General features: G+C 38.2%; 3 protein-coding genes across 3 annotated transcripts; 1 reads left to right on the top strand and 2 right to left on the bottom strand.

The window, feature by feature from the left end:
* The first annotated feature begins 1311 nt into the window (after nucleotides 1-1311).
* On the top strand, nucleotides 1312-5744 carry LOC129456216 (lipocalin-like). Its single transcript, XM_055221546.1, has 6 exons — nucleotides 1312-1404; nucleotides 2394-2536; nucleotides 2759-2832; nucleotides 4082-4201; nucleotides 4274-4384; nucleotides 5710-5744. The coding sequence occupies exons 1-6, from the start codon at nucleotides 1312-1314 to the stop codon at nucleotides 5742-5744; spliced, it is 576 nt and encodes a 191-aa protein (XP_055077521.1).
* A 29070-nt stretch (nucleotides 5745-34814) lies between these two features.
* Nucleotides 34815-58947, bottom strand: b4galt6 (UDP-Gal:betaGlcNAc beta 1,4- galactosyltransferase, polypeptide 6). The gene is made up of 9 exons (XM_033965085.2): nucleotides 58179-58947; nucleotides 46152-46268; nucleotides 45960-46073; nucleotides 44783-44907; nucleotides 44475-44591; nucleotides 43519-43706; nucleotides 41192-41314; nucleotides 40094-40195; nucleotides 34815-39521 (listed from the first exon to the last, which is right to left on the bottom strand). Exons 1-9 carry the CDS (start codon nucleotides 58291-58293, stop codon nucleotides 39374-39376), a joined length of 1149 nt encoding a protein of 382 aa, XP_033820976.1. The 5' UTR covers nucleotides 58294-58947; the 3' UTR covers nucleotides 34815-39373.
* Nucleotides 58948-60074: 1127 nt separating this feature from the next.
* rfc4 (replication factor C (activator 1) 4) lies at nucleotides 60075-67088 on the bottom strand. Its single transcript, XM_033964914.2, has 11 exons — nucleotides 66895-67088; nucleotides 66273-66415; nucleotides 66087-66165; nucleotides 65468-65547; nucleotides 65239-65358; nucleotides 64528-64671; nucleotides 62278-62398; nucleotides 61773-61898; nucleotides 61620-61700; nucleotides 60906-61019; nucleotides 60075-60286 (listed from the first exon to the last, which is right to left on the bottom strand). Exons 2-11 carry the CDS (start codon nucleotides 66386-66388, stop codon nucleotides 60191-60193), a joined length of 1077 nt encoding a protein of 358 aa, XP_033820805.1. The 5' UTR covers nucleotides 66389-66415; nucleotides 66895-67088; the 3' UTR covers nucleotides 60075-60190.
* Nucleotides 67089-72089: the final 5001 nt, after the last annotated feature.

Below are 72089 nucleotides of genomic sequence, written 5' to 3'. Positions count from 1 at the left end.
GGCTCCTGTGGCTCAGAGAATAGACTTTAAAACAGCTCTGATTGTGAACAAGTCTCTCCATGGACCAGCACCAAAGTACATCTCTGACATATTAGTGTCATATGAACCATCTCACACTCTGAGGACTTCAGGGACCGGCCTCCTGCTGGTCCCAGAGTCAGGACTAAACATGTGGAATCAGTGTTTCAGTTTTATGCAGCTAAAACCTGGAACAATTTTCTTGAAGATGTGAGACAGACCTCTACTTTGACTTTTTAAAGGTTTTTATTTTGCGCTCTTCTGTTTTAATGTTAATTTTATGATGATTATTAGTGATTATTTATGTTTTGAGTTGTGTGATTTTAATGTCTTTCTTATTCTGTAAAGCTCTTTGAATTACTCTGTGTTCGAATTGTGCTATACAAATAAACTTGGCTTGCCTAAAGAATAATTAGAGCTTTGTTATCTGAAGTCAGCCGTGTAAAGCTGCAATGACATTTGTCCTTCTGAATCTGTGTCCCATCTGCACACAGGAGCTCAGCCTCTGTCAGCACTGGACTCCTGCTCAGCTCACTAAGACCATTCTTCTCTGGATCACTTTGTTTGGAGAACCAGCCCTTTTAGTAGATTATTATGTAACTGAGAAAGTGTAAATTAACACAGGTGGAACAAAGCAAATATGTACTAACTGAAAATTCAAGTGCAAACTGACATGAGGTCTGTTAGCATACTGTTGCACAATGGACAAAACATAGGCCAGGGGAAAGAACATTGGGTTTTTTGGGGTTCCCCTGTATAAATAAAGATCAATAAATAAATCTCCAGTCAGTGCACGTCTTCAGGACCTTCCTCCGGTATTTTCTCAGCTCTGGTCTGTGGATCTGTGGACATCAGATCTGTGCACTGTGTCATTCCTCTGGTGGAGGGTCTGCAACCTGCTCGTTTCAGTGGAGATGTTATTGATTTGCCTTTAATGTGACACAGTATGGCTTTAAACATACAGGAATCGTGACAAGCAGGTGTTGCCAGGCCGATCAGTGAAGAGATGACCCCACTCGCCGTCAGAATACATGTTTTTCAGACGATTTTGAGCAATAAAAACACCTGTAATTATATCAATGTGAGATAGATGCTGCACGGAACAGTTGTTTTTTAGACGACATGAACTTTGTGTAGCACATATTGGTGTAGGTAAAGTCAAACAAAAGAGGCATGTGTTCTTTGCATGTTCTGTTTGTGCTGGAGGGAGGGCATCTGACTCTCCCAGCTGTATAAGAGCGAGGTCCCAGAAGCTCCAGCTCTATCTGAGTTAGTCTCTGTGAAGAAGACACGATGACCCTCCTCATCACTGCACTGGGGCTGACCCTCTGCCTCTGCTGGACATCTGCTCTGACCCCAGTCACATCTGACTTTACCCTCGACGGGGTGAGAAACTCAACCATTTACACATTGTTAAAAGTCTCTCTATCTCTCTCTCTGTATCTATCTATCTATCTATCTCTATCTCGCTATCTCATCTCAATCTGTCCTACTTCTCTCTCTCACCTCTCTCTCTGTTTCTCTATCTCCTCTCTCCATCTCTATCGCTCTATCTATCTAACTCTTCTTTCTCTTTCTTTCTTATTTCTATATTCTATCTCTTTCTCTCTTTCTATCTCATCTCCATCTCTGTTTCCATCTATCTCCTCTATCTCTTTAGCTGTCTCGATCTCTCTTTTTCTCTCCATCTCATTTCCCTCTCTCTGTCTATCATCCTAACTCTCCCTTCTCACTCTCTCTTTCTCATCCCTAGCTAGCTTATCTCTATCTATCTCTCTAACTTACCCTCTCTATCTATCATATATATATATATCTGTGTCTCTAGCTATCTCTTCTCCGTTTCTCTCCCTCTCTCACCCTCTCCCTCTGTCTCCTCTCACTCATCCCTCTCTGTCTCTCTCTCTCCCCCCCTCTCTCTCTGCCTCTGTTTCTCCCTCTCTTTCTGTCTCCTCTCTCTCATCTCTCTGTCTCTCTCTCTCCCTGTCTCACCCCCTCTCACCCTCGCTCTCTCTGTCTGTCTCTCTTTCTCTCTGTCTCTCTCTCTCCCTGTCTCACCCCCTCTCACCCTCGCTCTCTCTGTCTGTCTCTCTTTCTCTCTGTCTCTCTCTCTCCCTCTCTCCCCGTCCCCCCCCCCCGTCTCTCCCTCGTGTCTCCTCTCTCTCATCTCTCCATCTCATATAAAGTGTCCATATTTAAGTCACTCTCACTGTTTCCAGATGGAGGGGACCTGGTACGTGGTGGCTATTGTCCTCTGTCCACCCCCCTCTCTATCTCCCCTCTCTCTCTGTCTCTCCCTGTCTCCCCCTCTCTCTCTCTCTCTCTGTCTCCTCTCTCTCATCTCTCCGTCTCATATAAAGTGTCCACACTGTTTCCAGATGGAGGGGATCTGGTACGTGGTGGCTATGGCCTCTAACTCTGAAAGTTACCTGAAAGAGAGGGACCAGTGGTTCGCAGGCCTTGGTACTTTTACAGACCTGAAGGATAAGAACCTGTTACGGATTACCCACAACAGCATGACGTAAGTGGAAAATGTCAAATTTAAGGTACATTTTTCTAAACACTGATTTAACAAAACAAAAGAGTAGCAAGTTTTGACTCTTGTTAACATTATGAGTGACTGTAAAAAGATAAACTTCACCAAAATGAGTAAAATTTTAACTATGCTTTAGAGAAATGAGTAGTCTAAATGAGTAGTTGCATGCACTTACATAAAAATAACTGAATGTTTCTTTTTGTGTAGGCCGACAGGGGAATGCTTCCAAACCGTGTCCCTGGCTCAACCCACAGGTGAACCTGGAACGTATGTCTTTACAAGTGAGTGCAGTTTTCAAAATATATTATCTCACACGCTACAATTAAGGAATATTTAGTAAACTTAAAATTACTTGGATATTCATGTTAAAATTAGATTACACAAAACTGACTCTTGTGAGCTTCATAATGCTGTTACCTCCTCAAAAACATATCTGAAGTTGTGTTTTTGTTTCATTCACACATGTCTAATCCAAGATGGGTTCTAAAATGGGCCGGGCCAGGCTATCTCTCTCTCTCTCTCTATATTATATATATATATATATATATATATATATATATATATATATATATATATAATGTGTGTGTGTGTAAGTATTACATTAGAGATTTGGCCTGTAACATGTAGCAAAGCATGACTATACAAGGCTCATTGTACAAATTGTTTCATTATTTTAAAAACTTACCTTCAGAGAAAGGCTTGCTAGCTTTTTCTAATTTAAATGCCAGCAAAAAAACGTTGGTACTTTGATTGGACTTCGGCGAAAAAATATTTAGTTGTCCACTCCACATTAAATACTCAGCTCCCACTATCCACTTTTCTTTTCTTTGATAAGTTCATTTTTGCAGAAGGGCTGATAAGAGAATAAGACAGTAATACTAGGCTGATGTAGCTGAAGTGCACCATAATTTGGTCACGTTCGGCGGGCTGGATTAATAAACCCAACAGGCTGTATGTGGCCCCTGGGCCGTAGTTTGCCCACCCCTGGTCTAATCCTTCAGTCTAAAAACATTGAGTAATGCTGCATTATTAGCCTGTCTACATCTCCAGATCAAAATGCTCTGTTCCACCTTGTGATGTCATGTAGTGGTAGTTTTAATGTTAACAGCTCCCTTTTATCTTCAGTTCAGTAGAGATAAGTGGCAATTGCACGGCTGAAATTATCCAAATGATTGTAGTAAAGGTGTATAGAGTTTAAAAACACAGTGGAGCACTTTCAGTGTTACCACATGATGACATCACAAGGTGGAACAGACTGTTTTCTGTTTGAGGGAATAACATAAATATGCAGGGTTTGTGCGGTAAACCTTCAACAGCCTGGCTCCCGATTGGCTCTTTGGTTGCTATGATACTCGCAGTTCAAGAACAAGATCCGGTTCCAGTCGTTCACGTTAAAGAACCGTTGAAAAGAGCCGATTCATTCACAAACATGTCAGATTTATGTCATTTTAACCAAAGCTGGGTGATTTATGTTTGTAGTCCACAGCCTACAATGCAAAAATATTGACTTTTTCTTGTTTTCATCAACAGAAAACGGCGTTGACCACGTCTATAAAATCATGGGCACCGTGAAAGATCAGTATGCTGTGATTTATGATACAAATACCAATAAGGCGACCGGCGAGAAGCGCAGCATTTTACTTTTATATGGTAAAAATCAGCAAACACAAGTCTGGTATTTACACTTCATCTGAGCAACTGTTTAATGCATTTATTTTACAGCTCGTGACAAAAACCCAAGCATGGATCTGCTGCACGAGTTCAGATTATATAGTTTAGAGCAGGGGATCCGGGAGGAGAACATGGCTATTGTTTTACCTGCGGATGTGAAAGGTAAGTGAGGCCGGAAACCCTGAAGTCTAATCATAATCGTTATCTGGACGATACTAGGCCTGTCACGATATCACATTTTGAAGTACGATATATTACTGGAGAAAATAAGGATGATAAATGACAATAATGAAACTACTACTACTTGTTTCCTCAACACAAACTGACCCGGAGTTGTGTTTTGTTTCATTTACACATGTTTAACACGAGTTCTTCTTTCAAACTAAAAACACTCTGTTCCACTTTGTGATGTCACTTGGTAATACAGGAAGTGCTCCACTGTATTTTGGATCATTTGGATCATTTCAGCCCTTGAATCGTCAATTCTGCGTAATATAGGAGCTTTAAAAAAATATAAGCTGAGTTCAAAGGTCAAAGTTACCCACGATAAATATTGACCCCTGAAAATAATTGTCCCGCCTTTTACATCTTATTATAACAAAAACATCAACATTATTCATTCAAAATCTAAAAACAAATGAATAAATAAAAATAATTCATGTTTCCTATGGTTTTCTTACAGTTTATACAAATATTTAAATAAAATCATAATTGTTTTTTAATGCATGAATTAGGGTTAGCAAAGGTAAGTAAAATGATATTCTAAAGTTATACTCATTTGAGCAGGTAGGCTATCGATACTGGGAAAAAAATAAATAAATAAATAATCACCTTTGACCTTTCCTGAACAGTTTTAGAGTCATCTTGGTTTTTGTCAGAACTATACGACCGAAAAGTAACATCATGTATTATTATGTAGTGTTGAAAAGGACATTGTCGTGGTATCGAAATCAGAATTGAGTCAGAGTTAATTATTATTGAAATGCACTTTGAAATTTTAGCATTGTAGGTGGCAAGACATTACAGAAAAAAAAATATCGTAGTCTCAATTTTTTCCCCTCATACTTCCTAATATTTTTAAGCCTTTCACAAAATATCAAATACTATTCTGACCTTTAAAAAAATAGGACAAATTATGATGATGATTATTATTTATTTATTTTATTTATTTTTATTATATGTTTTATTTTATTTATTTATTTTTTATATAATAACATTATTATTATTATTGTTATTTAATTTTTTTTTTACTTATACATTCAATTTTTGTGGTGTAAATGTGCAAGTTGCCACATTTTACACTAAAATTAAGCAGTACTAATTATTTTTATTTATCAGTAATTTACAGAAAAATTTGATTTTTTTTTTTGGTATAATTTTAGTAATAATATTAAAACTATTTACAAACATCAAATTTACATTGTGTTACTTTTTAAAAGTGTTTTCTACACTCAATAAACTCAATAAAACTTGTTGTTGTTCTTCAGCTGTATCCACACATATTATTCCTAAATCTAAGTAAGCCAAATGTTTTCTTCTTTTCTTTTGTAGAAGAATGCCTTGTTGCTCCAACTGTCTGAACCTCGGGGGTGCTGCAATAAAAAGAAACTGATCTAAAACATGGAACATTGTCATTACTGTTAAAAAATATCTCATATATTCATTACTGTGATTCAGATGACACATTCTATAGGCCAATAATGTTTAATACAGACGAGGGGCAGCTAAAATTACTAGTTAAAATGGAGATTTCTATTGCAACATAATGATTTCTGGAGTCAAGTCAGTAACAGAAAAGATCAGGTTCAACCATGGACTGTATATTCAGGGGTGTCAAACTCATCAGCAAAATAGTTCGTCTCAAATTTGCAAAGATATAAAAAATATGTCTGTGTAAATGCATAACTCCTGATAAACTGACATTTTAAGACAGTCATACATTTAAATTTACCTTGTCGCGGGCCATATAAATTGACATGGCGGGCCACATTTGGCCCCCGGGCCAGGAAGTACTTCACACATGCGTCCTGTTCTCAGGTCTCTGGCTCCTGTGGCTCAGAGAATAGACTTTAAAACAGCTCTGATTGTGAACAAGTCTCTCCATGGACCAGCACCAAAGCACATCTCCGACATGTTAGCGCCATATGAACCATCTCACACTCTGAGGACTTCAGGGACCGGCCTCCTGCTGGTCCCAGAGTCAGGACTAAACATGTGGAATCAGTGTTTCAGTTTTATGCAGCTAAAACCTGGAACAATTTTCTTGAAGATGTGAGACAGGCCTCTACTTTGACTTTTGAAAGGTTTTTATTTTGCGCTCTTCTGTTTTAATGTTAATTTTATGATGATTATTAGTGATTATTTATGTTTTGAGCTGTGTGATTTTAATGTCTTTCTTATTCTGTAAAGCTCTTTGAATTACTCTGTGTTTGAATTGTGCTGTACAAATAAACTTGGCTTGCCTAAAGAATAATTAGAGCTTTGTTATCTGAAGTCAGCCGTGTAAAGCTGCAATGACATTTGTCCTTCTGAATCTGTGTCCCATCTGCACACTAGAGATGGGACGATATTAAATTTTAGACTCACGATTATTGTGGCCAAAATAATCACGATTAACGACATTATTGCGATAATTATTAACCTGTTAACGTTCCGACGGCCCGGACCTACTTTACAACTTTACAGCAATGTACATACACTTCTGCGTCACCCACACAAACAATCTACACATCAAATGAAAGCTGCGGCGCTCGTCTTTCTGGATATGCAAACCATTTTCACCTGCAATCACCACAGTGCTGACAGGAAAGACGTTTTTACAGAAAAGTCACAAAGTGTGAATCTGGACTTCACTTACCATTGAGCGCTCTGGTTCTGTCAAACATCAACATATTCACACAAAGTTGGTCTCATTTGTTTCGTAAAGGTCCAGAGAATATAATCCAGTCAAGAAATTATGTCCACAAAATAAGATCCTCCATGTCCAATCTGCTGCAGGAAAGTACTCCAAATATTAAATCTGCTCCGTCACTTCTTTGCATTTCTTTTGTCGATTTCAGGCATAATAAACTTCACACAGCGCCAAATTTCTTCCTCAGTGCTAAACACATGCGTTAGCTTGTGATTGACACCAGTGTTGGCCAATAAGGTGGGGGTTGTGGGTTACTGAGGCCGCAGACAGTGCTACAGCGAATTACATACGTAATGTACGTATCATATGCTCAAAGACAGCAGTGGAAGTGCGGTCCGTGGTGTAGGCCTGTCCCACTTCAGCAAGATGGCGGCTACACTGAGGAGGGCAGATTCTCAACCGGAACCTTCAAACTACACTTTGAGGAGTACTTCGAAGGGACCCTTCAAAGGGTGCATTTGGCAAATTGAGACACGGCCGTTGTCGAAATGGACCAGTCGTTGTCGCGCCAGAAGTGATGCAAGTGCCCGTCGACGAACCCTTAGAAAGATGCAATTAAGGCACTTTGGTGAATTGGGAAACGGCCAAAGCCGAGTGGATGCAGAAATGTGTGCATAATGCCACATTTTACACACTGTTGTTTTGCGTTTTAAACATGACGAAACAGACAACACAAAGGGAGTACGTGATCAAAGACACTGTGGATGTTTCTACAAGTACAAGTTAAACTAGAGGCATCTCTGACCCGGAGCAGTTCATGGCAAAGAGTAAAGATCCCACAGTGGACTCAGGAGTAAAGGACCTTATTTTTTGATGGATTGGATGCTGTTCTCTATCGGTAAGCGAGGTTTATTCTGTTATTGACTTAACTCTAGGTAAAATATACCTTGTATAATCATTATCTTTGCTTCTGTGCACATAGTGCGCATTTGGACCATGCGCTCTGGCACATTTGTGTTCAGCTGTATGAATTAGACTTAATTTGTCTATTGTTTAAAAGGTGTTGTTTTATTCTGCAGTTTGCAGAATAAAACAACAGGTAAAAATCTAAGATGTGCACACATTAGCATTTCATCTGTGCGCACGGGTGAGGCGCGCACTGGTAAGTTCCTGTGGAGAGTTACGGATCAGACTTTGTTTATTGTTGAAATCTGGCAGAATATAGTTCAGACAGAGATAAGCACAGAAGCTACAAGTGTCATTGCTATGACAGAGTGGGCAAACACCACAAACTAACATCTAAACATTAGATTAGAACTGGAAACATGAGGCAGTGTGGTGCCATAAAGGCGATTATAATCGTGCGCAATGATTGCGATTATTAAAAATGCAACGAACGATATTATCGTATATCGTCCCATCCCTACTGCACACAGGAGCTCAGCCTCTGTCAGCACTGGACTCCTGCTCAGCTCACTAAGACCATTCTTCTCTGGATCACTTTGTTTGGAGAACCAGCCCTTTTACTAGATTATTATGTAACTGAGAAAGTGTAAATTAACACAGGTGGAACAAAGCAAATATGTACTAACTGAAAATTCAAGTGCAAACTGACATGAGGTCTGTTAGCATACTGTTGCACAATGGACAAAACATAGCCCAGGGGAAAGAACATTGGGTTTTTTGGGGTTCCCCTGTATAAATAAAGATCAATAAATAAATCTCCAGTCAGTGCACGTCTTTAGGACCTTCCAGTATTTTCTCAGCTCTGGTCTGTGGATCTGTGGACATCAGATCTGTGCACTGTGTCATTCCTCTGGTGGAGGGTCTGCAACCTGCTCGTTTCAGTGGAGATGTTATTGATTTGCCTTTAATGTGACACAGTATGGCTTTAAACATACAGGAATCGTGACAAGCAGGAGTTGCCAGGCCGATCAGTGAAGAGATGACCCCACTCGTCGTCAGAATACATGTTTTTCAGACGATTTTGAGCAATAAAAACACCTGTAATTATATCAATGTGAGATAGATGCTGCACGGAACAGTTGTTTTTTAGACGACATGAACTTTGTGTAGCACATATAGGTGTAGGTAAAGTCAAACAAAAGAGGCATGTGTTCTTTGCATGTTCTGTTTGTGCTGGAGGGAGGGCATCTGACTCTCCCAGCTGTATAAGAGCGAAGTCCCAGAAGCTCCAGCTCTATCTGAGTTAGTCTCTGTGAAGAAGACACGATGACCCTCCTCATCACTGCACTGGGGCTGACCCTCTGCCTCTGCTGGACATCTGCTCTGACCCCAGTCACATCTGACTTTACCCTCGATGGGGTGAGAAACTCAACCATTTACACATTGTTAAAACTCTCTCCATCTCTCTCTGTATCTATCTATCTATCTCTATCTCGCTATCTCATCTCAATCTGCCCTACTTGTCTCTCTCATCTCTCTCTCTCTGTTTCTCTATCTCCTCTCTCCATCTCTTATGTTTTTCTCTTCTTCTCTCTAGCTCCCTCTGTCTCTCTATCTAACTCTTCTCTCTCTCTTTCTTTCTTATCTCTATCTCTCTCTTTTTCTCTCTATCTCATTTCCCTCTCTCTGTCAATCATCCTAACTCTCCCTTCTCACTCTCTCTCTCTCTCTTTCTCATCCCTAGCTATCTTACCTCTCTCTCTCTACATACATACATATATATATGTATGTGTGTGTGTGTGTGTGTGTCTCTAGCTATCCCTTCTGTCTCTCTATGTCCATCTGTCTATCTCTCCCTCTCTATCTCCTTTACACCCCATCTGTCTCTCTCTCTGCCCCCTCTATCTATCTCTCTGCCTCTGTCGCTCCCTCTCTTTCTCTCTCCCTCTGTCTCTCTCTCTCTCTCTCTCCCTCTGTCGCATCTCTCTCTCTCTCTCTCTGTGTCTCTCTCCCTCTCTCTTTCTCTCCCTCTGTCTCTCTCTTTCTCTCTCTCCCCCTCTCTCTCCCTCTGTCTCTCCCTCTTTCTCTCTCCCTCTCTCTCTCTTTCTCTCTCCCTCCCTCTCTCTCTCCCCGTCTCTCCCTCTCTCTCTTTGTCTCTCATATAAAGTGTCCATATTTAATGAACTCTCACTGTTTCCAGATGGAGGGGACCTGGTACGTGGTGGCTATGGTCCTCTGTCCACCCCCCTCTCTATCTCCCCTCTCTATCTCCCCTCTCTCTCTGTCTCCCCCTCTCTCTCTCTCTCTCCCTCTCTTTGTCTCCTCTCTCTCATCTCTCCATCTCATATAAAGTGTCCATATTTAAGTCACTCTCACTGTTTCCAGATGGAAGGGACCTGGTACGTGGTGGCTATGGTCCTCTGTCCACCCCCCTCTCTTTCTCCCCTCTCTCTCTGTCTCCTCTCTCTCATCTCTCCGTCTCATATAAAGTGTCCACACTGTTTCCAGATGGAGGGGATCTGGTACGTGGTGGCTATGGCCTCTAATTCTGAAAGTTACCTGAAAGAGAAGGACCAGTGGTCCGCAGGCCTTGGTACTTTTACAGACCTGAAGGATAAAAACCTGTTACGGATTACCCACAACAGCATGACGTAAGTGGAAAATGTCAAATTTAAAGTACATTTGACAGATTCTGATATTTAATTATGACTTGTTTTGGTGGGACAGGACCTGAGGTAATTACTCATAACTTTATATCAGTCCAAAGGCAGTTTGTGAAGAAAAGTAGAAAACAAAAAGTTGAAAAATACAGGAAGTAGAGAGAATATACACACAAGGAAGACATTTTTCTAAACACTGATTTAACAAAACAAAAGAGTAGCAAGTTTTGACTCTTGTTAACATTATGAGTGACTGTAAAAAGATAAACTTCACCAAAATGAGTAAAATCTTAACTATGCTTTAGAGAAATGAGTAGTCTAAATGAGTAGTTGCATGCACTTACATAAAAATAACTGAATGTTTCTCTTTGTGTAGGCCGACAGGGGAATGCTTCCAACTCGTGTCCCTGGCTCAACCCACAGGTGAACCTGGAACGTATGTCTTTACAAGTGAGTGCAGTTTTCAAAATATATTATCTCACACGCTACAATTAAGGAATATTTAGTAAACTTAAAATTACTTGGATATTCATGTTAAAATTAAATTACACAAAACTGACTCTTGTCCATCCATCCATCCATTTTCTTCCGCTTATCTGGAGCCGGGTCGCGGGGGCAGCAGTCTAAGCAGGGACTCCCAGACTTCCCTCACCCCGGACACGTCCTCCTGCTCCTCCGGTGGGATCCCAAGGCGTTCCCAGGCCAGCGGAGAGACATAGTCCCTCCAGCGTGTCCTGGGTCTTCCCCGGGGCCTCCTCCCGGTGGGACATGCCCAGAACACCTCCCTAGGGAGGCGTCCAGGAGGCATCCTGAGCAGATGCCCGAGCCACCTCAGCTAGTTCCTCTCGACGTGTAGGAGCAGCGGCTCTACTCCGAGCTCCTCCCGTGTGACCGAGCTCCTCACCCTATCCCTAAGGGATAGGGTGCTCTGCGGAGGAAACCCATTTCAGCCGCTTGTATCCGCGACCTTGTCCTTTCGGTCATTACCCAGATCTCATGACCATAGGTGAGGGTAGGAACGTAGATTGACCGGTAAATCGAGAGCTTCGCCTTTGGGCTCAGCTCCTTCTTCACCACAACGGACCGATACAGCGACCGCATCACTGCAGACGCTGCACCGATCCGCCTGTCAATCTCCCGCTCCATCCTTCCCTCACTCGTGAACAAGACCCCGAGATACTTGAACTCCTCCACTTGAGGCAGAGACTCACCACCCACCCGGAGAGAGCAAACCACCTTTTTCCGGTCGAGAACCATGACCTCGGATTTGGAGGAGCTGATTCTCATCCCAGCCACTTCACACTTGGCTGAAAAACCGCCCCAGTGCCTGCTGCAGGTCCTGGCTCGAAGAAGCCATCAGGACCACATCATCTGCAAACAGCAGAGATGAAATCCTGTGGTTCCCAAACCAGACCCCCTCCAGCCCCTGGCTGCGCCTAGAAATTCTGTCCATAAATATAATGAACAGAACAGGTGGTTGGCAAGCTCCTCGGTGGCAAGGCTCCGGGGGTGGACGAGATCCGTCCTGAGTACCTCAAGTCTCTGGATGTTGTGGGGCTGTCTTGGCTGACACGTCTCTGCAACATCGCGTGGCGGTCGGGGACAGTACCACTGGACTGGGTGGTGGTGGGTGGTGGTCCCTCTGTATAAGGGGGACCGGAGGGTGTGTTCCAATTACAGGGGAATCACACTCCTCAGCCTTCCCAGTAAGGTCTATTCCAGGGAACTGGAGAGGAGAATCCGACCGATAGTCGAACCTCGGATTCAAGAGGAGCAGTGTGATTTTCGTCCTGGTCGTGGAACACTGGACCAGCTCTATACTCTCCATCGGGTCCTCGAGGGCTCATGGGAGTATGCCCAACCAGTCCACATGTGTTTTGTGGATCTGGAGAAGGCATTCGACCGTGTCCCTCGTGGTGTCCTTTGGGGGGTGCTCCGGGAGTATGGGGTCCGGGGCCCTTTGTTAAGGGCTGTCCGGTCCCTGTATGACCGGAGCAGGAGCTGTGTTTGCATTGCCGGAAGTAAGTCAGACCTGTTCATGAAGCCCCCGACAACATAGCTCCCAGGATCATTCGGGTGCTCAAACCCCTCCACCACATTAAGGTGGCGGTTCGGGGAGGGGACTGACTCTCGTGAGCTTCATAATGCTGTTACCTACTCAAAAACAGAGTGGGCAAACTTTTTGAGACACGATGGGTTCTAAAATTTGACAGATGGGCCGGGCCAGGATATATATATATATATTTATATATACACACCAGTGGCGGCCGTGCATTTCACACGTAGGCCTTCAGTAGTGCTATGTCTGAATCAATCCACTTATCAATAACTATTTTATGGCTATAAAAACAATCTTATTATGCAGAAATGCAGTATAAAGAGCCGTTGCATCGCAGATAGATAACGCGTGTAGCCACAATAAATGCCTTTACTGAAGAAACAAACATGGGGTGCACAAGTAACGCACATAAAAAAGCATCAATAATAACCTCATAACGTAATAGTATTATTTGAGAAAATAGCAACATTTTACTCACCCATTCAATCCAGAAGACATGACCGCGGTGCCGTCAAAACACTGTGCCACAACTTTATCCAGATATTCATTTGCCACCAAAAAATGGATGATAAGACCTGCAATGTCATCAGCTCCCACTGGTAACATCTACACATTTGACAAACCGCTCCTTGACACCTGTGCCCGTTACGTGACGCAGGACCAGGGCGAGCTGCGCTGCGTTAAGGTGCGTTCACACCAGGGCGTCAACAACGCGCTGGACGCCTCTATTTAGACGCCTGTAAATTTGAACGCAGACGACTCCTCCGCGTGTCTTGGACGCTCTGGACGCGCACTGTTTTTCCGGTCTGTGCACAATGGCAGACCGAGCTCCACTGATAATCCTCCAGATAAGGTCCTTTTTGTCCCGGTCTTTATAAACTGCCAACGTCACATTATAAAGTTGTGGGCGCTGGCAAATGGCAACAACAAGTCTGTCCTCCATTCTCCGTGTTTGTGGCTCCCGGTGTACTGAAGAATAACCTCTCCACGTCACTGGAGCGTGGTCTCTGATTGGTTGCAGCTGCGCGTCGAACGCCCCGGAGGTGAGTTCACACCGGTGCGTCAGGTGCGTCCAGTTTACATGTAAAGTCAATGGTGGACGCGTGTCTTGGCCACGCTGCGTTTTTGCGGCGCGCCTTGAGCGACCAGAACGGCGCAAATCTGGCGTCGGCGCGTGCACAGTGTCCAGGCGTCAAGACGCCACAAAAGTTCAGATATTTGAACTTTTGTGGCGTTTGACGCGCAGCTGCAACCTATAAATATATATATATATATATATATATATATATATATATATATATATATATAGGTTTACCGCACAAACCCATATATATATATGGGTTTGTGCGGTAAACCTTCAACAGCCTGGCTCCCAATTGGCTCTTTGGTTGCTATGATACTCGCAGTTCAAGAACAAGATCTGGTTCCAGTCGTTCACGTTAAAGAACCTTTGAAAAGAGCCGATTCATTCACAAACATGTCAGATTTATGTCATTTTAACCAAAGCCGGGTGATTTATGTTTGTAGTCCACAGCCTACAATGCAAAAATATTGACTTTTTCTTGTTTTCATCAACAGAAAACGACGTTGACCACGTCTATAAAATCTTGGGCACCGTGAAAGATCAGTATGCTGTGCTTAATGATTCAAATACCAATGAGGCGACCGGCGAGAAGCGCAGCATTTTACTTTTATATGGTAAAAAACAACAAACACAAGTCTGGTATTTACACTTCATCTGAGCAACTGTTTAATGCATTTATTTTACAGCTCGTGACAAAAACCCAAGCATGGATCTGCTGCACGAGTTCAGATTATATAGTTTAGAGCAGGGGATCCGGGAGGAGAACATGGCTATTGTTTTACCTGCGGATGTGAAAGGTAAGTGAGGCCGGAAACCCTGAAGTCTAATCATAATCGTTATCTGGACGATACTAGGCCTGTCACGATATCACATTTTGAAGTACGATATATTACTGGAGAAAATAAGGATGACAATAATGAAACTACTACTACTTGTTTCCTCAACACAAACTGACCCGGAGTTGTGTTTTGTTTCATTTACACATGTTTAACACGAGTTCTTCTTTCAAACTGAAAACACTCTGTTCCACTTTGTGATGTCACTTGGTAATACAGGAAGTGCTCCACTGTGTTTTGAAACTCCACACACCTTCACTAGAATCATTTGGATCATTTCAGCCCTTGAATCGTCAATTCTGCGTAATATAGGAGCTTTAAAAAAATATAAGCTGAGTTCAAAGGTCAAAGTTACCCACGATAAATATTGACCCCTGAAAATAATTGTCCCGCCTTTTACATCTTATTATAACAAAAACATCAACATTATTCATTCAAAATCTAAAACAAATGAATAAATAAAATAATTCATGTTTCCTATGGTTTTCTTACAGTTTATACAAATATTTAAATAAAATCATAATTGTTTTTTAATGCATGAATTAGGGTTAGCAAAGGTAAGTAAAATGATATTCTAAAGTTGTACTCATTTGAGCAGGTAGGCTATCGATACTGGGAAAAAAAATAAAAAATAAATAATCACCTTTGACCTTTCCTGAACAGTTTTAGAGTCATCTTGGTTTTTGTCAGAACTATACGACCGAAAAGTAACATCATGTATTATTATGTAGTGTTGAAAAGGACATTGTCGTGGTATCGAAATCAGAATTGAGTCAGAGTTAATTATTATTGAAATGCACTTTGAAATTTTAGCATTGTAGGTGGCAAGACATTACAGAAAAAAAAATATCGTAGTCTCAATTTTTTCCCCTCATACTTCCTAATATTTTTAAGCCTTTTCACAAAATATCAATACTAAAATAGGACAAATTATGATGATGATGATTATTATTATGATTATTATGATTATTTATTTATTCATTTATTTATTTATTTATTTATTTTTATTATATGTTTTATTTAATTTATTTATTTTTTATATAATAACAATAATAATAATGGTTTGTTGTTTTTTTTAAACTTATACATTCAATTTTTGTGGTGTAAATGTGCAAGTTACCACATTTTACACTAAAATTAAGCAGTACTAATTATTTTTATTTATCAGTAATTTACAGAAAAGTTATATTTTTATTTTTTATTTTTTGTATAATTTTAGTAATAATATTAAAACTATTTGCAAACATCAAACTTACATTGTGTTACTTTTTAATAGCGTTTTCTACACTCAATAAACTCTGTTGTTGTTGTTGTTCAGCTGTATCCACACATATTATTCCTAAATCTAAGTAAGCCAAATGTTTTCTTCTTTTCTTTTGTAGAAGAATGCCTTGTTGCTCCAACTGTCTGAACCTCGGGGGTGCTGCAATAAAAAGAAACTGATCTAAAACATGGAACATTGTCATTACTGTTAAAAAATATCTCATATATTCATTACTGTGATTCAGATGACACATTCTATAGGCCAATAATGTTTAATACAGACGAGGGGCAGCTAAAATTACTAGTTAAAATGGAGATTTCTATTGCAACATAATGATTTCTGGAGTCAAGTCAGTAACAGAAAAGATCAGGTTCAACCATGGACTGTATATTCAGGGGTGTCAAACTCATCAGCAAAATAGTTCGTCTCAAATTTGCAAAGATATAAAAAATATGTCTGTGTAGCGGCGTACATTTTAAGACGGTCATATATTTAAATTTACCTTGTCGTAGGCCACATAAAATGACATGGCGGGCCGCATTTGGCCCCCGGGCCTTGAGTTTGACACATGTGGTACATATGAATGGACAGAGCTAACCCGCTAGCTGTCGCATCCCAAATCGGAAGTGATCATGGGCGCACTTCCGGCTCCATCGATCATTATTATTTTTTCACTATTTTGTCCGTAAATCAACCGCTAAGAGTTAGTAACAGGTTTGATTGACAGTGTTAAACCAGTGTTGCAAGTGGGAAGGGGCGTTACCTTCAACACATTTGCTTCGGATTGGCTCTTTGGTCGCTATGATACTTGCAATCGGAATTCAGAAAATGAAACTCAGCTCCAAATCCGTCCCTATAGCCGCTATAGCCTAGATGAACTTCATGTGACCGGAGCCGAGCGCTAGTCGCTTAGTCCACTTCTTTATACAGTCGATGGGTTCAACATTTGTGAATTTAGATATTTTATGGCAAAGTATAGTATCGAGAGGGAAAACGGGCTCTTGTCTCTCATCTGGGAGTGTGACATCAGCACATTTGAGAATCTGAAAAGCACCAAAATACTTTTAACATGTTGAGGTTGTAGAATTTGGGCTAATGTAACTCTATGGGAGATCTATAAACGCTGATCTTTTTTGTTCAGGATTGGGTCCACAAACTTGCAATATTAATCTCATGTTTTAAAAAGCCTGTATTGCACTATTTTCTTATATATGTTATAATGTTGTCCTCATCACAAACAGACCTGGAGTTGTGTTTAGCTTCATTCACACATGTTTGACACACAAATCCTGCATATTTAGACTGAGTTCTTCCCTCAAACAGAAAACACTAACGTTCCACCTTGTGATGTCATCATGTGGTAATACAGGAAGTGCTCCACTGTGTTTTTAAACTCCATGCACCTTCACTAGAATCATTCGGCGAATTTCAGCACTAGAATTGCGCATTTCTACTAAACAAAAGGAACAAAAGGTAAAAGCTGTTAGCCCATTAATGTTAAAAACTACCTCTTCATGACATCACAACGTGGAACAGGACATTTTGAGCTTTGGAGGTGTAGTCAGACTAATAATAAAGTGGAAATGAAAACTAAAATAAAAACTTTTGCCTCTTCTAGACTCCTCTCACCTGCAGTTTACCACAAGTGAGGAAGAAGTTTCTATCTATTTCCAGCACAAAAATAGCTTACTTTATTTATTGTAAACCGTCTATTCTCGGAGCTGTCCTTACTATTTTTGGAAGTTACCCGTGTCCCCGTTGCCATAGAAACACGACCAGGAAGGGGGCTGCATCCGAGAAATCTAACTTTTCCACTAGGCCAAGTTACAACACGCTACACTGCTTTTCCCGAAACCATCTCACACCATCTATAATTAAACCGTGATAGCAACGGGTTTAAAATCCATCCAGCTAATGGTTTCTGGAATGTCCCGCAGTACGACATTAAACTTCCCCATCTCCCTGGAGAAGTTAAAGGTTAGTTAAAGGTCTGATCTGTGGAGAGGAGACCCGGTTTGCAGTAAGAATTGACGCTTCTCGGGTTATCGTGGGGCATCTGTATGTTGACCTAGTGGTGTCACCTGCTTGTTTCCGTGGAGATAGGTAGTTTTAACCTCCTGAGACCTGGTGTCCTCATCTGTGGACAACACATTTTGGATTGTTTAGGCCACAGTGCAAATTTTTAGAAGAACAGCAACAAGAACATGTTCAATTTTGAATATTTCTAAGAGTTTAGAATTTTTATTTTATTTTTTGTTTATTTTTATTTTATTTTTTTATTTAATTATTTGTATTTAATTATTTTATTTTTATTTGTTTTTATTATTATTTTTATTGTATTTTTATTTTTATTTATTTTTTATTTACTTATTTTTTTATTTTTTTATTTGATTAAAGCTCGGGTCTCAGGAGGTTAATGCCACACTGCGGAACATTCCCGTCAAAGTAATCACATTTCGGCTAGAAGACCCTCCAACGGGAAAGTTACACAACAACGTACGGGCCTATTCACCAGTTAAAAAACAAAACTGACATATATTTAGACTGAGTTCCCGGAATGGCTCCTAATGCATAACGTAAAAGTAACAAAATAAATAAATAAATAAACCTCGTTAGGGGCTAAAACGTTCATGCCCGGTCTTGCTAGTGGAGCGGTGGAAGTGCGTGCTGCTGGGAAGGCGGTGACTCATGGTGCTAGTACGGTACACAGGGGAACCTCGCGTGTGTGCGGAGGAGCAGCTTCCTGTCTGCATGAGTTTGTGAGAAAACACCAAGAACACCCACCTCTGCAACTGCCCATCATTATGTAATCACCTTTTTATTATCTATATTCACGCTCGTTACATCGTTATCACAGATTTTCTACAAGGGCTATGGACAACGTGAAGGAATTAAAGGTTCTATATTACGCAAAATTGACTCTCGTGAGCTTCATGCCATGTTATAATGTTTTTACTGCATCAAAAACATACCTGGAGTTGTGTTTTGTTTCATTCGAACGTGTTTATTATTAGTCTGTCTACTTCTCCAAAGCTCAAAATGCTCTGTTCCAACTCGTGATGTCATGAAGTGGTAGTTTTCAAGTTAACAGCTCCTTTTGTTCGTTTCCGATTGGCAATTCCAGGACTGAAATGATCCAAATGATTCTAGTGAAGGTGTATGGAGTTTAAAAACACAGTGGAGCACTTCCTGTATCACCATATGACATCACAAGGTGGAACAGTGTTTTCGGTTTCTCTGAAGGTTGTGAAAATATAAGCTTTGCAAACCATTTAAAATGTACTAATTGTTTTTTAATGTTTTTTAAAAGAGCATAAAAATCAGGTACAGCGTTTTTAAATGTTTGTTTTTTGTTTTTTTTCTAGTATTGTAAAAGCTGCACACTACAAGCATTTAATTATAACAAATTTAGTTGACTGCAAACCCAAAAGAGCTGAATGTCGAATGAGAGCTGACTGTCTGAGAAAAGTTACAAAGTGCACTTTTACTGTCAAATCCTGCAGTTCTGGTCCTGACCAACTCAAGATCAGGCATCAATAAAGCGTAACTCAAACTTACCATTGACAACTGAAGCTTCTAATATTCTAATAGGTCATGGATTTGATTAGGATTTGTGTGTTAAACATCTGCGAATGGAACAAAACAAAACTCCAGGTATGTTTTTGATCAGAAAACATCATTACAATCAATAAAATGCACAAGGCAAGTTTGAATAGAGCCCAGAAGAGATCGCTAAATTATTGTAACATGCACGGATGACATCTTAAATCTCTCCAGGCATGTTTCTCAAAGAACGTTAAAGCTCAAAATAAATAAATAGTTGATTTTGAGTAATACTCGCTCTTTAAAGGTATACTATGTAACTTATCTGGTAGAGCAGGTGTGTCAAACTCATTTTCACAGAGAGCCACATCATCAAAATGGTCGCTCTCAAAGCCAGATGTAACTATGAGATAAATGTAACCAAATGTAATGTAAAATAAATGCAACTACTTTTTTCTATATTTATGACTTATTCACATTACAAATATTGCATATGGATTTGCACAGATATGAAAAAATGTCTGCCTAACTGTGTACCTCCTGATAAACTGATATTTTAAGACAGTCATACCTTTTAATTTACTTTGTCGCGGGCCACATAACAAGATCTGGCGGGCCACATTTTGCCCACGGGCCTTGAGTTTGACACATGTGGTAGAGGGTATGCCACCTGCTTGTCTTAAATATGTTATTACTTTGCTTGAAATGTGCTAAATCGACAATATAGCGTTAAACATATATTTCCATGGAGACAAGCTTTGACACTATGCAAGGATACAGGCCTGATCTGCGGAGAGGCACAGTAAGAACGCATATTCACATTAAAATGAATAAATATTTAAAGATAAGGCGGTGGACAGGGAGCTGCAAGAGGATGTTTAACACACAAATAAAACAGAAACTTCAGCAGTTTTCAGGGTTTCCTGCAGCCCTAGTTGAAACCTAGTTGGACCAAATGCAGAGGCGAAAATTTAGTTCTGAAACAATAAAAATCTCAAAACATGTAAATGAGAATATAAATAAATGACCACCACACACTGAATACATAATTTAAACATAATACAAATTCAAAATATCATAAAGAAATACATCCAAATATCTGGTTCAGCTCAGTCCAAACTCTACCATCCCTTGTTTCCTGTTTTGTTGTTTATCTAGATGAGGTTCCGCTACCTTCTTGTCACCCAATAAATGCTACTCCTTTGTCTGAAATGTTCCGCAATATAACATGATACTGCATGGAGACAAGGAGTGATAGTTTTCAAGTTACCTTTACCATTTGTCCAGTAGAGCTTGGTAATTCCAGGTCTGAAATTATCCAAATTATCCAAATGATTCTAATGAAGGCGCATAGAGTTTAAGAAACAGTGGAGCACTTCCTGTATTACCATGTGACATCACAAAGTGGAACAGAGTGTTTTCTGTTTGAGAGAAGAACTGAGCCTAAATATGCAGGATTTGTACGTTAAACATGTGTGAATGAAACAAAACAAACCTGAGGAAACAACATTATAGATTAGAAAACAGCGTAATAAGGGCGATTTAATAAACTATTTGTTCACTATAAATACAGTCTTTGTTCATGGTTTATTAAGGCTAATTACAGTGTCGTTATAGCCATAAAACACACTAACCCAAACTCCACTTCTTTTGGCCTGATTGCGAGGATAAAAGAGCCTGCCCACTCTGCTCTTGCTCACTGCAGTAGCCGGGCGAACACCCACGAGATGGTTGCTAATATAGGTTATGTGTCTGTGACGTGGTATTGGGGGCCCGGAAAGATCCCCCTATGACGCATTTGAATAGTATACACTTATAATTCATGAGGAAGTCCAAAATAGAGGGTGGATATTGTGTTTTGTGGGGTTTGCAAATGACAGCACATGAACAGTCAGAGCAAAAAGAAACAAAAAAGGTGGGTTTTGGGAAGCCGTGATACAGGAAGTGATAGTCAAAGTGGGATTAAACACCTAAACTCAAAAACCCAAAGCCCAAAAACTACTTTACAAATAGAGCTGCTAATCTGGGCCGTACCTGGAGGATTAAAGGGGAGGGTGAGGGGCGGGGTCTGGACATATGAGGAATAGTGTGATTGGTCTAACAGGTAGCTACACTTCAAACTCCGCCCTTTCAGCCAGGTGTTTCTTGTAATCAGAAACACCTGATTACAAGAAACTGTAATCAGGGCAGTTTTGTGTGATGTCACCAAGTACCTGACACACAGGACACACCATTTTCATACACTTTTGATCACAAAGCTGCAAATCTACCTAGTTTGTGATAGAATACACGGCGAAAACATCAAAATGAAGCTCATCGAGGTTAGCGGTTACCTGGGAGACCGCGAGTATCATAGCAACCAAACAGCCAATCCAGAGCGTGGCTGTTAAAGGTAACGCTCGTTCCCGTCTGCACCGCTGGTTGCACTGAAGCTGAGCCACGTTGTCAATCGAGCCTGTTGCTAACGCTAGTGGGAGTGACTTTGGGGAAAGAAGGAGCCTGATTTGTCTGTTATTAAAGTTCATATCTTGATTTAGCGACAAAATCGTCACGCAGGTAGTAACTGGACTCACATGCAACAAATTAAATTAAGAAAACTGAACACAGGGAGAACAGAGGACTGGAACAAGCTGGGAAATGAAGCTGGACTGGGGATAAACAAGAAAACCGGCAGAACTGTGACAAAAATAGCGAAATAAAAGTACCAGGATCATGTAGAACTGGTTAATACGAACATTTTAAGACCAAAATGACGATTTACTGCAGTTGCTACAAAGAGAGGGATGACAGTTTTTCAATAGAAAGTGAATTGGAGCCAGAGTCGATGGAGCCGGAAGCGCAAACGTGACTTCCAATGTGGAACGTGGCAGCTAGCGGGTTAGCAATGTCCATTTATGTATACAGTCAATGGTCAAAAAAACATAATAATCTCAGTTAATTATGTTGCTGATTTCAGATGACATCGTAGCATTTTATAGGTCAATGATGTTTAATTCAATAATTGTCGAGATCAGTTTTAATACGTGTTGTAACAGTGAGTTTGAGCGTTATCTTTTATCTGAAAACCTCCATTAGAAACATTTCACATAGACTCGGTGATGTTTGACATGCATTCTCATTTATAACATTTATCTTCGTCTAGTTTATCTGCTTGTGCTATTCTGGTGCGCTGAAGCCCTCCTTTGAAAGTCCCCTCGGTGAGATCATCTGGCTCCATTCTGTCACAGCTCCTCCCGGGACTGGCCTCATTTAAACTGCCTCTCTGTTTAAATAAGCCCATAGCTTTATAAACACTGTGATAGACACTGTTTTTTTGTCTTTAAGGAGTTTTTTTTTACTCTTCTGTCGTATTAACCGCAAACACTTAACATATTTACATCACCATGTTACCTTTTACTGTTTTGAAAATGCTATAGTCGCCTGAAAACAACGTATTAACAGTTTCACTTTCGTTTTTTGACGCTCTCCCTTCAGAGTGTAATCACCACACAATCAGCTTGCATCCTGCTAATGTTGTTGTGTACAGTTTTGTATCGTGTTTTTGTAAATTTATGGAGAATTGTTGTGAGGGAGCATGGGTGACGTAGGCTTGTGGGCGGAGCTTTGTACAGAATTTTTACAGCGAACCGTACAGAGAGTTTGATTAAAGCCCGGAAGAGATCGCTAAATTATTAAAAGATGCATGGATGACATCTTAAATCTCTTCAGGCATGTTTTTGAGAGAAAGTTAAAAGTCAAAATAAATAAATAAAATAATAAAAAAAATAATTAAAATATAAATAAAAAATGATAAAAAAAATAAAATAAATAAATAAATAGATAAAAAATTGATTAATAAAAAAATAAAAATAAAAACAAACAAATAAATAAATGAATAAATAAATCAACTAATAAATGAATGAATGAATAAATAAATAAATAGTCCATTTTGAGCAATAGCCGGTCTTTAAAGGCACACTATGTAACTTATCTGGTACAGGGTATGCCACCTGCTTGTCTTAAATATGTTATTACTTTGCTTGGAATGTTCTAAATCGACAATATAGCATTAAACATATATTTCCATGGAAACAAGCTGTGACACTATGCAAGGATACAGGCGTGATCTGTGGAGAGGCAACCCCACTCACAGTAAGTATCTCTATGAGGTTTTTGCAGAGTCACGCTAAAATGAATAAATATTTAAAGATAAGGCGGTGGACAGGGAGCTGCAAGAGGATGTTAAACACTACACAAATAAAACAGAAACTTCAGCAGCTTACAGGGTTTTCTGCAGCCCTAGTTGAAAAATGGACCAAATGCAGAGGAAAAAATTTAGTTCTGAAACAATCCATCCATCCATCTACTTCCGCTTTATCCGGGGCCGGGTCGCGGAGGCAGCTGTTTCAGCAGGGAAGCCCAGACTTCCCTTTCCACACACACTTCCTTCAGCTCTTCCGGGAGAATCCTGAGGCGTTCCCAGGCCAGCCGAGAGACATGGTCCCTCTAGTGTGTCCTGGGTCTTCCCCGGGGCCTCCTCCCGGTAGGACGTGCCTGGAACACCTCCCTAGGGAGGCGTCCAGGAGGCATCCTGACCAGATGCCCGAGCCACCTCAGCTGGCTCCTCTCGACATGTAGGAGCAGCGGCTCTACTCCGAGCTCCTCTAGTGTGAATGAGCTCCTCACCCTATCTCTAAGGGAGCGCCCAGCCACCCTGCGGAGGAAACTCATTTCAGCCGCTTGTAGTCTTGTGGAGGCTTGTGATCTTGTCCTTTCGGTCATGACCATAGGTGAGGGTAGGAACGTAGACTGACCGGTAAATCGAGAGCTTTGCCTTTGGACTCAGCTCCTTCTTTACCACAATGGTCCGATACAGAACAGAACCGGACCGTTCTGAAACAATAAAAATCTCTGAAATCAAGAGATTGAACTTGAAAAATTTCTGTAAATATAAATAAATGAGAATATAATGATAATGCTGGTCAAGAGTCCCAAAGAACTTAACACATGTGCACCAATCTCCACACACTGCATACATATTTCCTCCAATACGCATTCAAAATATAGTAAAGAAATTCATCCAAATATCTGGTCCAGCTCAGTCCAAACTCTACCAGCGTCCCTTGTTTCCTGTTTTTTTTTTTTTTTTTTTAAGTGGGCAGTAATTATACAGACTCATGCTGCAGACTGTTCCTGTGTGTGAGCGTGCAGAGTGAGGGGTACTGTCTGAGTAGAGCGCAACGATTTGGGAAAAATATCCACTTGGGATTTGTCCGACGACGATTGCAGATGGATTTGTGATTTAATAAAAAGGACTGAGTTCAAAGTTTGCATTTAAAACATGTCCAAGAAGCTGTGTGTACTCATCTAGACTAGGGTTTGCACAATAAGAGAAGATGTTTTGTTGTTAGTGGAGGAGATATGAGACGTATTAATTATGTAGTTTTTGGGTTTTTTTTGTAGCGATTTGAGACGTCCAGAAGAATATACCAAAAAGACTTTAATATAAACATCAAATTAATACAAGAATCACATTTCAGAACATGCTTGTGCAGATTTAAACTACAGGGTTAGCAGTTTTTATGCAGGATAAAACAGATTTTTTTTGTTGCTTGTGGAGGAAATGATGGCGCTTTAAAAACTAAATCCTTAGGTGGTTTACTAATTCAAATTCAACTTTTGATTGCAATGAATCTTGCAGCCCGATGCCCAAGTACACATCCTCTCTATGTGCCGTGCTTATGACCCCTCACTAGTGGCAGAGCGGCACGTAGGCACCCGGACCCTGGCACCCGTCCACAGCTCCGCCCTCCTCCCCTCCTCTTCCTCACCACACTGGAGGAATGTTGTTTTGGCCTGGCTCCCCCCTCTGCGCCTCCTAATCGCTGGGTGGGTGATTGCGAGTGTATAGTTAATGGGCGCCTAATCAGGGTCCCTCATCGCAAAACGGAGAGGAGGCGGAGGAGGAGGGACGGAGGGACGGAGGGAGGGTGGGACAGCTGGACAGTAGACGTCCCATTAACGACATTTACCCACACAGAGCTTGGGCCAAGTTGATGTAACATAAGTGCAGCGCTATAGATACGTGAGTAGTGGCACAGTAAATGAAACGCCCATATGTGCTGTTTGCTAACGTGCAGGCTAATGACTTTGTCTGTTTAGATCACGGACTATATATATATAAATGGACAGCGCTAACCTGCTAGCCGCCACGTTCCAAACAGGAAGTGAGCATGGGCGCGCTTCTGCTTCCATCGAATCTGGCTCCAGTTCACTTTCTATTGAAAAACCGTCGCCCGTCTATCCGGAACTGCTGCTGTCAGACTCGTCATTTTGGTTTTAAATTGTTCGTATTGACCCGCTCTACATGATCTCTTGCTATTGTTTCCATAAATCAACATATGAACATTAATAACAGACAAACTAGGTGCCTTTTTTCCATCGCTAGCGTTAGCAACAGGTTCAGCGTTGCTAAAAGGGCCGATATTACGCTGTTTTCTGATCTATGTTATAAAGTTTCCTCATCAAAAACAGACCTGGAGTTGTGTTTTGCTTCATTCATACAGGTTTAACACACAAACGCTGCATATTTAGGCTGAGAAAACGCGCTGTCCCACCTTGTGATGTCACGTGGTAATACAGGAAGTGCTCCACAGTGTTTTTAAACTCCGCACACCTTCACTTGAATCATTTGGATAATTTCAGCTCTGGAATTGCCAATCTCTACTGAACAGAAGAAAAAAAGTCAGCTGTTAGCTTGAAAACTACCACGAAATGACATCACAAGTTGAAACAGAGCATTTTGAGCGATGGAAATGTACAGACTAATAATAAAGTGTTAGTCAAACATGTCCGAATGAAACAAAACACAACTTCTGGTACGTTTTTGAGGAGGAAACAACATTATAACACGGCTTGAAACCTCGTAAGAGTCAGTTTTGCGTAATATAGCGCATTTAAACATTGAAGTTTGACCTCTGTTAAGCAGCAACTGTATCTATACATAGAAGAACGTACTGTACACATCGCTCTCCCGTACAGACAACAACAATACGCCTACACCTGTGCATTCAGTTACATACCTGCTGTTTTGTTTTCTAGTCTAGTGCCTTTACCAAACGCCTTTGCACAACGTTACTATTTTGGTGTTGGGAGAAAAGGGAGAGAGGATGTAACTAGAACACATGTGATAAATGTTCAGGAATACCAGGTCCTAAAATGGCGTACACATAGCTCATCCCGCGCTAAAGGCACCTTGTGGATGAATGTACAAGGACTGAAGGATGCCCCAGTTTAAAGGAGCACCATGGGACTTTTCCAGTGGAGTGTACGCCACCTGCTGGTCTCTGCGGAGATGTTTTTCCTTTGCATGTTGTTCCACAGTGTGACGTTAAATTTGTCGGTATCCATGGAGACAAGGAGGTGAGAGGCCCGGGCGGTCAGAAGGAGAAGAAAAATTGTAGAAAAAGAGAAACGTGGGACATAAAAGGACGGACGTTAAGAATTTAAGCTCATAGAAAACTGCAACATCGCTGTGATTTTCAGTTTTTATCAGTCGTTAAGCGCAGAGATAAATTGGAATAGGAATGGGTGACGTCAAATTCAGTTGTGGAAGAAGTATTCAGTTTTGTTACTAAAGTACAAGTACAGATATCATAGCAAATAAAAAAAAAACAACCTCAATATAAACTAAAAGTATCACATGAAAAAACTACTTAAGTAAGTACCTGTTTAAAAGTGTACTTAAAGAGTAAAAAATACAAGTATTTCGTGCAGATTTTAAGGTATTATAAGGCTTCAGACGTAGTGATTTTGATAAAGATTTGTATATTTTTGTATATTTTTGTATATTTTTGTATATTTTTGTTTGCTCAAATGATGAACTTGTTAAAAATAAACCCCTCAACCTTTTCAGCAGGTCTCAAACAGTAAGAAAAATACTTTTACTTTTCAGTCTAGTTCAAAAATGTAGTGGAGTAGAAAGTACAGACACCTGCTCTCAAATGTAGTGAAGTAAAAGTAAAAAGTATCCACTGTAAAATGTACTTAAGTAAAGTACAGATACCTTACATTTGTACTGAAGTCCACCCAAAAGTCAGGATTTTTTTTTTTTTTTGCAAATTAAAAATACTATCATGTATATCACTATTAATAATTCATGTGGCATCAATGAAAAACAAATGGCTGTGCAGTACAAACAAAACACACCTGATCTGTGGAGAGGAGAGCCCACGCACAGTAAGAACACACGTTTTTGCAAAATAGATTCATATGTCGTATTATTGTATAACATTCCAGGCAGTGCAATAACATCGCCATGGAGACAAGCAGGTAACTCCATCAGAAATGTTACATAGTTCACCTTGAGTCTATGGTTTTGGCATCCAGACAGTGTTACAAGTGTGGATAAGAGCAAGAGTGCCACCTGCAGGAGAGTGTCGGGAACAGACGAATGGAGAAAGTAGGTCAGACAGAACTGCTCAGAAAAGTGAGAGATTGTGGAGTGTTTTTGAGACGAGTGGAGACTGTGAAGGATAAAATACTTAACATTTGTGACAGACACCGGGTCTGAGAGAAGCTTTGAGGAAGTAGATTTAGGAGAAGAAAATGGAGATGGGGTCGACGTAAGGTTTTTGGGACATGTTTAGTAAAACTTGATACAAAGCTTTTTTCTTTTATCAAAAATGTCACAAAAATAAATGATATACTTCTTTTACAGGTCAGGAATTGCTTAAATTCAATTCATTTTGGTAAAGCCCTAAATCACAACAGCAGTTTCCTCCAAGTGCACTTCTTCAAGAACAGTGATTTTACAGTGGATACTTTTTACTTTTACTTCACTACATTTGAGAGCAGTATCTGTACTTTCTACCTTTAAGTAATTTATTTGATTTTTTTAAGCATATCTTTTTAACTTCGTGCATGCCCTTATTTGTATTTGTATTTATTCAGTGTGTTTTATGTTGCACTTTATCACCGAAGTAAGTTCCTAGTTTGTGAACTGTGAATTCTGATTCTGATTCTGATTCTACTCAACTATATTTTTAACGAAAAGTAAAAGTATTTCTTATTATTGTATGACACCTGCTAAAATGTATGAGGGTTTATTTTTAACACATTCATAATTTGAGCAAACAAAACTGTACAAATAAAAACAGTGTGGAAGAAAGAAACTATCAATTCACTTGTTTCTACTGAACAAAATTCAGCACAAAATGTATCAAAATCATCACATTTGAAGTTTTCTAAGAGCTCAAAATCTGCACAAAAACTTAAACTCTTTACTCTTTAAGTACATTTTTAAGCAGGTACTTTTATTTAAGTCACTCTTCCACTACTGCTTTGCCTGAATATTTTCCACAGTATGGCATTAAACCTATTTATCTTCACCATCAGTTACAAATCAGATCTGTGGAGAGGTTACCATGCTCACAATGAGGACGCATGTTTTCATTGTCAAAATCTCAAAGATCTTAGCAAAGATTTGGTCATTTAAATTAAGTTTCTGTGTATTTTAATGTTCTTGACACATATTGCTAAAAATGAAGAATTATTTTGTAAAACAGAAGTCTATCCTGGGTTTTATTTATTTATGGTTTAATTATCCCTGGCAGACCTACAATAAATGCAGTTGTTGTTCATTTTAATGTGATAATGCTAATACTTTAAATAAATAAAAGAATTCTACTAAAATAATCCTGTTTGTACTAAAATAATCCTCACTATAAGGCCTTGCTCTATGTCAGATCACCTTTAACATTTGCTGTACTACAAAAAACAAACTGTAGATGGCGCCAACATTTTGTGTATCAGCCTCATCCTAAGTTTCAGCACCAGCAGGTTCAAATATTGATCTGATCTGCAATTTCATTCAGTTTATAGTCCTATTAATTATTTACCAGCTATTCAGAGCTTTGTAATATTTTAAAATAGGCCAACAATTTTTTTTCCTCATCTTGCACTTGGGTTTATCCTCGGTTCGTCCTCCTCTCCATCCTGTGGCTCTGGACACTTGCTCATGGCTGCCCCACAGATAGACTTTTGTCATGTCTGTGTGCAGATACAGATACAGATGAGGAATCACTGTTTCTGTAAGTGATGGCTTCAGTCGTTCTCACTCATGAAGGCATTTATTTTGAGCAATAAGCTTTGCCAGAAGTGAAACCTCAAGAGGCAAAAATATGTAAACTATCTACAAATCTTCATCAAAATCACCACATCTGAAGCCTTCTAATAGCTCAAAATCTGCACAAAATACTTTAACTTTTTACTCTTTAAGTACATTTTTAAACAGGTACCTATCTACTTAAGTAAAAAAAAAAAAAAAAAAAAAAAAAAAAAGTATAATTTTAATTTTGTATTATTATTATTATTATTATTATTATTATTATTATTATTATTATTATTATTATTATTATTATTATTATTATTTGGTTGTTATATTTATTTTAATTTATTTGTTGTATTTATTTATTTTATTATTATTATTATGTTTTTTTATTATTTAATTTTGACATTACTTTTTTGTTTTTGACCCAGACTGAGATACAGTTCTCCCAATAGCGTGCAGTGACTTTCATTGGGATGGACATCAATATGTCAATGAGTACTTTTTAGCTACATCGCAGATTAGTATATTTATTTTTACTGACATTAAATACATATATTAAGCCATTTGGAGTCATTAGAGAAGCCTAAACCTACATAGTTCACTCATATTTTGGACAGTATTTGACTCCCCATTTGTACAAACAGGGCTGGTCAGATGACTATTTGTTTTTTTCACAAATTTGTCCTACTCCTACACTTCATTTATGCAGCTGAGCTCTCACTCTCACCTCTCACAGAAGCAAATCAAACCCACGTCTTTCCTGATGGGCCGTCCTGCATTTCCTTGAAGAGGAGCAGGTCCAGAACAGCCACATGTTCCTCCAGACGTATGTAAAGTCCCGTTATTCCTTTACATCTGTTGATTCATAAACAAGCACACGTCACCGATCAGACGGGCTCCTCTCCGGCCGCTGTCACTGCACTGCGCCATCCAGATCCTCCATTTCACACAAACTCGCTCTGAAACTATCACAATATTTGATTAAATGACTGTCTGTATTACTAACATGTAATTGGTAGAAACGTGATGCTAAAAGTGAGTTATTTTAGTCACTTGTGTTCCTCCAGATTCCTCCATGTGTTTATGCTGTTCTGGAATAATATCCTACATAGATGTTACCGTTAATGTTGTCATTTCCAAATTTTTCTTAAACGTAGATGATCTTTCCTCATTTTGTCATAGCATTAAAGAAATGGTCACACATTGATATGAACCTACAACTTAATGCAAAACATGTACTTTTTGGTGATTTCGAAAAATATATTCTACATTCTATTCTTAAAAAAACACCCAAAAAACCAAAACATGTCTTGAACCTAAATCTAATCCTATTGAAATATCATATCCTTTGCTGTACATTTTCTAGCCAGAAACTCAAATTTCTTGTATTTCAATCCCTTTTATCCTCCTGTACATATACTAGAAATTATTGCACAAACTCAAAAGCCTTGAAAACAAAAGCTCTTTGTACTGAATTCGAAATATGAAATGTAATATTGTTTTTTTTTGTCTATATTTGTTCAATACATAATGCCATATGAATGTGAATGTAAAAGCTTAAACCTCTTGTTGTTGTTTATTCCATTGTACCAAAAGTCACTGACACTTTTAAATCTTCAATAGCTCCTATAATTCTTAAGTTAAACTCACCAAATTTTAACAGTAGGTAAACTGAACCTTTAAAACATTTTGGCAATATATATGGTTATAATTGTTCACTTACACTTGAACTTATCACTACTTAAACTAGAGGAAGTAAAAAATGACCTAATTTTTAAACCAGACTTTACATAACATTTGAAAGCATTTCCGCTCTTATGGCTCTTATTTGATCCTCGATATTATGTTTTAAGTCATTTATTGTCTGAGGTTTATTCACAAACACCTTTTCTTTAAGATCGCGCCACAGGAAGAAATCAGGACTAGTCAGGTCTGTGGAGATCACATACTTCCCCCTGTCTTTTTAAACAACTTATTATTCGTTTAATGGTGTTTACACTCAGGGCATCTCTGGTATTAAAATGATGACGTAACACCACTGGGTTTGTGAATCTGACCCATGTGACTCAAAGTACCACTGTACAATGAGGGCTCGTTCCTCGGTGCTGTATTTGCTCATGTTAATGTCAGAAGGGTCGTTCTAAATGCTCTGAAAAAATAAAATAAAAATATTTAGAAACAAAAGAGTTATACATTTTTTTTCCAACGGTCAGTGACTTTTGAGAAAACCTGTATATTTGAATTAAAAACAGTTTATGCAGGGCTGTTTGTGCCTGCTGTGGTCTTCTCAAGCCTCCAAAAAACAAACAAAAAAACCAACGGCTGACCTCTCCGATTGTAAAAACAGAGGACAAATCGCACAAAACCCCAACACAAGTTAATGAGACATTTGGACAAAAGGACCTCGTGATTCAACCACGCTTCAAACAGGCAGAAGTGAAGGTAAAACGGGATCATTTGAGTATATTTTGTGACTATTTAATTAAACTTTTAAACAAAAAACATGAGGCACGATTTCATTTTCCCAGAATATGGCAATGAGTGTTTATTTTGTCTTCTGTCGACAAAGAAAGAAAACTTTACAAAGAAACGCTTCAACACTAGACCAGACGTTTGCAACTGTCTGTTACCAAAATCTAATAAAAAAAAAAAAATAAAAGTAAAAATAAAAGGCAGATGATTTACAATGGAGCCATACATAATTAAAAAAAGTCCAGTGTGGGTGAGCAGGTCGGTGCTACATCCGATTGGCTCAATGGAGTTCTCACTTTGAGCTGGGTGATCAAGGTATTAGGGCGTATACAGAAATGATACATGACGGACAAGAAATTTCAAGTTTTTTTTATGAAATTTCAAGCTGAATGAACAAAACTCTCATGAAGTTTCAATAAATGACCACTGATTTTAGCACGACGGCCTTCTACGTAACAGCAGATAGCGGCGATACCAATACAATGTAAGTGTGTATGTTTTTGCAGTGATAACAATGACTGCAATTCAGTTTTATGGCAAAAAAATAAAATAAATAGGTGGCTTGGAATTTCTCAGCTTACGGAAATATGTGAAAAGAAAATGAACGTCCAAAATGCCAGAAATGATATAGATAGATATGAAATGCATCAAGGAGATTCATCATTTTGTTATGAATAGGACATTCAAAGTGCCTTATATTTGAAATGGTGCGTTTGAATACTTTATACTTCACAATAAGGAAAGAAATATCCAAGTTTTCGCCACCGGTTATAACATTTTTAAGATTTTGAACACCAAAAAGCAGGTACACAACATTAAATAAACAGTGATCACTCAATTTTTTGCTGTTTTTCCCAGCTGGTCAGGCATAGTTTAGTTTTTCAAATGTTTACTTCGTCTGTAAAGTACATGTTTTTATAAGACCGAATCAGGGTTTTACGTTAGCATAATTAGCCAAAACAACACTACAATTGCGACTTAATTAAACCAGAAATATAACTTTGAAATAACTTGGTAAAAACGCTAAACGATTACTTCAACTGCGCTGTGACTTTGCGCTCGTCTCCTTGGATAAACGATGATGATGATTATGGTTACTTTGCCAAGAATATTTGACAGTATGGCATTAAACTTGTGAATCTCCATAGAGACGAGCACGCAGCATCACAGCACACAAGGCTCTAAGGTCAGATCTGCGGACAGGCGATCCCGCTCACAGCACAGATAAAGTCAAGACCAGCTGAGAAACAAGTTCGTTATGCAAATTGACCAAAAACATCATTATTATATAAAAGATCGTAATTAGTTGATTACAAAAGCGTATTGGGGAGTCGTGTTACATCATAATGCCCATATATTTATTGAGTTTCAGAGTTTAAATAATGCTGTGTTGCCATGGACACCAAATCCTGCGTTACAATTTGAAATACTTGTAATCTCTTCATGAAAAACCAACAAAAGGCACAAAAATACTGCAAATTTTAATGATCCGTAACAAATATTTTATCCCGACAGGCCATTGGACATTTGAAATTTGACACTTTTTTTCTATAAATAATTAAATTAATCCACCGTTTTAACTGTAGCACAAACACTGGTCAAGATATGGCAGCTGGAATGGGCCAAAACTAATGGGAGTAACTTTTGTAAATTGAAATATCGACATGGATGTGCTTGGATGAATACGCAAAAGTACAATATAAATAAGTACCCGAATTCAGTAGCGTTACTTTACTGTATACTTCCAGTTTTCTAGTCTCTAAAGTCAACTTGAGCTAATAATTATAAAAGAATACCATTGAGAGTGACTATAGAGTTATAAAGGTGCACATAGTGAGCAGTAAAAATTAGCAACTTTTTTTTGATAAATCGTTTTTTTTTCTAGCTAGTCTATTCGAAGTTGTATCGTTTTAGCATTGAGAATGTCTGGAAAATAATTCAAGATGAAGTAATTATGTTGAAATAATGGCACAAACTGGATTTAATGGAGAAAATAAATAAAAAAATGGCGTTGAAATGTTGGCAGAATATTGCTTTAACTTGTCCATATGTAAGCCATGCTAAGTGTGCGACTATGGCAAAACAACTTCAACGACTGACATGTAGAACGATCGAAATGATAGAAATGCCGTGGAGTCAATACGAACAGTAATAGGGGGTGAGTTAAGGCATTACTGCTGTATGAAGGTTTAAAAAAATAAAAAATAAACAATACATTTACAATACGTTAACTGTATATGCCCTAAACAGTGGATCATCGAGCCTATGTATGACTAATGTTACCTTGTGGTCATTTACAAAACAATAGCTTTCTAGTAAGAATAGTTTACATTAGCAAGTACCATGTTGGCTAATTAACTTAAATGAGATAATTCGCTGCTCATTTTGGCCATTTATAGTTGAATTTTAAGTTTTAAGTTCGTCCATTTCTCGATTTAACTCCAAACGATACTGATTTTAACGAAAATACATATGACAAAGGCAAGCTAGCTTTGTCGTGACCAAAGTTGTATATTCTGACAAAAAAAACAAACTACGATTTTAAAGTTCAGAACATATTTTGTCACGTCGCCGGAGATTATTGTTTTGCAAATGTCCACGTCGTCTTAATGCTACACAGTGAGGTCACAGTGCCCCCTATCTGCACACCCAGGAAATGTACCACTGACACTAAACTCAAGAAAACACGTTCAAAAAGAAATCACAGAAGTTTTTCAATCCAAAAAAAGGCAACACATTTTGGATTCGCAAACTGATTTAACCGTTTTCAGTCAAGCCGATCCTATGTATTCCATCTTGTATAAAATGATAAAGCTTTTTTTTCTTCTAACATGAATACTCAGTGTAAACAAATATAGGTCGCTCTATTGCACCACGCTGCAGACTTCTCAATACTGTGGCTCAGAGATCGTTCAGAAGACGGGCAGCGGTCGCCAAAAGAGGAAGCCTAATTTTATTCATCGACACTTAAAAAAAAAAACGACAAAGAAACTTCAGCCAGGCCATTTCACACCGCAGGTTCTGGTCAGAAAAGGAGAGAAAGGAGAGAGATCGTCACATTGAAAGTTGGTGTTGGACAATACAGAAAAAATATTGAAGAAATGTTTAGCCGTTTCAAACTGGCTGGTTTTAACGTTTACACCGGCCCTGTTCACATTTTATAGACTGAATAGATTCATACTTGAATGTGTTTTGATTGGTCAGAAAGATGGGACTGTTTTTTTTTTTTTTATTTGCAACAAAATTAAAGCGATAGTATGAAACTTTGTAGAGGTGGAAAGTCAACTGAATGATTCCACGGAAATAGAAAGTTTAAAAACATACGTGAAAATCGATATGTTTTAATGCTGTATTTTGTAATATTATAGCCAAAGGAACAACATTTCCATGGAAACAGCAGGTGAAGCAGGTGAAGCCCCTCCTCCGGGCCAAATAAGAGTCAAATTTGTGGAAATGCAAGCCCACTCACAGTAAGGACATATCAGATTTTCAGTGCTATAAAAACATCCGTAATGAAAAAAACACTTTCCTTTCAATCTATTTGTGGCAAAAAAAAGTTACATACTATGGCTTTAATGGCTCTGTACTTAATTTTGAATCATAAGAGACGAATGTGTTAGCTCCACCCACATTGTCCCGCCTCTCACTCAGTTGTTTCTCTGTCATGTTGCATCAGTTTGGATTTGAAGAAGCGTTTTTTTCTGAACTTAAAACTTCACTGAGACGATAAAGAGATTTTCACAGCTTCCATAGAAACAGCTAATTTTCAAGATCAGCTTTCAACATTATAGTCATTTTGGGATGTTCCACTTAATCGTTATTGCTCTAACTATTGCTTTTGGTTGTAGATAATCTTTGAGCAAACTTTTCACAGCATTTTTGCCCATATACATAAAGGCCGAGGGCGCAGTTTAGCATCAATTTTGACAGTTTATATTTTGCTTTAGTCTTTTATAGTTTCTGCATTTCATATACATACAGAAGACAACAAATATGACGCAAGATATACAGAATTATGTAATAAAATGTTTAAATAACTCACCAAAATATATATATTTTTCATTTAAATCCTCAAAGTGGCCACCCTTTGCTTTGTTGCTTTGTTGACATCTCTGCAAACCCTTAACCTCTCAATGAACTTTATGATGAAATGTTTTTTTACTTCCCAGCTGTGTCTTGCAGGGTCAAGAAATGTGCAAAGCAGTGATCAAAGCAAAGGGTGTCTATTTTTTATTTGATTGAGTTATTTTGAGTTCATTTTTTTGTTTACTACATTCCAAATCTATCCAATCATAGTTTTTTGATGCCTTCAGTGAGAATCTATGTCAAATCAAAAGTGTGCCCAAACTTTTAGTCAACCCAAATTGACTTTTTTTCAATTATTATAACTATATTGCACAACTGAAGGACCTCGTTTGAAAGGTCAGATGGTTGTGAACAGTTCGCGTAAACCTAAACAGTTATGATTCTGTATTGCCGCTCAACACCAACCGCAAGTCTATTTTGGTCCTTATTTTCAATGAATTTGTTCACAGGGTTTCTTTGGTGTACTAACCACAGTTTCACATTTCACTTCCCACTTATGCGTGTCTGTATCAGAGAAACCAATATAAAAAATGTCACAGATCAGAGAGCGTGCCGTTGATGGCCACTAATGTGATTGTACTCAACACAAAACGATTCATGGTCAAACTTCAAACAGAGAGAATAACAGCAAACACATCTGAAAAAAAAAAAAAATGCCTTCGAGTTTTATCACAACCTTTAGAGCGCTCAAAGCTTTAAGAAATTTGATTCTTCACAGCCCGAGTCGAGTTTGCACCAGGAGGATGGTGTGAGTTGAGTTGGTATGGCGATATTTTGATTATTTAAACCAAAATCATTGGTTTACAGTCTTCTGGAGTTCCCACCCCACCTTTGATACATAAAAAAATATATATAGTCAATTATTTCTGTTATCTTGTGAAAACTTACTTAGATATATTGTGTTACACTGAAAAACTGCATGGTATTTCAGTTTAGGACACTAATGTATTTGGATATTTTCCAATTTTCCAAATCTGATAAATTCTGATTGAAATCTTGACAATTGCAGGGTGTATCGTTCATTACAGATTAAAATTTCCAACCAACCAATTTTCCAGGTTTTTCCAAATTCAATTTCGATAAAAAAAATTTCCTCCAAAAAAATGTATATTTGTATTTATGCGACTCAATGGTTATAGAGCCTTCTGGCATTCTCACCTTTGATACATTTTTATTTTTTTATTTAAATTGTTAATTATTTATTTCTATTATTCTATTATTTATTTTCTAGTCATGTCTGGTTTCAAGTTAATAAGATACTTAATATACCAATGTACTAATCTCACCTAAGTGCAAAATTTTCACCACAACATAGAGAGACAAAATATATGGAATTCTGTCAACTTTTTACTTTTTTTTTGATTTGTAGCAAAAACATTTTTCTGCAATAAAAACTAAACCATACCAAATCACACCAGACCATGCCACTCCAGTGTAAACAACCCTTCATTATCTGACAGCCATTCAAGAACACGAGTAGCGTTAGCATTATGTTAGCTTTCCGCTCTACAGTTCTCTCATTCTGGCCTCTCAGACTCGTACACAGCATTGGAACATTTGAGGGACCACATTAACACACACACCAGCCCGGCTTCAGCCCCCATACGATACAATACAAAACAGCCAACTCACAGGGTCCAGCAACTACTAAAAAAATCAAACTATTTCAGAGTAAAAAAAAAAAAAAAATCTCATAAACCTGACCATTTGACGACAGCACTGGGTCTGCGTCATGGCCGACCCTGCTCCCTGTACAGACGTCCGACAGCAGCCTCCTCCGGTCCACAGGGGGGCGCGCAGTGGGGATAGCTCCAGATAAGCAAAAAATGGTTTCTACGGTAGCAAGATTTCTGCGATTTCAGCACCTCTGAAGCTGTAACGATTGTGTGGCAACTAAAACTGTACATCACACTTTAATATAAGAGGTAGGGTTGTCAAAAGTATCGAAATTCAGATATTAATTGATACTAAAACCAATATTGAAAATAGATATTCAATTTGACAAGTATCAATACTGAAAATTCCATAAACATGACAAAATTTGTCCTTTCTTTAACAGTTTTGGAGTAATCTTAAACTTAATCAACACCAGAATAAAACCACATTATAATGTAAAGAAAGCACTATTATTTTGTGCTGAAAATTACATTCTATTGTCTATTTTCTTTTCATTCTGGTATCAAAATTGGTGTTTAATATGGAGCCTTTTCCGTAGTATCGTGACAACACTATGGATGTACAGACTTCAGATTTTGAGGAGTTACTGATCATGAGAATATTGCAACATTCATTGTAGTTTGATCATGTCCGACTGCGCAGCCCCGCTCTGGAGCAGCTAAACTCTTCACACAGTGCACCTCAAAGAGAAAATGCAGAAAGGCTAAAATAAAATATATATAGATATATATATATATGTACATCTTGAACAGAGGAAATAATTTATGTCTCAAAGAAAACAAAACATCTGGTAAACAAAATAAATTAAGGCATGCAAAAGTTAAAGTCAAATCTTTAGATTTGGATATTTTTTAAGCCAAACAAACGTCTTCCTGTTTGGAAGAAACCACTCACGCTTATGAAATCCTCAGAAAGAAGGTAGCTGCCAAAATAAAAGTCAAACTCACTGGAATATCGCTGGATTATGTCCGAGCTTTAAAGGCCAATATTTACATATGTGTTCTGTTGATATTTACATACATATTCATGCGGATCAGCAGCAGTGCAGCAAAAACAAACAGCAGAGGAGCACTTCTCTAAGGCCCCCACGACCAGAAAATAAATTGCATTTATCAAAATCATAAAAAATGTACATCACAAATATCTCTACTGACCTAGCTCAGATCCTGTTTGGCGGAGCTCTCGGCCTCTAATAACTGATATGTATAAAAATAAAAGACAAAACTGGTGTTGGCTTCTACGGTGAAGTGAAGCAGTGCGGAGCCGGTTCTGCCACATTAAGGCTTCAGGAGACACTGGAGCTCAGATGCCGCTGCTCCTCCAAAAGAACCAGGGACCAGGGGCGAGTAGAAGGGGGAAAGCTGGCACAGAAAGGACATGCAGTCGCCCGTGTCACACACTCACTCAACACACAGCGCTGTTCTCTGCAAAAAAGCTCTCCTGCGCCGCAGTATTATTTATTATCCTAATTTTTTTCCTCTTTTGAATTTTTTTTTTATCTCTTGGCAGCATTACATGTTGCATCTGTCCTGTTGCGCCCTCTCTCTCCGCTCCAGTTGGCTGGAGGGGCGCGTGGGGGCGGGGCTTGTGGAGGTCATGGCGGGATCGGGGGTCGTGTAGAGGTCAGTAGTCTTGGATGGGGGCGAGCTCTGGGGACAGGTCCACGCTGATGTTCTTGTACAGGCTGCTGAGCGTCACCACGGGGCTGTAGAGCAGGTTGTTGAGGCCGTCCAGGTGCTGCCGCTCTTTGGAGTACCTCAGCAGTTTGTACCTAAAAACACAAATATTATTGGATACGGATAACGCAGTTTGCAACATTGACAACTGCAGCGGCCATCTTTTGACTGCGAGAAGAGGAAGATTCTCAACACTATTTTCGCATGTAAATACACCATATCCATAAATAAATATTCTGTTTATTTCATGCCAATTAAAATAGATATTAATATTTTAGCATCATTAATTATTCCTCATTGATCACCTTGATATACTGCCCACGTCTACAAGTGATAAACTGCATAGTACCTAAACTGTCAGGCGCTTTGACATTACAACTGGCTTCTTTTCAGAACCTCAAAAAGCCATTTTTTGTGACAACCAAGGAGGACTTGTTGTTTTAGTGCACAGAGGTTTTCCCCTTGTTTTAAGTCTGTACAATGACAACTGACAGACGCAATATGTGCTTGATTTGACGAACTTAAAAAACCCAAACAGATCAGGATTTTTACAGCTGCATGCAGGAAACGGGGAAGTGAGACTGTAAAGCTTCAGCATGGAAAGGATAAACTTCTCAAACCTAAATATAAACCATAAACTATTCTCCAGCACTCTGCCTGATCTCACCTGCCGAGGAACTGCACCTCCCCTCTGTGGTGGTGAGGGATGGACTTGTACTTCCCCAGCTCTCCTTCAGGGCGTGTCACATTCAGACCGGCGTAGTGGACTCTGATCAAAACAATACAAAGACAATTAATCAAAAGCTCTCTGAACTTTAGAGCTCAGGACGTGTCACAACAATTTTTTATCTCAATGTTAAATCAATGGAGATTTTAAGATGCTGAAAACTAAACTTTTGTTCATTCAAAAGTATTCTGACGCTATAGTGTGATTAAAATATTTACCAGTAGTGACCCAACAGCTACAGAGTTTCACACCTCTTTTGCTTACTTTAATATATTATTTTCTCTGGATGTTTTGCACTCTGGTACTTCTTAAGCCAATGTTGCTCCAGTGGTTGCTATATTTTTACTAATTTCGTCCTGAATCCAAAACCCAACTTCAGTTCTATTGCAGTGATTCATAAAGATTTTTTTCTGACTTTTATTTTGTTTACACCTTTTTAATGGGACATGTACATGTTTTTAGTGGTAGGGAAACACGGAGCACCCAGGACTCTCTCATAGTCATGGGGAGAACATGCAAACTCCACACAGACAGACCCTGCACCACCCCAGAATCGAATCCAGAACCTTCTAGCTGTGAGGCAAAAGCGCCAACTACTCTGCCACCGTGCCACCCTTGTCTTTTGAAAATATTGCTTTGCCTGAAATGTTCTTAAGTATGGTATAAACATATTTATTTTGCACGTGATCAGTTAGAAGCTAAAACTACAATGCAGTGGTGTCACGTGCTCGTCTCCATGGTGATTTTAGTGTTTTATGTAAATGTAGGGAACTTTCCAGGTAAAACAACAATAGCTCTGACCCTCCAATAACTTCTTCGCTCTCAACTTTTCCACTACATTCATTCTACGAGGGAGGTTATCTAGGGTAAAACCTGTTCTCAAGTGAATCTCCATTAGCGTAAAAAGCTACAGCCAAACAAGTTTTAAAATAGCCACGCAGACAGTAAGCATCTGTTTCATGGCGGAGACCTGACAAACCTAATTTGGGAAGACAAAGCAGCGTCGGGTAATGGTTGCGCATCACACATTAGACTGACCTGTTCCACAAGTCGTCGTCCTCTCCTCCCCAGCCCCAGAATGCATTGGGGAAACCATTAATCTTCCTGAACTGCTCCACCGTTAGGCCGCTCACACCGCCGAAGAACTCGCTGTATGGAAGACTGGAAAAAACACAATACATTGGCTTAAAAGGTGTGCTATGTAACTTTTCTGGTAAAGGATACAAGTGCCTGCTTTGTCTCTATGGAAATGTTATTGCTTTGCCAATGTTCCACTGAGGCATTAAACTTCTCCATGGAGACTAGATATTAATGCCACCAGACCAAGTTACAAGTCAGATTTGAGCAAAGTAGTGTAGATATGCTTATTCCCATAGCGCAGAATATTCCAAATGTAGCACAAATAATAATGATAATAACATCCGTATGAAGATGAGCACGTTGTGAACCCTACACTAGAAAAGTTACATAATGCCACTTTAAAGAGGTTCCAACGTGAAAGCAGTAATAGAGAAGCTAGTACTATCACTGCTTATTTGGAAACATTTTAGAAAGAGGCTAGGTGCTTTTTAGCGAAACATGGAACTAGGCTTGTCACGATAACAAATTTTGATGTGCAATATATTGATGAAGAAAATATAGATGATAATATTGAAACTAAGGAAAAAAACCTATTTAGAATAGTTTTTGGGGGGTAATTCTGTTTTAGGGTTATTGTGCAAGTACAGTGTTGTTAAAAAAAAACTTGAGCTGCAATAAATAGAAGAATGAAACACATTAGTACTTAGAAGTTAGTTTGAGTCATAGAAGTCATTTAATCTACCACTTAAATCTTATCATATAGCCAAAAAATTACACAACAAATTTCCAGTAGTGCTAAAAATAAAATTTACACACGATAAATACTCTGCTCTCCCCCACAAAAAATACTGTCCCAGCATTCATATATTTAACGATATAGTAATTATCATGACAGGTCTGCATAGAATCCTACAAAATATCAGATAAGGTTACTTTGTCTCAGGGTAGAGCTTTTGCAGAGTTTCAATCCCCAGTGTGTGAATAAAACAGTGTGTCAGTAAAGAGATGCTAAGCCCCAGAGTACACAGCTAATTACCGGTATGTAAAATAAACAAGTCTGCCAAAAAGAAAAGCACAGACACAAAGTTCTGCTTATGCTCGAAAGCCAAAATGTAAATACTGTAGAGGTAACATAAATCTTTTCTCCATTATAATTGGTGTGTTAGCGTCTACGGAGCCTCCAGAGTGTTTAGGCTGCGCAGGGTGTTCACCGTAGCATTAGCCAAGACGCAGTAAACAGATGTGGCTGGCACCGGACGGGTTTTGTAAAAAAGTATGATATTGGATTGGTGAATTTGTTTAGGGAGTTACTTTACTAGTATCAGTACTGGAGCAACATTAACATTGCAAACTGAGACTTGCATATTATAATCTCCCAAATACTTTTTGATAAATACCAGCATACTGTCACTTCACTGTGGCGACTAAAATCTGTTTACACACTTTTATGAGGACAAAATGTATTTATTTTAGTCAAGATAAACGCTCTTTACTCATGCATCATATGGTAAATGCTATCAAGATTAAAACTGAGAATGAGTTAAATATAATCTCTTCATTTTACATAGTTATTACTTGAGAAAATGCTATCAAGTAATAATAACTTATCCAATCAGGCACAATTTAACTAAGAATCATGGGAAACAAACTGCCTGACACTATCACAGACGCTTGATTCTCAGTCATTTCTGTCATTTTTGAGGATAAAAAAAAAAGGCAAATAGCAAGCAGAGACAGGAAAAACTATCTGAAAATAATTGCATCATGACGCACAGACAGCTGTTTGTGTGTCATGGTGCAATATCACAGAGGCAGCAACAACTAAGTGAGACTTAAAGTTCAAACTAAAACATGTTCCTGACACTTTGTTTGAAACCAGGTCCAGGCCCTTTAGTATTTGATTTAAAAAGATCCTATAATAAAGGTTATATATTATCAACTTGTGATGTCATGAAGCTGTAGCAACCTTTTACCTTTAGTTCAGTAGAAGGTGGAACAGAACAGCTGAGTTTCAGAACTCAGCCTAAACATGCAGGGTTTGTGTGTTAAACATGTGTGAAATGAAAACACAACTAACACATCTAAGTGTCATATGAAACATTTTAGCTGGCAATATATAAATAGTACAATGAAACACTAAAGTTGTTAGTTCTAGTATCTATAATGTGTCATGTCAGTTGAAGACTGGACCATCTACAACTCAAGAAGAAAAAATGTCCCAGTATAATTCGATACAGTAATTATCGTAATAGGCCTAACGCTGCTTGAGTGTTGTCGTTACTCACATGTACATGTACTTGTCGAGCTTGGCGGCAAAGTGGCGAGGCATGTGTCCGCAGCCGTAGTAGTTGCGGTCGTTCTCGGGGATGTGATCGACGTCGTGGAAGATGAGGCAGTCCCAGTCCAGGTCCTTCATGGCCTCCAGGAACCCAACGTTAAACAGCATGGCTCGGTTAAAAGGCTGGCTCCCGCTCTGGACGCAATAACAAACCGTTTGAATTATAACATGACAAGAACGCCAATTGTAATCTGACATGCAAGAATTAAAGGGTTTGCATTATGACATTTTCTGATCTGTTATGATGTCGTTTCCTCACCAAAAACACACCTGGAGTCGAGTTTTGTTTCATTTCACAAATAATTAACACACAAACCCTGCATATTTAAGCCGAGTTTTTCCTCTCAAACAGAAAACACCATTTTGAGCTTTGTAGATGTAAACAGACTAATAAAAGGACTAATCAAACAGGTATGAATGAAACAAAACACAACTCCAGGTATATTTTTGATGAGATAACAATATAATAACATGGCTTTCAGCTCACAATTTGTGTAATATAGCTTTAAAAAGGGACATCTTATGGAAAAATCAACTTTTTCTGAGCTAACCCCTACCGCTCTGTACTTCACTTGTTATTATTCAAAACATTAGACGGTAAGGTCATATATATAGGATAAAATAATGCCCACATAGACATTTTCAAACAATAACGAAATAAAGGAAAATCTGTTTGCTAACGTGAAATGCCACTGTGAAGAGGCGGGGCATGTCAGTCGTACAGTTTTGAACAGGATCTAAGATTATACGTGAAAATATAATATGAAAGGAGGAAAAAAAAAGGAAAACTTAAAAGGAAAAAAAAAAAAACTATAGTGGTATGTTTCCATGCCAAAACATACTACTATTGAAAGGCAAAATAAACCCATATTTGCATTGAAAAGGGTCTTTAAAGCGTGTTACCTGTTCAATGACGTAAAAGGCAAACTGCAGCCTCTGTCTCTGCAGCATGGGGATGAGGTGTTGGAAGAGGATTGGCAGATGTTCATGGCGGTTTCTGAATGGAATTAGGATTGCCACCTAAAAATAAGAGAACACAAATGCATTTCAAGAAGTATATAATCTAAATGAGCAAAAAAATGTAACTTTAGTATTCCATTTCTTTTAAACCTCCAGTCTTCTTTACCATTACCGTATCATAGTTATAGAACCAGCTAATCGAATAATAATAGATGTAATATTCTTACGCTACTACAGTGAAGTACACGTACCTTCCAGCGAGGCCTGCAGTCCTTTGGTTTCCAGTGACCTCCAAACTCTATGTCGAAAAACTTGGAAAACTTGAGCTCTATCTCCTCAATGGGGATTTCAGTCATGTTCACGTCCATAAGTCCCTCTGTGGAAAACAGGACAAGCTCTTCAACATGTAAAATAATATAGTAATGAGCTGATATTTAGTAGTTAGTTCAGCGTTGACGCCTTTTGTTGTTCTTGTAACTGTTCATATGTGTTGTTGTTAATGTAACTGCTTTTGTAGGTGACACTTAGAACTTTCACATCAACTTGTCGGTAAAGCAAATATTTGTTAGTTACTGGTCTAGTTTGGAGACTGGCTCTAGTGAGTTGAGACTGCTGTGAATTTGTACAGTGTGTTTTTGTTAATATTTTAATGTGTGTGACATTTTTCTTGATAAAAAAATGATTAAGAATGAAAATGTCTGGATATTTTTATGGACCACTTAAAAAAAAAAAAGTCAGGTCCAAGCTTCATTTGAAACAGTTTGTAGTAATTAATACCTTCAGTTACTCTTTGAGTGTTGTGGGAAATAAAACGTAAACTTTGACTTTGAGAACAATAAAGTACAAAGTTACTTAATACTTACAGCAGTAGCTCACCAAATACTTCCTTCCCCCCTATTTGAGTCATTCCTTGAGTCACTAGTTTTTAAATTCTACTTGAATAATATTAATAGCAACAGTAACAGTAATAGTACGTGGGACTGAAGACCTAAACTCCTCCCACATTTCAAATACAGCTGCTACCTTGGACGGTGCTTGAAGGACTAAAAAGTGTGAGATGGAAGGAGTCTGCCAGGTCTGGAAGTATAAGAATAGTGCAATTTGTCTTAACAGGTATCCACACTTCAAACTCTGCCCCTGCTGTCAGGTCTTAGTGATCAGAAACACCTGGCTTTAATCAGGGAAGCCATGTGTGATGTCATATAGTACATGAAATTGGCCACTGGAGGCAGAACCCACCCAGTTTTTGACCGTTTTTTGACCAGAAAAAGTCCAAAAAACGAATAGGAACAGTATGTAACGCTATTAAAACACCATATACAAAGTTTAGTAGCAAAAAAAGTAGATTTAATGTTTAGTTCCACTTCTTTTGGCAAACCAACTGAACCACTTTCCTACGCTAAGCTCATCTCTGAACAGTCTACTCACTCATAGAAGGTAATCTCTCTGGACAGGGCAGGTGTTGGGAGTAGGTGAAGTTCTCTGGGAGGTATGTCGTTGGCTGGACCAGGAGTTCACTGGAGTTCGTGCCGTCTGGATAGTCTGAAAACACATTTGTTACAATCTTAGTCTAGTTTACCCATCACGTCACATGATAATAAACCTCAATGTATTTCTCACCAGTGCCGTTGAGAGTGCTGTTCTTGTTGGTGTACAATCTGATCATCTGTCCTATGGTCCGCACGTTATCCCTCAGCATGATGCCCTGAGCCTGCACCATGAAGAAGTACGTGTTCGCTGTGAGGGAAACAGAATCACAAAATCAATTAATTATACTACTTACAAGTACTAGCAAAAAACATGCGGTATACCAGTTAAAATGGTTAAGTCTTAGAAGCTTTATCTTTTAAATAATGTCTCAAATACCAAAGTAGTGGACTGAAATGAAAAGGTGCAATATAGAAGCGCTTATTGCAAGAAAAAACAAACTAAAGAAACAGAGCGATTTGAAAATACTGTAGCATTCTGGTGTAAGGAAACACTCCAAATTTCGTCTGGGTGTTTATTTTCTGAACACATGGGCTACTGTAGGCCGTAACCCATGCCAAAACAAGAGCAAAACAACAGCAGTCTCAACTCACTAGAGCAACCGAGTGTCACAAACAAAAGCAGTTTCATCAGGGGTGTCGGACTCAATTTCACCAAGGGCCACATCAGCAAAATGGTTCATGTCAAATTTGCAAATAAATAAAAAATATGTCTGTGTAACTGCATAACTTCTGATAAACTGACATTTTAACATGACATACATTTAAATTTACCTTGTCGCGAGCCACATAAAAAAGCCAAACTCAAGGCCCCCGGGCCTTGAGTTTGGCACATGTGTTTGGCACATGTGAGTTACATTAACGACACAACAACAGAAGAAGTCAACTCTGAACGAACCACAAAATATCAGATCATTACAATACAGTTAAAGAGCTATGTCGTGTGAATTGGGGAAAAAATTGGGAAAAAGATTTAATATTTTAATTGAATATGTTATTATATATATATAACCTTTACATACAAATTACATGGACAAAACTTCTGTAGAGATCCTACTGTGACAATTAAATTCATGAGCTGTAATCCTTTAGTCGATTAAGACAACGTTGACCAATTAGTTGACCAAATGTTCTGTGTGTTTAATCATCAGTCAGCCAATTATTTTATTAGGATTATTTATATGGACCACAACAGAAAGGAGAAGGCATGCACTGCGTTAGTATGAGATTTGGGAATGACTGGACGGTTTAATCTGACATTTACGAGAAATTCTCTGTGTACAAAATATATAGTTATAGTATGTCGTTTTTGTGCCAGATCCTAATATTTCTGAAAGTATTTCCCAAAAACTGCGATTACGCCATACCCCCTTTTAGTCAGTTAATCGATGCAAAGGGCCGGTCCTTAGTCAACCAAGAATTCTCTTCGACTTCAGCCTGAAGAAGAGGAACTGAAAAAATTCTGACAGGGTTGTTTAAATAAAATGTAAATATCTAAAGTCACCAAAGTGTTCACAGCTGCTCGTCACAGATCAGGTTTTTCTGTCGCACCAAATACCAGACTACACGATGTGATAAATTATGATAATTTTATGAGTTACGCCATTGCACAAAAATACTTTATTTGTTCGCCAAAGTGACAGTAACCACAACATTACAGCAGTGAGTGGGTTTCCAAACGCTGTTAAGTGATGATTGACGGATCCTGGGGTTAAAAAGATCAGCAATTTAAAACATCTACAGCGCGATGACGAATAGATGAAAATACAAGGTAAACAGACGTTAGCGTTTTTAAATGTCATTGGTAAGAAAAAAAAAAAAAAAAGTCCTAGGAAACAACAAATATTCAGTAATTTATTGGAATGTTTACCAAAGGATTTTTATTATCATGTGTTTTTTTTCCTGTTTAAAAAGGTGCACTATGTACGTTTTTGTGGTGAAGGGCCCATGGTGGAGGAGTAATTGCTTAGCTTCTCTGTTTAATGTCATACTGTGGAACATTTCAGGCAAACCAATAGAACTGGTGAGTAAAGGCAGACGGCATGTGCTTGGTGGTTTGAGTATAGCATTCCACAAATAGCCCTGAGTAACAAAGCCCCCGAACAGGGAGCTCACAATTCTATAGACATTTCCAAGAGCGATGTGCTTAGAACTGTTCAGCACACAGGATTTTAATGAGCACAATAAAAACACAAAATTCTGCACTGATAAATGGCTGTTTATACGTTTATTACAACTGGCAACAAGTAATACTAGCCAATATCCAACTTACAGTTTCTAAAGTTCACTAATGTTTGCAGGATTTGTGCCCTTTAATGAAATACAAGTCAAATTAAACTGTCAAACTGTTATACTTTTAGCAAAAGACGAAATTTAAATCTGTTAACTGGACAAATCGTTGTAGGAGTGAAGAAGATTTGTCCAGTTAAGATTTGAATTTCGTTTTTTGCTATGGATCAGACCTGAACGACTGAGGGATTACACAGACACGTTATACTTTTAGTGGATCATCGTCCGCCGTACATGTTTATTACGTGGTTGTTAGCGTGTATGCTAATTTTGGTACAAATGTACATACAGCAACGCTACAAGGTGGTAATGTTTTCTAGGAAGGCTCTGATATTAGTCGCGTGTGGTCGAATGCTTACCAGTCGCTAAAACAGCCCTGGTTTTTCATAGTTTGTAATGTTTGGATGCTAAAGCTAACTCTCCCATTGAAAGACCATCAGAGCTAACGCATTGGAACGGTAGCAGCTTTTGGATTTCTGGCAACGCTGCAAGGATCTATATAAAGACAATTCAATTTATTATTACTACATCCACTATTATTATGTTTTACCATCAACATCCGCTACTGTAATATGGTAAACCCAGTCATTACTTTAGCCATAATGCTCAGTAGATTTTCAGTAGACTTTTTTTTTGATTGTTTACGTTTGCAACATGGAAAGAAGCAAGGCAAGCTAAACGCAGAAAGATGGAAAAACAATCTATGGAGCCATTAGAGCGTATGATCACATTCAAAGCTGAGCGCATGTATTTTCTGATGTTATTTATGCTGATGTGAAAACTATTACAGATTACTTTGGTGGAGAACTAAGGGAGCACTTAGTTTGTGGGTAGTTTTTGTTAGCTTCCGCAAGACAGTCAAGTTATTTCAGAATGCAGATGAAATTGGTTCAACAATACAAAAATTTCAAACTATTTAAATTTTAAAGAAAAGACTTGAAATGTAATATTGGCTTTGATGATGTTAAATAACTTTTCAACACAATAAAAGTAGTGTATTGTATATTAACATGTGGTCTTATAGTTACTAGGGTACGTTGGATCTATATCAAATCTAGTTTAAGTCTTCATAAGTCTTGGAATCGATACCTAGGTACTAATCGATACTGACAACTCTAATAGGTCAAAACTTGAAAAATAGAAAAGTATTGTGAAAAATCTATTGGCATGGGTACACAACAAAAACGACATAATGTTAATTTCTGCAAATAGTAAAAAAAAATATATAGGCGTATAAAGTAGTTTAAGTGGTGTTTTGCAGGAGTGAGGGTGAGGTTGAGATGTTTTGAGGGAGCTTGACTAAAAGCTGGAAGAAGTTTGAAAGCTGATGTTTTATTATTTATTAGAAAACTAAAATCAACAGTATGAAAGGCAGGAGTCCAAAAATACACCACGTCTTTGTGCTGTCCAGTAAATCACTGGCAAAGCGAGGAAAGTTTATTTGCATAGCACAAATCTTACACAAAGTAATTCAAAGTGATTTACAGAATAAGAAAAACATTAAAAACACAATACAAACTAATAAAAAGTCATATTCACAGCTAAACAGAACCGTTTGAGCCTGGATTTAAACACTGTCAAAGCAGAGGCCTGTCTCACATCTTCAGGAAGACATTGCACCACCGGCAAGCACCTACTCACACTCTTAACTCAAGTGTTTCTAGGGATTTTGCGCTTAATCTCTTTTAAACCATTTTAGACTCCCTTTGTAGCTATTGGGCAGCAGTTGCAGCACATTTATGGTTAGGCCTGGATGTGGAAAGTATTGAAAAATTAAGTAAGAATAAACTATTAAAAGGAGATTAAAAGTACATATAGATACATGCATTGCCAAACTGGGTAGTGTGTGGATTAAAGAAGAGAGGTCTGTGAAATCCCTCAGTCATCCAGGTCTGATCCATAGCAAGATGAAGTTTAAATTTATCAACTGGACAAATCGTTGCAACATTTTTCCAGTTGACAGATTTGTCTTGCTATTAAAGAAGAGTGAGGAGGGAGGAGGAGCAGTGTGATTGGTCTAACAAGTATCCATATTTTAAACTCCGCCCCTGCAGCCAAGTGTTTGTAATCGCCTGGCTTTAATCAGGGCAGTCCTGTGTAATGTCACATAGTAGTTGAAACTGTGATGGCCACTGGAAGCACACACACTTAGATTTAGGCAGCTTGACCAGAAAGTTACAAATGTTTTAATGGCATTTTCTACTGCTCCTAGTTATTTTTGTACATCATATACAGTTTACCAGTGAAAAAAGTACACCCCTGACTGACCTTTTGCTCAATATTTAGCATTTCTTACAGAGATGAACCGATATTTGCACTTTTTAGCGTATCAACTATCAGCCTTAAATCTCCAACACATGCCGATATTTAGTTTTGGCTCATCTGCGGCCTAAAGAGTGCACATAAAGTTTTATTTGAACACTTCAGTGCAAAGCCATAACTACAGAAAACTTTACTACAAAACTTTAAGAGAACTGTAGTCACAAGGGCTGTGGCTGAGTTTGTGGTGAATTTAAAATGACATATTTTGGGCGAAAATTATCTAAATCGGTCCAACATATCGGCCCGCTCTTATCAGTTGCTCTGGATTCTAAACAATCGGCATCGGCAATGAAAAAACCCATATCAGTTGATCTCTAATTTCTTCCATTTTTGTTTTTCTGCCCCTACAGCTGAATGCACCGCACAAAAGAAAAATCTCATATGGTTGGTCCTGGGGTTGCACAGTCAGACAGACAGACAGACTGCTGGATACAAAGAGAGGTGTGAGACGCAGTGACAGGAGCATGTGGAGCCTGTCGCACCTGTCGCCTCTGCACACAGCACCCTCCGGCAGCAGCACGACTCCTCACACCGAAGCGCCAAACTGGACATGACATTTAGGGAACAAGCACCTTCTCTGTGTGGGCTCTGGACAGACTGAGTGACTGACATTCACAAGAAATGCATTCGGTTCTGGCTACCTGCACTAGATTACAAAGATCCAACATTTTAGAAATCTTTTAGGAGAAAATCTGAAAAATTAGGGGCATATTCTACAAATTGATATAATTTTTTCCTAGTTAATACTATAGACCTCATTTATAGGCTTTTTTTTAATTGTTTAATTGTCATGTGACCAGCTAATAGATGCAATGCAGACAGATTTATTTGAGCAGGAAACAATCATATATCATGAATCATATACTGAGTAAATGCAAGTTTAAAGTAGAAATTTAGAACATTTTTATTCAGGTCTCTCAGTGTCCCCTCTCATTATTTATATATAGTCTGGGTAACGGCATACTCTCTACTCCTGTTCCATATGAGGATCATTTTAAAGCACAGAGGCTGCAGATTATAGCGAATAGCAGTTTATATGCAGTCAGCGCCTCATGCTAACACACTTGGCACATTATAAAACTTCAGCAATTAAGTCACGGGGGAAATGGGCGAAGTGGCACAACGTCGGGTGTGAGCATCCCGTTATTAGAACAAAAGGATATCGAATTGGAGCCTCATTTCATGCAAATGATAAGCAGTTTTGACTGAGAAAATTATTTAACTTCTGTGTATTTGTGCGCACTTCATATAAATATCCAAAACATGTGCCAGTGCTTGAAAAGAAATTCTCAGATGCCAAAAAAAGGGGAAATTTGTGAGCATTAGGTCCCTTTGTGGAGCCCTGGATTAGCCAAGCACAGCATCATATGTCGTATATTACTATGAAGAGCAAAGTTGTGTGCAGCAATTGGAAAATGTGATTGTCTATAAAATATGAATTATTAATTAAGTGGATTAGGGTTGAAACCAGTCAATTACTCTCAATTAATGTGTTTGTTATGCCCTTACCCTATACTAAATATTTTAATTATGCTTTTTTTTTTTTTTTTTGGTAATACTCTCATCTACCTCAAAGCCAATCTCACCCATGTTGTGCTTCCTGTGCACACTGACCTGATATGTCCACAAACTGTCCCATGTAAAGCACTACAATCCAATTACCATTAAACTTATCACCCTTTAATCTGCCAGCTCCCTTCCGTTTGACCGTGTGAACCATATCGCATACACGAGAGGGGGATTTTCATTAACTAACAAATAACAGTGCCTGAGCTAATGTACATGTGCATGAGAGCGCGTGTTATCAGAGGGCACCAGACTGCCTCGCTCTGGGCAGCAGAGATATGCAGCGGTCACAGGAGAGGGGCAGTGAGGCCAAACAACATGCTGCTGCAGTCTGCAAGATATATGGACGAAACCACTCCACACGTACGCATAAGAGACGACTGCGGGATAGAGCTGTGCAAATAATCAAGTATGAGTTGAGATTAGGCCTGTCATGATAATTACTATATTGAGTTATTGTTACATGGAACAATCAGTTTTGGGGTGGGGTCAATACTTATCATGGGTACTGTTCGTTTGTAGTAGTAGTAGGGAATCTTTTGTTATTTTTCTGTAGTATGATTATTTTGAGCTGTATAAATAACTTCTATTACTCACTACAAACTACTACTTATTGCAGTTTGTGTTTTTTAACCATGTCGTACATTTAGAATCATTTTTTGGGATAATTGGACCAGGATTATTGTGTCAGTGGCATAAATTGTACTTCCAAATAGTCAAGATCAAGGTTTACATGTCTATGCCAGGGTCTTTGTAATTGAGAAGTCTGCAGCTAATCCTCTGCCAGTAAAAGCATGTGGTCTGGAGCAGAGGTCAGATTTTGAAGGAAGAAATTAGACAAATTACTCAAGCAATGACACTAATTTAAAGTCTGTTTGCTAGATGTTCCTAAAATCAATACTAAAAGCCAAAACATGTAACGTTTTAGCCAAAATTTAGACTGAAATTGTATAAAATGTATCCATTTCCAAGTCAAATGGACTTAAAGCAGATTTAAAAACAACCGCAACTGCCCAAAGTGCTGTACAAACCCAATATAAAGTACAATCTTGTAAAACAAAACATGCAAAAACATGATAGAACAATACAAATACAATACAAGTGTCCCGCTCAGCTCATGCTAAAAGCCAGTGCAACCAAGTGAGTGAGTGATGAATGAGATTGGGCTGTTCTAATACACAGAGGAAGTTTGAAATAAACCTTCTGTAGCTGGTCCCAGACTTTGGAACATTACAAAAAAAACCCCAAAAAACAACAAAATCGGATTGAATTAAAAATCGATTCATCATTTAGCCGTTCATAATCTCATCTCTCGAATGGATCACTGAAATATGCACTTTTAGTTTTTTTGTTTTGTATTTAAATTCAAAGATCAGAAATTCAGTTTTTACATTAATATTTTGTTCCAACACTATTATGCCAAATTTGAACTTAAACTGTCAACACAGCTAAATTAGAATGATCAACAAGTTATTTTAGGCAACTGGACGAGGCCTTAGCATTTCCAGCCTTACATTAAGTTTAGACACCTTAAGCCTGGGACGATATTGAAATTTTGTGATGTGAATATCATGGCCAAAATAAGCGAGATTAATGCTTATATCACGCTAACGATACAGTTTAGAAATGTCATGGATATTAATCAATATAATTTTAATGTTATGAATAAGTTCCAAAAATTTGGGGGCCTGGGTGAAGAAGCCTCGCAACTCTGGGCCCCTAAGACTGTGGGGCCTGGGACAAAAGACCCCCCCACCTCCCATGTTTCCTGCTTAACAAAGTGCCAACAAAGAAAGAGTGGTTTAGCTGCATTTACAACAAAAGTGGGCGGGACGGAATAATAAATCAATATAAAATCTGCAGAGTATCCGTAAGTAGCAGACTCGTTCTCACACTTTACAGCAGTGGAGTTTGTCAAAAGGGGGAGGATGAGGCAGCAAAGCATGAAATGATGGTCTTTAAAATTGAATTCCCGGCTGCAAGATGAATGAACTGCAGGAAGAGAGAACAGAGAGCGGGGGGAATGTGCACGGCTCTGCTTGGTCCACATCAGGAGACCAAAGTCATAAAAAACCTCGTAAAAATTAAGCCAATGTCAGCAGATCCGCAGGCTACAACACAATGTGACCTGTGCTGCAATGGATCAGCAGTGGTCAGACCAAATGATAATGCATTAAAAAAGCATCAGCCATTTACTGCCATAAATGCACAGAAATGTATTCTTCTAACAGCTCAGTGGCACTGGCTAGATTTTTGTTTCACTCCATCTTCAGGTGTCAGTGTTCATATTTCCTAATCACAACTTTACAACAAAAATGTCTAAACGGAGAGGATTTGGTGAAGACAGGTGCTCAAACTTCTTGTCTCCTTGAATATGTTATTGCAATAGCCATGGATATTCCACAGTATGGCATTACACTTACAAAACATATTCTTACAGTGAGTGGGCTTGCCTCTTCACAGATTGGACATGTAACATGGCCATACTGTGGAATGTTCCAGGTAAAGCAATAACATCCTCATGAAGACGAGCAGGTGGTGGAACCAGAGCACAGATATACTGCTGTACTGTCGCAGGAGAAAATGATTAAAACTTATATATGGCTGAAACATTGGATTGCAATTCATCGTAATTAAAAGGTCTGTACATGATTTCAAACCATGACTAGGTAACATGTTTCAGTCTGAACTTTTAGCCCCACCCATTTTATCCCAGACAGTTGTTGACAGAAAGGACAGTCTCAGGCAGTTGGTTTAAATTATAAGTTACAAAGTGCCTGACTGGACAATAAAAGGTGACCCTGTCAGTAGCTTCTGTATTATTACCTGAGAAAATGCTACGTAAAATGAACTAATTACTGTCTTTTAGATTTTATTTGTTAACTTTAGCAGTTTTTACCATACAATTCATGACATAAAGAGCATGTATCTTGACAAGAATAGATGAAAATCAGATAGAGGCCTTTTAAGATCATAATTAACATGGAAATATTCCAACATTAGTCCATTAACTGAAAAACTGATACATTTGTTGCAGTCCCGGGTTCAATAGTCAGATTTATCTCCCAAACAACTTACTGAACAATATAGGTCATTCCACTAGTTCAGAGATGGCATTCTTTCTGTTGAGATCCAAAGGCTAAAGCACTGTGTTTGATTTACATGATCCCGATAACTTGTGAACACATAATGAGCTGTAATAAGCCATCACATATCGCCCATCTGTCAAACGTTCACTACTGAAACAGAACCTATTTACGACCCATCTGTCCGCTCATTCTTTATGGATAAGCCCTGATGCACGTCACCGTGTAATCAATTATTATCTGATGTGTACAACACTGCTGCCAGTAAGTTAACACCGGTGTAAGGGGTAAGAGTTATTTTGGATTCAACAAAGCCAGCACATCAACACAACCATCTGTGCTTCAAAATAAAATAGGTGCTAGGTCTGTCATAAGTATAAGAAATAAGAAACTAATTGATATTAAAACTATTACTGAAAACAAGATACTTATTTGAGCAGCTTTCGATACAAAAAAAGTCACATTTGCAAGACAGAAATGAACCTTTCCTAGCCTCAGAATGATCTTGAGTTGAATCAGAACAATAAGACCAACTAGTATAAGCCCATGGACCACTATGGAACCTCCCTGTACGACTGAGGGATTACACAGATATAAGGCCAAATGGTAATATAAAAGAAAGTACTATTTAATGTTGAAAATAACATTTTTCTCTCTAAATAAAAGATTTTTAAATCATCATTGTGGTATCAGAATCTGTATTGAGTAGTGAGTCTACCCCTTAGTATCGAAATAGAGTTTAACATATATGATAGGGACTAATCCATTGTACAAATATACTGTTATATATTTGTGTCATCAGTTGAAATCACTTGCTAAAATTTCTTCCTCAAATTCAATTAATCAGAGCTCAATAATGGCGTATAAATTGCACATAGACGCAGCGTGAACTTGTCAGGGCTCCAGACTAAAGATTTGAGTTGGGTGCACCGGTGCGCCTCAGATTTTCATTTGGATGTACCAGAACATGATCTGGGTGCACCAAAACCCACTGCCTATTTAAGCCATCGTAATATTTGTCTTTAAATTGTAACATTGTCCTTAGATTTCTTCAACTACAAGGGTTAAATAAATAACTTGCATATCTTTCCAATTCATAATCTGTGTTCAGTGTAGTCTAAATATTTAAAGTTGTCCTGCAGTGTGACAACTGTATTTTACAATAAAAATACAATACAAATACAGTTTTAATTGTTAAATGTATTAAAATATAATTATTAAATCAGTGCTAGAGACATATATTGAACTATCCATTTCTTTTTAACTTGGACCATTTGTAGTAGATCCCATGCGCTGTGACGATACTCAGGAGATGCCAAAATACCCCAAAATAATTGAGTTACTGCAAAATGACAAAATGCTTGTGTGAAAAACTTTTTTAAATTATTTTTGTATTTTACTAGCACTGTAGGCCAGAAAAGCAGGTGTTACACTCCCAGACATAGAATACATTTTTAGAGGAACCATCTGACTTGAAAAGGATTTGCATTTCAAAGTTAATATGTAAATCATGTTTAGGCTGTTTGTGTCATAATGTGGATATATTTATCATTGCATCAAAGTGAATTTTAACACTTTTTAGTATTTCATTTACACTCGTGCTATTAACAGAACATTTTGTTATTTAACACTGGTAAAATAGGTGTGATGTGAATCTACTGCACTGTACATGATCATCTTTCTGACCACATGAATAATTGAGTGTTAATTCAAAAATGTAACAATTTTCACAGGATTTCAAAGAAGCTATACAAAAGTTGAAACAGAACTGAAACAGGACTGAATGAGATTTAGACCAAGTACAGAGACTGAGAGCAAAGATGGCGTCACCTCTTTCAGCTTAAATTGGAGAGCCCTCATCTATTCTTTGCCCTTTTATCTCCACTGTGGATTGACAATCAGGCTGCTAGCACAAGAGAATCTCCATTAACAGCCGCTCCAGCTGAGCATAAACCCAATGATTGCCAGTAAAAGCCCTAACTATCAGCATAAAAATCTGGTCAGCACACACATGCATCTCACCAGGCATGTGACCACCGCAAGTTATCCACCAGTCACATCATTTAGAGGCCTGATGCACACACAGAACTACAGCCCCTTGGTAAAATGCTTTAAACAGCAGTGGACACAATACAGGGGGATCGTTTTCCTTATTTGTATGTATTTGGTTAATTGAATAATATGAATCTTTTGGTTATTACAGTTCTTATTCAAATTAAAGTGCATAGTAAGGGAGGAAACTTTGAACTGTCCAATTATGGCCCTGAAACCTGAAGACTGCAACTTCAAGATTATGATGATGTCTTCTTGATATAAAAAGACAAACATCTCAGTAGTGAAATGGAATGAGATATTAATAATTCATGATCTGAACTCCAAATAATCTTATGGCTTTGATTGGAACTATTTTTACAGCATGTGTCTATGTGTAACAGAAAGGAAAGTGAAGCTGGATCACAGTTTAAATAAAGATTATAACTAGAAGAACATGTCAAGCTAGTGTTTTTATATTAGATGATGTTCATGTTTTCATGGCTGAGCATCCCAGAGGTCGCTAATGTACACAGCTCATTCATTCATTCTGAGGTTTAGTTTTGCATTTTGAGGTTGATGCAAACTACACGACTGTGGATTATCTATACATAAGCAGCACTGACTCATAGTAAAAACGAAAATGACACTAGTAAGAATCTGCACTCTCTCTGTAGCTGTACATTTGCATGTGGTGGTGTATATTTGGCTAGCTCAGAGCTAATTAGCCCCGTAGCGCGCACGGCGCTAGCCCAGAGCATGACAGGATCTGAGCAGAGCTGCATCATAATCCTCATATAATCACATTAAGTGCAGCCCATAAAGCTGTTAGTGCAAAGTGGATAGTGTTACCAGTGAGGACTGACCTATTCCCGGAGCCACATAGATGAAGTAGAGACAGGTGGTGGACATGGAAAAGAAGAATATGAAGGCCAAAAACGAGCGGTTGGACATTCGCAGCAGCCGCCTCCAGTTCACCATTTTGGCTTAGGGCCGCTCCTTCTCTGCCGATATGAATCCCATAAAATACCGTGTGGTTTTATAAAGTCCTCAAATACATAGACGATGGCGTAAAGTGTGTAGTCATTGAAAAACGTGCACTGCAGACGCCAAAAGTGCGGTGCAGAAAGGGCGAGAGCTAGCGGTGCTAGCTGGCCTGCTTTCCCCGATGAGAAATTTCCAGATGGAAAAAGCAGGCCTGAAACGGTAATATCAGGCAACTGCACGCCTCACAGAGCACCTCCGTTTAGCCATAACGATCCAGATCCACGGGCACACGGCTCGGCACGGAACACTTTAAGAAATCCCGTAGTAACGTGCCATTGTTGCGGTGGCGCCAGCGAGTGTTTTTCTCGCTAGCATTGACGGGCGGTATCCCTCTCCAGTGCGCTCTCAGCCGGTGCGATGCTCCACACACTGTCGCTCTAAAACTGAAAGAGAAAGCGCACGCACGGCTCGAGTCATGCCAGCGCCGGGCTCCACGCGGACTTGATGCGGCCCCTCAGACTCATATGTGCAAGATGTTATCCACCAGCACTGATAAAAGATGGGTTTAATCAGCTGGGAAACCTTTCATTTTCTGCTGGCACTGCAGACACAGTTTCCGGCGGGTCCACCCCTCCCTCCGGTCACCATGGAGACGGAGAGGCAGGCGCAGCGGCCCTCTCTCCTGGACGCTCCCATCATGTCACATTTTTACACCCTGCCTGTGATTTACAACGCCTTCTCCTGTAACACCGGGGTAAATAAAGTTCTGGAGCACAACTGTGTTTCTTCAGATCTGAGATTGGACATTTTACTGCCTCTATTTATTTACAGGCTATTTGTGTATAATCCATTAGGTAGGCTTATTAGGATAATTAAAGCTGTACTATCTTTCTTCCTTTATTGGACTTTCAACAATACATTTATTATACGCCACTTGTCACTTAAAAATGTGATACAAAACAATATGTATCAAATGTACCAGCCCCTTCCTACAGATGTAGCACTACCGGCCCCTCCCTCTGTCTAGATGGTATTGCTTTGCCTGAACAATTCCACAGTATGGCATTAAACTTTTGTCTGTGTGGAGACAAGCAGGTGACACCACAAGGCTAAGTTACAGGTCAGACTTGTTGAGAGGTGAACAAGTCACATTAAGAATGGTATGGTCAAAGTATTTTTGCACAACAAAGACATAATTATATAAAGATCGGTGCAAGATGGATGAGTTTAATGCCATAATGGACCCCCCCCCCCCTCCCTTACAGCATGGTCTGCTGTAAGAAAGTCAGTAGGCCTATTCTTTGCATAGAAATGAGCAATTTGTCTCACTGAATTCAAATTAGTTTCTGCTTCCAAGCTCAGTATGATAATTAATACATTCAAAAAGTTGTTCATTAGCACAACTTAACATCAAATATTTTTTTTTTGTAATTGTGAATAGATCAAAACTACAAGATTCCACTCTAAAATTAATATTTGATCTGAAGATTTTGGAGCTCCAAGTCAACTCTGGCGAAATGGATTAGACCAATTCAATCGTTTAAAATAGTTCCACGCCTTGTTTACTTCAAGAAGGGCAGGAAAGGCCAAAGAACCTTATGCAGCCCTAACTCTGTCCATTTAAGATGGAAATGGTTTTTACCTTGAATTATGCATGATGAAAACACATCGACTTAACAATACATTATTTATTGCCTACAAAAGGTGAGGAAATGTACAAAAACATGTTACCAAGCAGCACATCCAAATGTGTAACATTAATTAAGAGAGAGTCGTTTATTCGTCCATTAAAATCTGTACATTCTATTGAACTCTAATCCTTTGGTAAGGCCAGTAGTTCAGCATGTTGTTATTGTGGTTGTTGGGGTCGATAGAACTGCATACATTTGCTTTAGTTATTCTTTTCAGCTTGTTCCATGATGACAGAACACAGGCTCAGCATCTGCAGGTACTCATCTGCTCCATCTGCCAGGCACTTATCCACCACCTGAGTGAGGAATAAAAGACATTTAATAGTCAAGCCTTTCACGTAACATCAAGTCGCAGCACTGCTATTCTCGTTAAAACTACTAAAGGGCAATAATGTTCACGAAATGTGTTAAGATTTCAGGAAACATTTCAGATGATTAAGGCACACTTGCCAAACTAACCAAGCTTTTTTTTCTCTTTCTTTTGCATATTTACCATTTTATCACAGTAAACACTATTATTGTTTATTGTACCATCCCTACCTGGAAATGACACACTCTAAAATGAGTCCAAAAAATGCAGATGATAATTTGTTCGCATATGGCACTGCTTCATGGACATTACACACATGTAAAAAGCAGTAGTCTTGTATGTGGCTCTTTGATATAAAAAGTAGTTCAGTAGTTTCATTGTAAACTTGGTTCTTGATCCCCTTATCTTTCCTTCTTTTGGTATTGAATTAATTATTTTCTCACTTAGCAAATCATCCTGAAAAAATTGCAGCAAAATCGAAACACAAACTTTACCCAAGTACATGACGTCACATCATTATATTAATGATTATGTAAATGTATCTGTGTGTAATTATTAATACAACAGCTGTGGAGAAAACATGATCAATTTAGCAGTAGACTTACAGCCGTCTTCTCAGTGATGGCTGACTTCTGCTTGTCACTGATGTCTCGTTCTATAATGGCTTCATGGAGCTGCCCCAGGATCTGTGTAGCAGCGTAGCCCTCATCCACAATGTTCTGGAAAGTACAAAAATGCTTTTATGAATCATGAATACTAATTTTACAGTATCAATTCTTTTCCACAGATTTGTTTTATTTTCAGCAATAATAGCGAATAGAAATAAAGACTAGGGACACAGCAATCCAGCTTTTTTCATATACGTATATATTAAGTTATACATTATATATTCAGATATCTTTATATCGATACTTTGACTTTAAGGACCTGCCAATACCCAATATTAACCGATACCAATGTAGGGACGAAACATGTGTCTTATTTCCTTAAAACACAGTTAACTCACTACATAAGAGATGAAATTGTGTTATGCAACTGTTATTCATCCTTCAAATTACTACTGAAAGGCTTTGTATGAATAAAAGTTCAAACATTATGAGACGTTCTAGGCCAAAATCACCCTGTAAATAGACTTTTTACATCCTACTAAAGGGCCAATCAATATCGACTTAACCAATATTATGCAATTGCTACCCAATCCAGTTCATTTTTCAGTATCAATATATTCAGCTATTCAATACCAGTGTCAAAATCAGTTAATCCAAAATAAACACATGATAAGAGAAGAGTACAAAAAAAGAAAAAAAGGTTTTACTTACTTTGACTGCAACCTCTAGTTTCTCAAATGTTCCTTTGAAGCAGATCTCAAGCAAGTTGTCAATCATTTTCGTAGGGACCACCTAAACCAAACATTCAAAATTAGAATCATTAAATCATCAAATATTCCGTAATTTGTTATTCTAAAGCCTCACCCCTGCTATTTCAACGACAGCCTTCTCTGTGATCTCTTTGTCGGTGTTGAGGCGTGCAGCGCTCTGGAGGTACGTGATGGCTTTCCTCAAGTCTCCCTCGGACACTCTAACCAGGGCTTCAATGCTCTGTGAGGATATCGATGTTTATTTAGATTGAACTGAACCAATTTTCATTTCATATTTAACCAGCAATTCATATTTACAGCAACAAAAGTAGTTCAATGGTACACAAAACACATGTGATTAGTATACATTCTAAGTATCTTTTTATTTTGTTTTGATAAACAATGGCAGTTGAAGCCAATGTTTAAATTGTATTCTCAGGTAAATGTAAAACCGAAAGATTCATTTTTAAAGTCTGATGTATTGACTCAGGTATACTGAGCAGTGGCACCTACTTACCACTGGAGGGCAATGTTTGGTTAATTTTCTAAATAATATCGCTTAAAAATACAGGAAATGTTGGCCATTTTCGATCAGCCCTTTCAAATATACAGAGCCTCACCTCATTGGTGTATTTCAAGTTCTCTTTCTCACAAATGTCCAGCAGTCTCTGATGTTGGATCTGATTGGCTAAAGGCTTGAATCGAAATTTGGAACATCTGGAGGTCAGCGGCTCAATAATCCTATGAAGAAAAAAAAAAACAGACCAATGTAGAATGAGACAAGTTGACATTTAGACATGTCAATATGATACATAAATTGTGGGGTTCAGGTCACAACTTTGGCCTCATACATTTTAATAAATATTTGTGCTATCATTGTAGAACAGCCTTTAAACTACAGTTTCTCAAAATATAAATAATTAGCACATAACCTTTTTTTATCTGTGCCAAATGTACTACACATGAAAAAAATTACACATGGGCAAAGTCTATTTTAAAAGTTATTCATATTTATTCTTGACAGTATATTTCTTTTTAAATATATATTGACAATGTTTAGACCCAGACTCAAAACAGTTCTTAGCTGTGCATATGACTGAAAGGTTTTTATTTTGCACTTTTCTCCTTTAATGTTAATTTTATGATGATTATTTATGTTTCGATTTGTTGTATTGTGATTTTAATGTCTTTTTTGTTCTGTAAAGCACTTTGAATTACCTTGTGTATGAATTGTGCTATACAAACAAACTTGACTTACCTATATTTCTCCTGCAAGTTCTATGCCATGCATTACTGGAATTTCCCCATTGTGGGACAAATAAAGGTTCTATTATCTTATCTGTCTTTTTAAATGACAACTACTGGGATCCTAGGTTTGGTTTGATTATATTTGTATTTTTAAACCAGTAGGAGCTAGGCCTGTCATGATAACACATTTTAAAGCACGATATATTGCTACATAGAACTGTTATATAAATATAAATGATAAGCAATAATTAGCTACAGAAATGACTTTTTCCAACCCTCTACATCTCAAATATTATCGTATTACAACAAAATTATACCAAATCTCCACACTTTTAAATACATTTTGAGCCCCAAAATATATTGTTGCAGCTTTCATATATTGAACGTTCAGTCAAAATTGTAATTATCCTGACAGGCCCAGTACATTTGATATCTACCGTATTTTCCGCACTATAAGGCGCATAGAATATAAACTACTGTAGTATCTGGGGTTGTGTTACGCATCCATGAGATGGAGCTGCGCTAAAGGGAATGTCAACAAAACAGTCAGATAAGTCAGTCACTTTATTAATAGAATAAAAAAAAAAGTTCTGAAAACTTTGTTCACTCACAAAACAAGTTAATGCATCACAATATAGTAACTCTCGAAATAGTGCAACGCAATAACAATAACTCAACTTTGTTCAAACGTTAATGACCATATTCACAATATCTCCCACCCTTGTTTAAAGCGTAAAGGTCACTTTTTCAGTTCATTCCTCATTCACAAATCCGTCGAATTCTTCCTCTTCAGTGTCTGAGTTGAACAGTTGGTCGAGCTCATTCAAAGTGCCTGATTCCATCTCATCAAAATCGCCATTATCCGTGTCGCTGCTGTTGTCTTAACAGTTCAGTGACATTTCCTGCCTTCGTGAAACTCGGACCACAGTTGAGACTGATATATCAGCCCAGGCATCCGCAATCCATTGGCAGATTGTGGCGTATGTCGCCCGGCGCTGTCTCCCCGTTATCCCTATAGCGTCAGAACCTATCGTCGCCGATAGAGCGCAGTTGCGGACTTTCCAGCAGCGTAACTCCGCGCCCAGTCGTGCTCTCATGTAAATTCAAACGGCGTTTCAAAGCGGAGACATGGGGCTATCTAAATATTTTACAATCATTACGGTAATCTGCCTCTGTTGTCCTGAAGGTGACGAATGAGAGCGCGGGTGCTGCGGAGATTTTCCCAGTCATTTATTCGATGCGTAAAAGAAAAAATACGGATGGATGTGTAAAATAGAAGTAGTTGTGTGAAAAAATGCAGTAAATTCTGATACTTCGTTTAACATGATTTTTATGGCTAAAAAAGAATAAAAGTGTAGGTCTAGGTAATACTAGGCTATACTGGCCCATAGTGTGCTCAGTCCTTAAAGGGTTATTACCGCTATTACTTCGGCGATGCCTCCTGACTACGGGTGTCATAATTGACCAATATTGATCCATATATAAGGCGAATCGGATTATAAGGAGCACTGTGGGTTTTTGAGAAAATTAAAGGCTTTTAGGTGCGCCTTATAGTGCGGAAAATACGGTATTATCTTTATGCATTTTGCCCACTGCCTCCAAACGGCAGCCCTGGGACCCACCTGCTGATGTAGTTACAGATGAGGCAGAAGCGAGTGGTGCGGCTCTCCTTCTCCATGGTTCTTCTGAGCGCCGCCTGAGCTGGAGCGGTCATAGAGTCTGCCTCGTCCAGAATGATGATTTTAAAAGGAGGACAAGGCTTCCCACTGAAACAATCAATCAACATGTATATAAAAGTTAAATATATAGTCACTAATAATGGTACTCAATTTACCAAGTTGGCCAATTTACATTACAGACTAAAGCTTTCTATTTTTCCAGATGCTCATATATTATTAAGAGGTTACAGCAGGTCATTGATTTTTTTTCCCTCCCCCTGTCAATGTTGAGCCATCTGTCAGTATGCTGTAGTGATCATGCCTTTATTACTATTGGTTAATGCATCTTTTTTCCTGATCTTTTATATTACATGTCAACTTAGACTTAGCTAAAACATGGCAAGTAAAGTTGTAGATGTTTTTACAATTTTGACATTTTGATAAAAAATAAACATGTATTTGAAGCAAATACATAGTTTAATAGATTACTGTAACAATTCCAATACTGTGCAAAAATTTGACTGCTCTTACAATTTATTCTATTGTAATCTAAGTGCAGCATTTATAATATCAATGATATTAATTCGTATCCTTGGTTATTTATTTAATGGAAAGGATGAGGATAATTTTAAAGATTTGTGTATCAAATGATTACTCAAAACATTTGGTACTTACTCTGATCGAGACCCAGCCACTGTGAGCTGAGCAAAGTTCTTCACCTTCTCCCTGACCACCTGGATCCCTCTCTCATCTGAGGCATTCAGCTCTAGCACCCTCTGTCTGTACAGCTCGGGACTGCATACAAACAAAGCAGATCATGACATCTGTAACATTTTAGATTCACACAAAACCAAGACGTGAATACAAGAGTGACAGGGTAACCAAAATAACTATGTCTACCTACCCAAACAGTTCTCTTGCAGCAGCCAGGATAGTGGAGGTCTTTCCTGTTCCTGGCGGGCCGTAGAAGAGCAGGTTGGGAAGCTGCATGTGAAAGGAAATTTCTTTTTAATATAGTTTTAAGTTAGAAATCATGATCTTTACCATTGTTTAGAGCAGTGGTTCCCAAACTTTTCATTCTGAAATAAAATTTGACTTTCAAATCTGAGACAAAACTATGGATAAGGTAGTTCTACTTAATTAGAGGGCAACCACATGACATAGACGTGTTTCATCAAAGCAAATACTGAAAATGCAGTGGCTCCCACGTACCACCAGAGGCAGCCCATGTGCCACAGTACCAGAAACAGTGGTTTAAAGGGATTACAATGCAATAATCTGCCAATTGTATATAGACCATCTCAGCACAGTGACTTTTCGATTTACATCAAAAAGAGAGGTTCTTGTATACATTTTTTGTTTTATTAATTATGCTATAACTTTATTCTAGTTATGTTATACATCTCGCTTTTACATAAAATGCATCTATGTTCACAGGTAGGTCTAGGAAAAGGTATGATTAACAAAAACTAAGTAAAAACACACTAAGACTAACACTTTCAATTTCCAATGCCTGGACTCACATCTGCTCCCTCCAGAGACTTCTTGAGCACTGCGACCACCTCCTCCTGAAAGGCCACATCATCCACACATTTTGGCCTACTGGATTAAACAAAACAGTAATGATTGGAGCAATTATAAAATAATTACACAGGTAAGTTTTGTTAATAACAGCAATCTTGATTACATAGGAACTGCTGATGACTTACTATTTCTCCACCCAGGGCAGAGCCTTTGGCTTCTTCTCTCCACTGGGTCCGGCTGTTGCCTTTTCTTTCTGTGGTTTAGTGCTCTGAACAGTGGCTCCTTTTAAAAACGCGTGCATGGTTCTTTTTGATCACACTTATAACAACTAATGATCAGAGACAAGGAAAATACAATTTTAGTAATTGAACAACCCAAGAAGAAACTAAATAATACTACAATGCTTTGCTATTGTAAGCCGTTTATATATTTGATGGTTTCTATTCACTGCATTCACTAAAATTGCTTTTATAGTGGCACATCTTACCACTGAATCATGCAGTAATTCAAGTTCATAAAGATATATGGCTCAATTAAATATGCATGTGACTTTATAAGTAAGATGGACTAAAGTAAACAATTATATTTTATTATAATGGAGCGGGAATTCTGAAATCACATTTATAACAAGCAAGGTCGTTCTACAAAGAAAACCTTCAAAAGTTCTTGCGTTTGTAGGCGTTTTAGACTATAAATAAACGTGCAAAAACGCTAATCTTTTCTAACTTACATCTCTTTCTAATTAGAGAGTAGCAGTGGAGGCTACAAAGTTGGTAATCCTTTTGCTAACAACCGACTGACTCTTACCTTAGCTTAAAACACTTTTCCTTGTCTTTTGGACGGCGCACATTAAGTATACAATCCAGACAGTCTTTTTTGATGTGCAACGCAAAACCACGGGTGTATGTTAACAAGACATTAGGCAATAATTTGACTTTGATTTCTTAGTGAGAAGCGCACACGATTCACTCCTTTCCCGCTCTGGCCGTGCTCACTTCCGTAAACGACACGGAGGAACAGCCAATCAGAGCATAGAGATCAAACACGTGGTCCCAGACACTTCTTCTTCGGGGGTATTTACCTGTCACTCAACCTGATTTGTTTTCCTCCAGGCGAACACGTTTCTTTTATGGTATCGAGAGTTTGCACGAAGCAGGTAAAGTTGATAAATTAATTGTTTGGCATTTATATTACAACAAAACTAATGGCAAATATCTTAACTGTGATCAACGTTGAAGAAATTAAAGAAGGTAATGGATGTATGAAAATATCAAAACAACACTGCATTTTTCAAACTCTGATCGAAATTAAAGCAGATATATAGAACTTTAAAATACTTTATTATTTTGTGTTTTAAAATCGAAATATAATATCACATCTACACACAGTCTGACCTCCACACAAAGGTGAGTATGCATACCTATAACCTTTACAGTACAGTATATGTATACTGTACTTAATAATTACATTAATAATCTGCTGAGTGATGTTGTCATGATACTAAAATCTTAAACTTGTTTTTTATAATTGCAAATAGGCTTGATACCCAACACCAATTGTGACCAAAATTAATTAAATCTTTATTTATTTATTTTTTAAATACAACAATAGAATGCAACTGTCAACACAAACTAGTTGTAGTTTCTTTCATATTACCATGTGGTCTTAAGATAGTTGTAATATAGATCAAAAAGCAATCTAAAAATATTCAGAAAAGGTCCACCTCTGTCATATTTCTGTATTATATTTTGTTATATATATTTATTATATTTTTGTATCAATTCCTGCACAAATTAGTCTAGCTTTGATATTAATTTTAGTGTCAGTTAAAACGTGGGTATCCGTTTCTACAATCAATTTTTTTTTTTTTTTAAATAATATATGATACTGACATATAGTCTTATAGGAAAGACCACTATTTTCCACAATACAAATACATTTGTTTGTATTTTTTTTTCTTTCTAACAACACAGTCATATTTTTAGAAGAGAAGTGGCCTATATTAACAGTGCACTGACATCTCCAGCTGCTCCTATGCCGCGCCGGTGTTTTCATGTGGCTGTAATTGGCTGCGAACCAGAGATAAAATGAGCATGAGCACAGATGTCCAATATGTGCATCTCCCCAATAGTGTCCCAGGCCGAATCCCAGGGGCCATAACGCACTCACGGGACAGAGAGAAGGAGAGGAGAGAGGAAAGGGGAGGGGGGACCATGTTCTGTCTCGAGTTCAGATGCATCAAAACATGGAGGTGGATCAGACTTGGAGGATCAGGGAGGAAGATGGAGGCATGACAAATGAGGTGTGAAAGAACTGATTTGCTTTGTCTGGGGAAGATGAGGTTGGTAACAAAGGCTGTGTCTGTCAAATGTAGGCAAAATAGTATGATAATTTTGCTATGTGTGACAATAACTTACTTACTAACCAGCAAATCGGTGAACTCTAGTGTGCCTCAAAAAATGTTCAAAGACTTAACAAAATCACAAGGGGATTTAATCAAATAATTTACCACAAATGTCATTTTCAGCGTTAAATCGAAGTACTTTCTTTTATACTACAATGCGCTCTTGTATCTGTGTAAACCCTCAGTCATTCAGATAGGTTCCATTGTGGTCCATGAGCGTATACTAGTCTGTGTGGTCTTATACTTATTCTGATACAGCTCTAAAGCTATTTAGGTTCATTTCTGTTCTGGTATGATTTAGTGGTGGTGTACTTTTCAACCAAAATAGTGTGCGGCAACTTCAAAAAGATTGACAAACACTGGTCTACATTCTACAAGATAATATTGGTAATTAAAATGTACACCAAATTTTAATATCTACTTGTGCATCGTCTATAATAAGAAATTCTCAGTGGGCTGCAAATAGAACATAAATTGACCGTGTAATCTTCCAAACAAGGATATAACATTATGTTTTCACACTTTTTTGTTTAATTTAACATTCATTCAAAATTGTGTGATTTTCAAGATATTTTGCCTTTAGAGCATCATTTACTAGCTATAGTGTGATTTTTATTCTTAGCAACTTAGCATCCCTTTAAGTCCACTCCTGTATAATACAGTCTCCTTGTTTTCCTCCACAAACCTCTCCCCCTCCCTCTCCACCCCGCTCCCCTGTGCCCCGGGCAGGTACGGTACTGCTCTCTGATTGGTCGGCTCCATCTGTGACTCAGCTCCTTCATCACAGTCTTCATCACACGACGCGCCTCTGTGGAACAGACTGGAATTACTGCTTTTTGCAGCTTATGGAATATATATGTTTATTTTTTTATTTATTTATTATAGGAAGAAGTGCTATGGATGAAGAAGAGACTGGCAAACACTCACTTATTTTTAATGATTTAACAACAACGTAAGTAGCTATTGTGTCTGTGTTGACGTATAGCTCCATATGACATGGCTAATTGTCTTTGTTGATACATGCTTTATTTCATTAGTTTTGTTTTTTAGGATGATAAATTATGGCTGTGGTTGTAGTAAAATTAATATATAGAATTCAATATTCAGTTGTGATGTGATATTTTTAGTTAATTCTAAAACAAAACTATTAGCCTACATTTAAATAATAAACAACCTATTTATATTAGCAAAAAATTCTTAGTTAGCATATTGGCAATTATCTTACATTTCTGAAAAATAAATGTTTAGGTTACAAACATTTAAATGCATTATATATTCAGTTCAGTAAGAAGTGCTCATTATTTATTAACTAGAATAACTGTATTGATCCATATGAAAGAGATAGCTATTAGATACATAGTAGCACAAATAATAAAAATACATTAAAATACACTGGTAAAGAGCAAATAAATTATATATATTTTTAAATAAAACTAAAATAAGTGACAAAAATATTGCAAAATAGGAATCAGTATGCGTGATTCGTATCACATTTACAAAATATATTAGCTAACTATGAACTGATAATACAACTGGAAATCTTAAACCCTTATTTTGTTTGTATTGTATTAGACCCATCTAAACCAGGAAACCACCTCGTATCCAAAACAAGGAAGAGCTCCCCTCTCTGTAGCAGACGGTAGGGACCGCGACGGAGGGTGTGTGGCCTGTCTACAAAGTGGGCGGGGCTTACCGGAGGAGAGGAAGAGAAGAGAGAGAGTGCATGTTCGACGGATGCGGTCTCCTCCCTGCGCTCCCTGAGATGCTGCTGTGGCTTAGGCAGGACGAGATGTCTGTTCAGGAGCTGCTACAGAGAGTCCAGTGTGTCATCACTCATGTCGGTGAGTCAGAAAATCTATTATTGGCTTATAAACAAGAAGATGATTGAAGAAGGGATGCTCTGGTTGTGAAATGGAGGAGGTTTATGTGAAAAGAGAAGGATGCTGGTTGGAAAGATGGTGGCTAGTGGTGCGGTCGTCCCATTGAGGTGTAATTGGATTGAATGCACTTTGTGGAATGGAAGGGTTAAACTGTACTGACTATTTATAAGCAATTTATCATGTATTTGTCTATGCATTTTATACTTAAATGATGAATACATACTCATTCCTCTAATGTGGGAATAGGCATTTTTTGTTAAGTTTATATGCTGTTTATTTTTAAAACAAAAAGGTTTCATAAATGTTGCTTAGTTTTCTTAATTTCTTGTCAGGAATGTGTGAAGAATGTGAAAATAGTATATAGCAAACTTGGCAAAATATTGTCATTACCTTGAATTTAGATTGTTAGATTTAATATCAGATCTGAGTGATTACTGGAAGTTTTCATTCAAGATTTAGTTTTTATAAAATTTCCGATCCTGCAAAAGCACATTTATAGACAGAAAAGAGAATTGTCTATTGTTTCAGTTCTAATTTCTAATAAAATGGCTGGGTTTGCAAGTACAAGGATGTAGGGCATTGAAGGAAAAACTGGTTTGTTATCGTAGTTTAAGTATGTGGATGAATGTGTAGAGTGTATTGGTACTATAGTTGCTTATATCAATGACAAATGAATGTGAGTGCGCTGGGTGTGTTCTGTAGCGTGTGGGAGGCGGGGAACCTCATACAGGGAATGCAGAAGGATGCTACGGGCGCATGAGGAAAAGACGCTAAAGCTAATGGTTTCACAGCATGATGGCATAAGTATGGTATTTGAAAACACTAAGATGGTGTGGAAAAATCTGAATGTTTTGTACCCAAGAACCTGTTTGTAAAGAGTATAGATGATTCAGAGTTTTTAATACTGTTTGCAAAGAACATTACTTGCTAAATAACTCGTACAGTTTTAAAAAAGGTACTACAATCACCACTGAATCTGCGTTGCCAGTGCCTTGACCTGCATATAAAGGACACATCCCTCATGTAAAAGCTCAGAACCTCTAGAATTCAGTGAGCTGCAGAGGCTCAACTGGCAACCAAAATGAGAGACTCCTGTGAGGCTCATAAGACTCTGTGATTGGATAATAATCTGATCAGAATCATCACACCAAATTACAAAAACAACTTGGCGATCATGTTCAATGTTTTTTTTTTCTTCCAGCATTACAGTTGTACCTTTAATTGTAATAAAATAGGAACAGACTAGTCGGCAAATTGGAAAAAAAAGATTACATGACTGGCCTGTCCCCTATTCTGTACTCCTTATATATATTATTCTTGATGAAAAACAGTATAAACATGGCTCCAGTGCTTTTTGCTTATTGCTGATACAATTCTAGACTGATCTATGGGAATAGTGTTGTAATGATGTTTCTTTTCATTGTTTTTTATCAAACATGGTACTATTTGTCAAACCTGGACTGCTGACGAATCTATTTCTTATAATGTATTGGTCTTAAAACTGTCTGAGCCCTATATGCCAATTGGTCTATTTCCTGGGCACTTAAGACCAGACAGACTGAAACATCCCATTTGTCAATTACCTTTTGGTGTTTAAAATCAATGGTTTTGTCTTATCTCGCCCTTGCAAAGTATAGCTCCTCGCTTTGATTAATTACGTAGGTGGAAATGGGAAGAAAATTCTCTAATCAATACATTATAATAGGGATATATTTATG

This window comes from Periophthalmus magnuspinnatus, chromosome 4 (genome assembly GCF_009829125.3).
Source record: "Periophthalmus magnuspinnatus isolate fPerMag1 chromosome 4, fPerMag1.2.pri, whole genome shotgun sequence".
Lineage (NCBI taxonomy): Eukaryota > Metazoa > Chordata > Actinopteri > Gobiiformes > Gobiidae > Periophthalmus > Periophthalmus magnuspinnatus.
Note: the sequence above shows the minus strand (reverse complement) of the source record. Positions and strands in the feature narration are given on the sequence as shown.

Bases quoted from the DNA above. Each gene is read 5' to 3' on its own strand.
- b4galt6 (XM_033965085.2), bottom strand. From the start codon at position 58,293: ATGGTGAACTGGAGGCGGCTGCTGCGAATGTCCAACCGCTCGTTTTTG. The intron at 44,908-45,959 runs GTGAGTAGACTG...TGTTTTCCACAG, and splicing joins AGAGAGATTACCTTCTATGA to AGGGACTTATGGACGTGAAC. The intron at 41,315-43,518 runs GTGAGTAACGAC...TGTTTTTTCCAG, and splicing joins CTCGACAAGTACATGTACAT to TCTTCCATACAGCGAGTTCT.
- LOC129456216 (XM_055221546.1), top strand. From the start codon at position 1,312: ATGACCCTCCTCATCACTGCACTGGGGCTGACCCTCTGCCTCTGCTGG. The intron at 2,833-4,081 runs GTGAGTGCAGTT...TTTCATCAACAG, and splicing joins TGGAACGTATGTCTTTACAA to AAAACGGCGTTGACCACGTC. The intron at 4,202-4,273 runs GTAAAAATCAGC...TTTATTTTACAG, and splicing joins CAGCATTTTACTTTTATATG to CTCGTGACAAAAACCCAAGC.
- rfc4 (XM_033964914.2), bottom strand. From the start codon at position 66,388: ATGCACGCGTTTTTAAAAGGAGCCACTGTTCAGAGCACTAAACCACAG. The intron at 66,166-66,272 runs GTAAGTCATCAG...TGTTTAATCCAG, and splicing joins CTGCCCTGGGTGGAGAAATA to TAGGCCAAAATGTGTGGATG. The intron at 64,672-65,238 runs GTAAGTACCAAA...TGATTGTTTCAG, and splicing joins GTGGCTGGGTCTCGATCAGA to TGGGAAGCCTTGTCCTCCTT.